The sequence below is a fragment of the Miscanthus floridulus genome, chromosome 9 (assembly GCF_019320115.1).
Source record: "Miscanthus floridulus cultivar M001 chromosome 9, ASM1932011v1, whole genome shotgun sequence".
Lineage (NCBI taxonomy): Eukaryota > Viridiplantae > Streptophyta > Magnoliopsida > Poales > Poaceae > Miscanthus > Miscanthus floridulus.
In genome coordinates this window covers 114,561,359-114,633,447 of record NC_089588.1, presented here as the reverse complement: position 1 = coordinate 114,633,447, position 72,089 = coordinate 114,561,359, and the positions used below count along the sequence as shown (strand labels likewise).

Sequence of the window (72,089 nt, the reverse complement as noted above, 5' to 3'; positions counted from 1 at the left end):
TTCTTCTTTTCTACCCAAACACGTGATCTACACACTAGATGGTCTAGCTCTGGTACCATTGATAGAATCATTGTACCTCTAAAACGTAGATCAGGGGATAATCTCAACTTAGACGGGAAACTTGGTGGTGTACCTTGCCCTAGGGCAGTTGCAGCCATGGCGTCGCAGCGGCGTGGCCGCCGGTGTCGTAGTAGCGTAGGCGCGGCGGAGTCTAGAGGACGGTGACACGTACAGCGGTGCTTCCTGTCACTGTAGCGCGCCCGCGATAGGATGGGGCCTTCTAGGGTTTCTTTGGTGGGTTACTGGTGGCGTCGAACCTCGTGTCTAGCGCCCTGGCCCCCACCTCCTTCTTGTAGCGCTGTGTGACAGGAGCCCGTCGAACAGTAGTCGGTTGTGTGTCCCCGACCAGAACACGATCAAGGGGTCCGACTCAGTCATTGGACTGAGTCGGATGAGATCAATCCTAACAAGGCTGCCTCGTGAGCCTTGTGTGAACGCATATGGCTGAGTCGGCTGGAACGCTTGGCATCATTTGCTTGAAACTTCAGGTGCGACTCAGTTTCCAAAAAAAAAAGAAATAAGGGAGTTTATTGAGATCTTGATCCATCATTGGCTCCATTCGCTTCGCTGAAAAAATAAACTAAAATATTGTTCTGACTAATTTGTTATGAGAGAAAAATACTATTCCAACTAAAAACAATAAACTAAAAAATACGGATTACAGGTCAAGCGAACAGGCCATTGTTTACCGGGGTCCGCTCGATCATGCACATACATGCACACCCATTACTAAAAGGTTTCGTTGACTGTGTGTCTGTGTCATGCTGAAATCAAGGTACGATTGGGTCTTGAATATTTAGGCCCCGTTTAGATGCCACCCAAAAGCCAAAAATTTTTACATAGTACCTGTCACATCGAATCTTACGGCACATGCATGGAGTATTAAATATAGACGAAAAAAAAACTAATTGCACAGTTGGGTGAGAAATCGCGAGACGAACCTTTCGAACCTAATTAGTCCATAATTAGACACTAATTGTCAAATAAAAACGAAAGTGCTACAGTAGCCAAAATCCAAAAATTTTTGGATCTAAACGGGGCCTTAGTAGGAGTATACAAAAACTCCTGTTCTGAGTCATGACAGATGGAGTAACACCCGAATTCACACATGCTGCCATGTGAATGGATTCGATTAAACCGATGCAACATAATGATAGATTAACGCGGACCACGAAGAGCAGCAACGGCCAGGAGTGATTACAGGTAATCTATCCTTCCAAAAAAATTCAACATCAAATACTGCTTTACAGGTTCCTAGCATCTTGATAGCTGCAGGCATCGACAACTGTTTTTTTTTTTTTTGAGAGGATGCTTAGCACGTATTTTATTAAGAGAAGTTGGAAAATAAGTATACGTCCAAAATCACTTCATGACGAGGTGCCATGGATGATTGGGTAAACATAAACACAAGACACCGCTAGATGATAGAATACACTTGGTTGTAACTAACTAAGAGACCAATTGAGCGACTGGAGCAGCGGTTATAACGCGATGCTAGCGATGTGCAGCGCCGATCACGGACGACAAGCTGGTAAAACCTGCGCTTAGCCAGCTGTGCGCTTCGTCGACGATTAGGCGGAGTAGCTCCTGTGGTGTTCTGGAGATCCTGTCAAAAGTTCGACGGTTTCGCTCCTTCCAAGACGTGAGCAGCACTACCGAGTCGAACTCCTTCCTAGCAGGCTTAGGTACCAGCTTTCTGGAGCGCAGCCACCAGTCCACCATGGTTGCATCAGCCTGAGGAGCGATACCTTGCAAGCCGGCCAAGCGGAGCAGACGATACCAGGTCTCCCTGGCGAACACGCACGAGGTGAGAAGATGATCCGATGTCTCGCAGCCTTGATCGCTAAAGACGCGAGTGGCGTTTTGGTTGTAAGTTCATATCAAGTCCAATTGCAACCTAGCAGTATTTGCAAAAAAAAAAAATGCCAATAAACTCCACCTTAGGAAGCGTCATGGAGGCATGTGCACTACATGATTACGGTTCTTTGCCGAGTGCAGGCCGCACTCGGCAAAGCCCGCTTTACACTCGGCAAAAGCTTTGTCGAGTGCCACACTCGGCAAAGAGCACTCGGCAAAAGAATTCATCGGCAAAGAATTCTTTGCCGAGTGCCACCTGTCGAGCACTCGGCAAAGCCTTTGCCGAGTGCCATATCAGCACTCGGCAAAGTTAACGTCCACCGTCATCTGCCGGTTTCTTTGTCGAGTGCTGACGTGGCAGGCACTCAGCTAAGAGTTTTTAATTTTTTTAAAAAAAATAATATTTGCCGAGTGCCGCTCTGACAGGCACTCAGCAAAGTAATTTTTTTTGGAAACAATCTTTGCCGAGTGCTGACACTCGACAAACTTATGGTCACTTTGCCGAGTGCCGTGTCAGCACTCGGCAAAGCTGTTGTGCTGGGAAAAACTTTCCTAGCTTTGCCGAGTGTTTGCACTCGGCAAATCTGGGTAAATTTTTTTTCAGTTTTTTCACATTCCATCTGAAGGGTCGAGATGGCGACTAGAGGGGGGGGTGAATAGTCTTTTCTAAAACTTAATCGCGTCGACTAACCGATACAAATGCGGAATTTAAACTAACGGTCTAGCCAAGACTACACCCCACTATATGTGTTCACTAGCACCTTGCAAAGATAACAATTAAGCAATAAAGGTGCCGGGCTAGCTAGAGCTCTCCTAAACAATTCTAGGAGCAAGGTTACACAAACCTATGCCACTAGTACTTTAAGTGACAAGGGAGCTCCTACACATGCTAGTAAGCAAAAGCACAAAGCTAACTAAGCTCACTAGCAATGCTCAATAACAAGGCAACCAATGCCTAATTAGAGAGCGCAAATACTTAGCTACACAAACTAAACAATGTGACTAACAAGGTTTCTAAAACTAAATTAACCACGCAAGGGAGCTACTTCTATGCTACACAAGCAAGAAGGTAATTAGCAAGCTACACAATCTATCTAATTACAAGAGCAACTACACAAGCTTAATATGTATAAAAGTAATTGCAAGCTTGTGTAATGGGGATGCAAACCAACGGGAAGAACAAGGTTGACACGATGATTTTTCTCCCGAGGTTCACGTGTTTGCCAACACGCTAGTCCCCGTTGTGTCGACCGCTCACTTGGTGGTTCGGCGGCTAATTAGCATCACCCGCTAAGCCCGCACGTCGGGCGCCGCAAGAACCTACCCCTTGAGTGAGGGTAGCTCAATGACACGCTTTACTAGAGTTGCTCTTCGCGGCTCCCGCGGGGCGAGCACAATGCCCCTCACAAGCACTTCTCCGGAGCGCCGCACAAGCTTCTTGCGCGCTTCGACGGAGACCACCACCAAGCCGTCTAGGAGGTGGCAACCTCCAAGAGTAACAAGCACCACCGGCTTGCAACTCGATCACCTAGTGCCACTCGATGCAACCTCACGATGCAATCGCACTAGAATCGCTCACTCACACAATCGAATGATCGCTATCAAGTATATGTGTGATGGAGGGCTCCCAAGCACTCACAAGCATGGACACTAAGTCCCTTGAGGTGCTCCACACCAGCCATGGCCGAAGGCCACTTCTATTTATAGTCCCAAGGGCTAAACTTGCCGTTACCCCTTCACTGGGCAACGGTCGGGCCGACCGGACGCTCCGGTCGTGTTGACCGGACGCTGGACCTCAGCGTCCGGTCGCTCGCAGACGACCATGTGTCCCGGTTCCAACGGTCACTTGACTTGACCGGACGCAGCAGCACTCAACTGACCGGACACTGAACCCCCAGCGTCCGGTCGTTTCCAGTAAGCTCCCGAGCATGACCGGACGCGTCCGGTCGAACGCGATCGGACGCAGCCAGCGTCCGGTCACTCTCCAGCTACTACGTCACCGTACGTCAGCCTGACCGGACGCAGCCTTCCAGCGTCCGGTGCATTCAGATCCAGCGTCCGGTCAGTTGACCGACGCCGGCATCTTCGTGACCAACTCGTTTTCACTTCTAACTTCTTCACCCTTGCTTCAATGTGCTAACCACCAAGAACTTGCATCCGGCGCAATAGAAAATAGGCATTCCATTTTCCCGCAGTCAGAGACGACCATGACCCAAACCCATCTCACCCCTGCAAACACCACCTCCTTTGTAAATGTGCCAACACCACCAAGTGTACACCACAATGTGTATGTGTGTTAGCTTTTCACAATCATTTCCCAAAGGATGTTAGCCACTCAACTTGCCACGCCACTCGATCCTAGCGACAATGCAAAGTTAGATCACTCGAGTGGCACTAGATGACCGATATGCAAACAAGTTTGCCCCTCTTGATAGTACGGCCATCTATCCTAAACCCGGTCATAAACTTCTCTACACACCTATGACCGGTGAAATGAAATGCCCTAGGTTATACCTTTGCCTTGCGCATTCCATTCCATCTCCTTCAATGTTGATGCAACACATGCACCAACACGATCAACAATGATATGATCCACTTCATATCATCACATGATCATATTGGTTCATCGATCTTGACTTTACTTGCTCTTCACCATTGCCATCGTCCATCGGCGCCAAGTCTTGCTCAAGCTTCACCGCCACGCGGTCCATCACTCCAAAGCCTTCGACTTGCCCTTCACGCTTGCAACCGGTCCATCAAGCCAAGTCTTGTCTTGATCTTCTCCACCTTGATCACATGACTCAATGTCATGTCTCATGTGCAATAAGCTCCTTCATCATCACATGTGTGAGCTTTGCAACATCTCCAAGCCATTTTCACCTCCATGGCATATGTTGCTCACACACATGTACCTGTGGACTAATCACCTGTGTATCTCACATAAACACAATTAGTCCACCTAAGTTGTCACTCAATTACCAAAACCAAACAAGGACCTTTCACCATCCATGCAATATCACATATATTCAACACAAATCCATACAATATCACATATATCACATATATATCACATTCCATCCATACAATTCAACACAAATCCATCCACAAGTTCATCCGTAACAAATCCATCCATCCATCATAAGTACATCCATACAAATCCATCACTAGTCCAACATAAGTCCAACATAACCCTCACAGAAGCCAATCCATCACTAGTCCAACATAACCATCACAAGTTCAAAAGCGAAATGAGAGGTACCTACTGCGTCCCTTGGTCCCCATGGCCCCCAGAGTGTGAAGAGCTCCTAGATGGCCACGAAGGCCACTCTTGCTGCGGAGGGCCACCCTGGAATGTCCACCTGGGCGGCGAAAGATGGCCGCCTATCCACCCGGAGTACCCGTGCTGCGTAGACGGAGGAACGCCACCTGGCCACGTGTACTGTGGAGTCGGGCCAACCGTGCCAACCGGCCACCCGTGCTGTGGAGAAGGGCCACCTGGAGGAGTCGGGTTCGAACCCGCCGACTGTGCCTGCACAAAGGAGAAGCGATCTCATTAGTACCTGCAGGATGGCCACACAAGCTAAAGCAATAAACAACCATATATACTCACCGGAGTCCCTATAGGACTAGGAGGAGGGGGTGGAGCGAACAGCGAGGGAGGCAATGGAGGCAGGACCAAACCCAGGATCTGAAGGCCCTGAAAGTAGGTCGCCATGTCCTACAGCTGATGCGTCGAGTGCTGCTGGACAGCCTCCAGCTGACACGCCGACTGCTGCTGGATAGCCTCCAGCTGCCGCTAATGGGCCTCCGCCTGGGCCATCTGCTGGGCCTGCAATATTACACCCGCAAGGTTTAAACAATGCAAAGGCCAGGTACATGTGTAAAACCAGTGAACGACGAATAAAACTGTACTTACCTAAAATGCCGCCATCATCTGCATGGAGCTCGGCTACCGAGGTGCTATGGGGATGTCGGAGGAGCTCGTGCTGGTTTGTCAAATCTGGCTTAGTCTAGGAACAGAGGACGACTCGATTGCGCTGTTGGCCATCCAGTACCGGCCATGCTGCTTCCCTCCTCCCAACCTCATCACGAGGTCCGTATCCAGGGGCTGGGTGGCCGGATCGAAGTCCTCCCCATGGCACGTGCGAGCCGCCGATGTGTACTCGGCAAGCTTGGGGTAGACGCTCGCGTTGGTGTATGCGTCGGCCCTATCCTCCGGGTTGTAGACGTTGTCCGCTGCTGTCGCTGGGCCCTTCTGAGCCAGGGTGTACCCCATGAATTCATTGATTTCCTGGCCACCATGCGACTGGGACTGCGAGGAAAACACAAAGATGATTACAAGTAATGACAATTGAGCGCTAGAATAAATAAATAAATAGATCAATAGAAGCGTACCCATCTTTCCATGTAGACTGGGAGGGGCCGGTTCCCTTGGTTGTGTGATGGCCCTTGCATCTCCAAACGGCACCTCCGACGGCTTCTGCGCTGAGTGTACGTGTCCTCCGAGACCCACTTGTTCACGAATGTCCACCCAGCAGTCTTTGTACTTGGAGCACCAAACAGGACACATCTGCATGACATCAAGTATTTGACATGTCACAAGATGAATTGAAGCCTACTTATTTTTCATGGAAGGAATCAGAATGAATGTTTCCTACTTACCTGGAGGTACTACTCCCTGGTGAGGTCGGTCTCCCTCTGGAGCATCATCTGCCTGGCTTCCCTCTTCCTCACCACCCAGCCAAGCACGTCAGCGTTGTAGGTGATGATGCACTGGATACGCCCCTCGTGGTACAGGTCCTTGAGTCGCTCTCTGTAGACCTTGTCCTGCACTCACGCCGCCTTGGCCTGTTTCCCATCCTCACACGTGAAGTAGTCCAGCATACAGACATCATTTATCATTTCATTATTTCAAGAACGTCCAACATGTCATATGAACAAGTAGTGAAAACATCAATGGTTACTTACTTGTCACCGCAGGGTCGAATCACCGGGCGACGGGAAGGCGCGAGCGGCGCTGAAGGGAGGGACGAGGGCCTGCGCGAGTAGACCTTGCTCGAACCTGAGGAAGGCGTCTCCCCTAGTGTCGCCTCGCCCCCGTGGTCCGAGTCCGATGAGGAAGAGGAACTGCCGGTCGTCGTCGTCGGCACCCCCTGTTGGGGCGTCGGGTCGGGAGGCAACTCCAGCCTCCTCGTCGCCGAGCGACATCCGCGGGGCCTCCTCTCCCTGCTCGTCGACGGCTCCACCGATGGCGGCTCCTCATCGGCGGTGGGTGAGCGGTCCCTCTGGTAGACCGAGGTGATCCCCTGTCGTAGCTGCTGCCTTCCGCCCGGCATTTTTTCGAGTGCCTGCAATGACAAAGATTAAACCCTTGTTCACAAATAAACGAGAAGTACTTGTAAAGAGATGCAAAATGAACAAAACATAATTGCAAGGTAATAATAATAACAATATATTATTACATGAATTAGAAATTATCTCCACGAATGGCAGTGACTGGCGTGTCGTCATCATCATCACTATCACTATCACTATTGTCGTCATTACTATCAATATTGTCGAGCTCGTATAAGTCCTCATCATATCCATGAACGACATCATCTCCATCGTCCCCATCATCTACATCGTCCTCAATAACTCCATCGCACTCCATCCTCCATCGCTCAAGCATTCTTAAGTCCTTGGCATTCTGCACCTCATCACCCTCGTCCTCATCGATGTCGTTGTCTACTTCCATGCCCATCAGCGAAGTTATGTCTATCTCCAAACTCCCTTCTAGCCCCTCAGGTTGATAGAACTCTCCGCTATCTGTCTTTGGGTCAAAGTTGTAATCATCATTGTTTGGGACAGGCGCTTTACCGCGCGGCGATACCAAGTTGTAACACCCCGGTGTTACGATCCTATTTAGCGCCGCGATTTAGGCCTAAGTAAAACTTTCGAAATGAGTTTCTCGAATTTTTTTTATTTAAAACATACGTGAAGCGATAAACGAATCTTGTGTGACTTAGTTTCGCGGACTCGAATTAAGCGCTCAAGTTAAATCACGCCGGGCGTAGAAATAATTAGGAATGTCGAACGGCAATTCTGGCCAATCGATAACAAATGGATCGTTCTATTAGATTAAGCATGAAAAGCAACTTTTGTAAATAAAATAAAATTCATTAATAAATAGAACGATATACATATACATATATATATAGCTTTTGAATCAAATTTAAATTCGAGCTTGTTGAAATTTTCCTGTGCCTAGACGTTACAAATTGACTAAAGCAGTAAACCGTTATAATATATATATATATATACACCACAATGGCTCTAAATCAAAGTATGTGCATGCATGCTATCGATTGTCTCATTTCACACACACGCATATATATATATATATATATATATATATATAAAGTTGACTTCACCATGTACCGCGCGGTGTGTTGCCTGCATGTCCGTCTCTGCGTCCTTTGAATCATGATGGGGCGTTTCTCTGCTGCTGCTACCTCTGCCCGTTCGGTCCTTGTCTGTCTCCGATTGTTTTTCCACGCCGTGCCACGGAGGTGCCTGTGCGTGCACGTTGGCTTTTGTCATTCAGTCGCTACGCGCCAGGTCTGGCCGGGTCACTCCGTGTCGGCAGCATTGCTTCTCTCCCTCCTCGTGCTGCTGTCCCCGTCGTTGTTTTATTTTTGACTACCGAACCCCTGCCGTCCGTCGTGAGCCCAAGCCCACCACCACCGCAGTGGCCGAGTCTCTTGGCCAGCTGTTTCCCCGAGCTGTCCCCGCTCTTTCCCTTGCTCAAGGCCGAAGCACCGACGCCCTCTCTGTTTCTCTCTCGCGCTGCTTGCGCGGGCTCGTCTGCACTGCCTCGGCGCTGCCCCTCCGTCTTTGTTGTTTTTCCAAGCCGAGCACCCACCTAGGCGGCGTCCGCAGTCACAGTGCCTCCCACCGCACTTGACTCTCCCTTCCGTGCGCTCGCGCCCCTGTCCTTGCCGTGTCCGGACCGCGGTCGCTAGAGCCCCTGCGCCGGTGCCCTCCTCTTCCTTCCTCGCGTACGCGCGCACCTCGGCCTCACGCTGGCCCGCGCCCTCGGCTCCGCGCTAGAGCTGCAGCCGCACCTCAGCCATGGCCGCGCACCACTCCGCGTTGGTCTGGCGGCTCCTCAACGCTCCACCAGCGCGCATCCTCGGTCTAGCTCTGCCCCGCTGCCTCTTCCGCATGGTCCCATGCCGCGTCCCCGCGGTCGCATCCGAGCTGGCTGCTCCTTCGCCACCACCACCGAAAGTAGCCACGACGAGCCCCATGCCTCATCTCCTCCGGTGGTCTCCCAGCCAGAATCGACTCACCCCGGTGCTCCCCCTCCAGCGCGTGAGCCCCCACTGCCACGCCGTTTCTGCGGATCCACGGCGCCGCCCCCTTCTCAGCTCGCCTCGCCAGCCGCGACCCGCGAGCTCCCGCCGTTCTGAGCCGTCTCGCCAGCCGTGACTATCGCGCCCTAGAGTGCTACCGCGCTTCTCCCGCTCGCCGAGCCACGCTGCTCTCCTGAGCGGTTGCCTCGCCGTCGTCTACTCCCGCGCCATGGTAGCTGGTGCCGTGGAGCCGGCCGTCGCGACCGCTACAGCGCCACCACCTCACCTCCCTGCGTGCCCCAGTCCCGCGCGGTCCTGTGGTTCCCCGGCGCCTGAGCCGCAGCGCGCTGGCGTCCCACCGTCACCCGTGTCGGTGAAGCACTCCCGCCATGGCTGCGCCTGCGGTCGCTCATGCCTACACTATTGTGAGGCCACGCCTCGCCAGCCGTGGTCCACGCCACAGCAGCCGCGCTGCCCTTCCGCGCCGCCCCGCCGTCGTCGATGCCGGCTTGCCTGCTGCCTAGAGCTGGCGAAACGCTCCCGTCCCGAAGCTGTCCCGCCGCTGGCCGGTGATTTTTCCCCGTCCATGCTTCGCATTGTGGAACTGTCTACCAATGGGCCATCTGCACTGCCAGCCCTGTTGGGCCGCACGTACGTCTCGACAGGCCGGGTGTCGCGCGCCCTGCGTGGGCAGCCCGCTCCAGTTGCTTCCCGCCGGCGGGCTGCTTGGGCCGGTCTCGCTGGGCCGCCACGCGTCCGTCCACCTGGGCTGCTGGGCTAGTTTCATTGCCGTCGGCCTTTTTCATTTTTAAGGTATTTTCTAATTTACTGCTGAAGTAAACTTGTAAGATAAATATAAAATAGCATAGGAGTCCAAAAATAGCGAAACCAGTTTTGTTGAGTCTCTAAAATTAGGACCTACCTATTAGTGTATTTTGTTCATATAGTTCGATGATAATTTTGGAAGCCATATAATTAATCTAAGATATTTAATATTGCAAAATATAAACTTGTAGGAACTTCCGTGATAAATTGGTAATAGTATTGGATGTGAAATCTTTGTAGTAGGTTCCTAGCTGTATTAGGTACTCGTGGTAAGTTTTGTACCTCTAGAATAATCAGTTTGCTAGATGTATAATGATGTTCTATTTCAAATAATGATTAAATCGATAGGATAAAATGAAGAATCCACTTGGGTTTATATAACTAAAATAATTGTTGGGAAATAACGCCTTATCCGACAATGTGTATATGTAGCATAAGTACGGTTGTCGTTAGAACTAGCCCGTTAACTCGAGAGGCGTACATCGTATTTTACGAGTCATGATGGCAGTTGATTAATTACATCTTTGCATTGCATCGCATGCATATCATATAGGTACGATGATGGATCAACGGATCGATCGAAGGATGATTGGGAATCCGAAGATGGTGTAATGGTATTCTCTCTAGAAGATGATGCGATGGGCTTGTTATTCAGCTGATGGTGGATGATCTGAAGATGCAGATACTAAATTTTTAATATATCTTACCTAGGCAAGCCCCAGTGCATAACCCCTACTTTTCTGCAGTTTAAATTATATTTGTGCATTAAGTTTTAAGGAGTTGAATGAAACCCACTTGCATATATATCTTTACCCTATGAGTCTTACTAGTATGACAGGATCGCGTAGATTGCTATGCTACAGGACTCCGGTAGAAGTCGAGTGATTGCCTATTACTCGTGAGATATAGGAAATATGTTACTATATGATTATCACTTGGAATATAAAATGGTGGAAAGGAAAAATGGTGACCGGGCAGGGATATGGTTTGGATATTGGAGGGTGTAAGAAGTTGTGTCGCCGCGGAGGCGGGTCATAGCTTGGTTACACCGTTTTTCCCTGTCTGGTCGGTTAAGGACCGATCATTGCATATGACTCTAGCCAGGTCACAGACTTATTATCCCGAGCACATACTTGTGTATGGGCGCTTGGAAAGCTTGTTGCTCTCTTGTCGCGGATCCAGCTCTTTCCGGACCGACTGTCAGGGTTTTATTTTGGTGGAGGAGGTCCTTGCACCGCACTAAGTCCGGGACTCAGGGGCGGGGGCTTGGAGTCCTAGTTTGGACGGGGACCTGGACACCCAGGACAGGAGAGTGATGGGTTGGTTCTGCTTGTGTTGGGGGTACAAGCGGGGCGTGTGTTTTTGGGGTACCCAGCTGGGGGCATTGATTCGCGAATCGCCGGGCTATCCAGTACGGCTTATCTACGGTTTAGCATCGTAGTAAGAACTGGAAGATGAAAGATGGAAGATGGACAAAGAAAATCTGATTGCTTACTACCTGCTTGAAAGTAGCACTGGTGCTTATATAGAATGGTTAGTTAATGAACCAATGCGGCTATTAATAATAATCAAATATAAGGACGCACGCTTAGTAATGCTTTCTGCAAATGCAACCCACAAAATAGATAGCCTTGCATATCCTTGGAGTCTTTTCTTTTCTCCTATCGGGTAAGTCTTGCTGAGTACAATTGAGTACTCAGGGTTTTATTTCCCCTGTTGCAGGTAACAGGTGGAGGCTTGAGCTGACTTTTATGTGTGGATTCCTCCTGGTGGGCTCAGAGAGGATTTCCTTTACGCTGCGATCATAGTTGCTATTTATAACTCTCACCAAATGCTTTTATAAATGAAAGTTCATAATCTGTTGTCGTAGTGTATATATCAATACTTCATCATGTCATTAATAGATGTTTATTTCTGCTGTAACTCTGTTCACATGTTTCTATTCCATTGTTCAATTAAATTATTTATAACTCTGATAATATGATTTCATTCCGCTGTTATATTAATAAATATTATACTCTGATGTTGTATTAAAAGTGATGTAAGAAATGGTTACAAATGATGTAAGCTTTATTCTCTCATTTGTGATCCTGATGGTAAAAATGTGGATTTTTGGGTTCTCCCCTGGGGTGTGTCCAACGGAACCGAGTAATTTAGTGTTCTCCCTCGAGTGCTTAGTGTCTAATGGAAGACAAGCACTCCTGTGAGGCATTAGATTAGGCGGTTCTGCCACACAAGTGCACAAGGTACCAACCCGTAAGCTTCTCATCTTTTTGGCACGCCCATGGGAGATAATAAACTTGCCAGGCCTGTTGAGCCACAATATAGACATCGTCTCCTTTATAGATGGAATCCTATCGAATTTCGACTTGCCCAATCTCAGGGGCTCTTCTCATGACTTCAGGATCGAACCAATGGCATTTGAAACCACTGGATTAAGAGCTTTGGGACCCTCAAAGTTGAGCTCATATATTTCTTTGACTATGTCGTAATAGTCACGCTCATCGGTGCCGGGCGTACGAACTCCGGTGCACATGGTGCTTCGGTTGGGCCGACACTGCTCGTAGCTTCTCGTGCGAAAGCGATAGCGATAGCCATTCGCATCATAAACGGTGAATGACTTGACCCTATGGGAGAAGCCCCTGCCAACCTATTTCAATTCATCACTCATTTCTGCATCCGTGTGGTCCTGCAAGGTGAGGCCAGGTAGATCGTTACATTACTCGCTCCTAGGAGCAAAGTGGAATCTCAAAGTTGGAACGAGGTCAGTTGGATGGTACCTTCATACAAAACTAGGAAATAAAATCAGGCACACCATATTTGAGAAGATGGTCTTCTTCTTGAGGGGAAGGAGCCCTATTCCCTCTCTAGTATTCATTAATAAATTCCCTAAAAAAACAAGAGACAAGGGGGTTAGATCGATAGGTGGAGGATAGTGATGGCGTATGTAACAAGCTCATTGAGAACTTACCTCTGATAAGGATTCACTTCTTCAAGGTTCAACAACATGTAGAGGAAGATAGTGCGCCACTCATAATCTCGCAAGTTCTTGGGGGTACATGCGCTTCCTCTTCTGAGTTGCCCTGTGAAAAGAATGAGGTTCGATGAACTCTCGACGGCGTTGTGACAAGGGGGTGGATTGTGCACGCTGGGAAGGGTCTCATTATAGTACGCCGTTGTGAAGTTCGACACCTCCAGAATGAATGCCTCTGTCATGGAAGCCTCAATTTTGGCTTTATTTTTACACTTTTCCGAAGAACCTTTAGTCACCTCTTGATTGGATAGCACCAACGGGCCTGCACGCCCCCCCCCCAAACGTGCCTCACGCAGTAGGTGCAAAATCAGATGCTGCATCGGCAGGAAGAAGCCGGGTGGAAAGATCATCTCCATCTTGCAGAGCAACAAAGGTGCAAGATGCTCTAGTTCAGCAATCGCGGCCCGAGATAACTCCTTGGCACAAAGCTGGTGGAAGAAATAGCTCAACTCTGCTAGTACGCGCCACACTGGCTCGGGGAGGTATCCCCGGGTCATCGCAGGAAGGAGCCGCTGAATCCATATGTGGAAGTCATGACTCTTCATCCCGTTGACTTTCATAGTCTTGAAGTTCACTTTTCTACTCAGATTCGCCACATACCCATCAGGAACATTAACGTCTTGATCCACTGCGGTACTTCCTTCCTATTGCCCCTTTTCAGGATGTAATCGGCTAGGCCCCTTTTCCATATCTTGCCGGGCGCAGGGGTCTTCATAACTAGCTTTGGTCTATCGCACATCTTTTCCACATCCAGTCTAGCCTTAACGTTGTCCTTTGACTTTTCCTTTATGTCCATGAGTGTTACCCAGAGTGCCTCAGCGTCATTCTTTTCTGTGTGCATTACATCGATGTTGTGTGGAAGAAAAAGGTCCTTGAAGTAGGGGAGCCTAGTCAAGCCCGATATATGAGTCCACATGTGTTCGGTACCATATCCAATAAAACCACCCTTGACTTCATCAATTTGGAGAGCCTCTATCTCGGCAAGGACCTCAGCACCGCCCATAATCTAAGGAATGGGGTCGGTGACTTCAACACCTTTCGTGAAGTGCTTGATGTCTCTTCTGAATTCATGGTTGTCAGGCAGGAATTGACGATGTATGTCGAACGAAGAATACTTGCCACCCTTATTCAGCCAGGTGAACATCACAGCTGCCTTGCATGTTGGGCAAGGGAACTTCCTGTGAACACACCTCACGTTGAATATGCCATATGCTAGGAAGTCATGCATTGAATACTAGTACCACACATGCATTGTGAAGTTCTTCTTTGTAGCTCGGTCGTACGTCAGTACTCCCTTTTCCCAAGCATCTTGCAATTCATCCCACACTGGCTGCATGAACACACCCATATTGTTGCCCGGGTGTCCAGGTATTATCAGCGACAAGAACATGTTCCTAGGTTCAAAAATGACGCTGGGGGAAGATTGAGGGGGATCACGAAAATGGGCCAACAAGTGTACGGGGCCTCCATCATTCCAAACGGGTTGAACACATCTATTGCCAGCGCTACACATACATTCTGAGCCTCCATAGCTTTGCCAGGATGCATGTCATCAAAGTGCTTCCATGCATCACCATCCGATGGGTGTATCATCTTGTCAGGACTGTATCTTTTGCCATTCTTGTGCCATGTCATTTGTTTCGTGGACTCCTCTGTCATGTACAGCAGTTGGAACCTTGGTAGGAAAGGAAGGTACCGTAGGACCTTCTCAGGGATCTTAGACTGTTTCTTCTTGCCATCACTACCGTCTACCTCCACAAACCTAGAGGCTTTGCACTTTGGACAGTGCGTTGCTTTCTCGTGGTCTCCCCTAAATAGGATGCACCCATTCGGACAAGCATGGATCGGCTCATATGGCATCTTAAGTGCACGAAGGAGTCTCTGTGACTCGTACGTGTTCTTCAGCAGGATGTGACCCTCTGGAAGCAGTTTGCCCAAAACTGTCAACATGGCATCGAAGCCGTCTCGACTCAGGCTCAATAGCGACTTCAACGCTATTAGGCGTGAAATAGCATCCAGTTGCGAAACCATTGTCTTCTCATGAAGGGGCTTCTGTGCCGAATCTAGCATGGCTAAGGACGCCTTTGCGGTTTCCTCTAGATCCTCCTCCTCCTCCAATCCTTCAACGAACCGTGCATTGTGAAAGTCTGCCATCATGTCTGCCATCCCGGCATCTCCATCATACTCCTCAAGGCGTGGTCTCACCACCTCCTCTCTAATACGATCGCCTTCACCATGGTAGATCCAGCGGGTATAGTTTGCAACGAATCCATGCTTGTAAAGATCTCTCACCACCTGACTCTTTTGTTTTCTTTTCGTGTTCTTACATTTGCTACAGGGACACGGCATCCGACTCGACCCTTTAGCAGCCTTGCCAAATGCATGCTCCAAGAAATGACCGGTCCCCCTAACCCATTCATGGCTCTTTCTTGCGTAGCCCGTGTACATCCACTCACGGTTATCCATCCTCTGTCATACACATATGTAAGCGAGTAATAAAACCAGCAATTGCATCTACACGGCGTTCCTACCATCTAATAGGTGAAGGATAGGTCCTAATCCCACCCGAGGATGCGTAGATAAGGTTAGCTTCCATGCTCCACTCCTATCCGAGACAGAATTTCGGCAGCACCTCCCCGCTGTTCTCCCGATACACGTCCTGCAAAGGAGAGTGTGTATCCAGAGAACAACAGGGAGGTGCTGCCGAAACTCCGACTCAGACGGGAGCAGAACATGGAAGCTAACCCATCTACGCATCCGCGGGCTGTCCAAAAAATGTGGACAATCCGAAAGAGATACGGTGGGAACCGTATCTCTTTCGGATGGGAGACGCCTAACTGGGTGATGAGATCTACGACCAAGGTACGGGTACAGGGGTTATACCTAGGGTGGCGGTGCTGTGGTGAGGCAATGCTGTGCAGGTAGACCGACACGGCGCGGGGCTACTTCGGATCCGCTCTTCTCTGCAAAACAAGAAAATACTGTCATTTCCAAAAAAAAATCGGCAGAACCTCCCCTGCACGGTTAGGTTCCCAAAACCTGCAAAAAATCATCGGCACGATGGCCGGCAACCACACAAACATCCACAAGTACACATTTAACACCACAAGCATACATCACAACCATATACTTTAATTATGAAGCCATAAAACCTCCTCCACCTCCAACTCTACATCCACCTCCATCACCACTACCACCACAACCCCACCACCACTTCCACCTCCACAAACACCTCCATTTACTCCACCACAACCACCTCCACCACCATCACCACCACAACACAACACAACACAACACAACACAACACAACACAACACAACACAACACAACACAACACAACACAACACAACACACGGCTACACTACTACGAGAAAGGAAAAAGGAGAAAAGAGAGTGTATGTAGGACTGCGTGGACGGACTGGTGGGCCGCTGAGCGAGGTGTGGTCGACGACATGCGAGGATGTCTGGGCGTCGGGGATGGGTTGGTTGGCAGCGCTTCCTCCTCCTCCTCTTCTTCTCCTTCTCCTTCTCCTTCTTCCCCCTCTTCCTTCCTCCTTCCTCTCCTTCCTCCTCTTCTTCGACCAGCCGGGGCAAGGGGCCGGGGCCGGGGACGGCGACAAGGGGCCGGGCCGAGGGCGGCGGCGCGGCGGGGCTGGGACGGGGCCGAGGCGGCGCGGCGCAGCACGGCCGGGTGGAGCGGCGTCGGGGCATAGCCGGGCGGCGGGGCACGGCCGGGGCGCAGTGTGGCGGCGGCGCAGTGGGGCCAGACCGGGGTGGCGCCGGGACGGGGCCGAGGCGGCGCGCCGAGGCAGGGCCGGGGCGAGGCGGCGCGTGCGGCGGCGGCGGCGCTGCGCGGTGGCATGCGGCGGCGGCGGGCGCGTGCGTGCTCGCGTGTGTGTGGAGTGGTGTGTGTGGCCGTGCGCAGTCAGTTTTGTGGTGGGCCGCGCGCTTTGCCGACTGCCAGATCGGCTGGTACTCGGCAAAGACTCCATCTTTGCCGAGTGCCAGTACTCGGCAAAGAGCTGCCACGTGGCCGGCTCAGGGGCCACTAGGCCGGCTCGCCTTTGCCGAGTGCCACGTGGTCGGCACTCGGCAAAGGACCTCTTTGCCGAGTGCCAGCCCTAGCACTCGGCAAAAAAAATTTTTTGATTTTGGCCGCCAGTTTTGTTGTGAAGCATTCCTACAGTACCATGATCAACATGTTCAATTTTGGCACATTTTTAGTACATTTTGCTATATTTTTTCACTTTATTTCGATTTGTTGAATTTTTCCAGAAAATATAGGTTTGAACTGCGGGTGCATCGAATATTCGATTTGAATGATTCAAAAAACGATATTCTTGTTTTTGAGTGTAAAGTTAGGCCAAATCCATGAACTGAGACAAAATTTCGATTAACGTGCGCACGGGGCAACGCCACCATCTTCCGTGCGGGCGGTTTTTTTATTCTAAAAAATGCAAACGAATTTCGAAAATCACGAAACTTGTCGAGATGTCATGATATCGTATGCGTATGCTGTGGTCAAAATTTGAAAAAGTTTCCAGCACGTTGCACGTACGATGTTCACAAACCAGTACATCCTCACATGTGATATAGAGATATCACATGTGGGGATGTACTGGTTTGTGAACATCGTACGTACAACGTGCTCGAATTTTTTTGTGAACATCGTACTAACGGCAGGCACTCGGCAAAGGTGACGGCCATGGATGCCGTTTGCCCCCTGACACTCTTTGCCGAGTGCCCATGTTTGCCGAGAGCCCGGCACTCGGCAAAGAACTTTTTTGCTGAGTGCCTGAGTTTGTCGAGAGTCAGGTACTCGGCAAAGCGTCCTTTGTCAAGTGCTAGGTTTGGCGCTCGGCAAAGTGGCTCTTTGCCGAGTACCCGAGTTTTGCCACTCGGCAAACCTCTACACACTCGGCAAAGATCCAGTTTCATGTAGTGGTCCCATTCAAACACACTTTGGCACATCAGCATGTGTTTATTTACGTTCGCTCTACTTCCCGTGTGCTATCTTCGGTGGTCCCATTCGCATGTGCGCTTTTGCGGTGACCAAATTACTCTTTGTCAGCGAGTTCTTTCGTGTGGAGGCATCGGCCCATAACATGGGCCTCATCAACCCCTCATGCAACGGGATAAGGGAAGGCCCTGGGTTGGCTGCCCGGCTTCTTGGGCCTTGATTGGCCAGGTAGCCCACGGGTGTCCTTCCTTTTCGTTTTGTTCTTTTTAAATTTCCAGTTCTATTTGCTGAAATTTATTTGCTATATTCAAGTTTCATTTTCCAGAGCATTCCCTCACGAGCCCCACGTTCCCAGCGAACCTGCTCTCGTCCTCTCTCCATCCATCCAGAATCCATGGCCCAATGTCACTTCTTGCCCACCGAATGTGTCGGCGCGTATGGTGGGGTGCCTGCTGAGGCGGTGCTGGTCCGCGTCGATGTCAGAGACGAAGAACGCAAGCGCCTGTGGTGACCCGCTCGACGTCGTCAGCTCGTGGAACTCAGGGCCCTGTTCACTTCAGCAGAATCAGTTCTACTTTTTAAAGTTATGGTATAATATTTTTCTCTCATAATAAATCAGTTCTACAAATCAACCGCAACAGCAATAAGTCCAACCGAACGGGACCCATGTCTTGATGCCGTCGCCAACCACCTCCCCGCTGCACACCAACCCTGCCATCGCTGCCGCCCACTGCCACGCTGCCGCTGTCCAACTCCACCACCGCCTCCGCAGCGCTGGCGAATCAGGGTCGCCGAGGCCACCGGTAGGGACGGTAGCTGCAGCACCTAGATGCCGGTGACGGGCCACGCAACGAGCAACATCTCACAAGATTGTGCTCGGAGGTCCTACTATGGGCCTATGCTCGGAATGATAGTCTTTTTAGGACAGAGTGAGTATCTATTTTATTATTTTCCTAGCATATTATCTTCTCCCATAAATGGTTCTCCCTGTTGGCCCATCATGACCACCGATGGTCATGACCACACCAGCAGCGACAACTCACCGAAAACACGAGCCTACCTCCGCACGCGTACTTCCTTTTTCTTTTGTTCTTTTCGAATTTCCAATTCTATCTGCTGAAATTTCTTATATTCAAGTTTAACTACAACTCAAATTCGAATTTTAAGACAAAACCCCCTGATAAAACCAAACAAAAGGTAACCCCGACCTCAGCGGCCTAGGAACGGAAACGTGAGCACGTTGCACGTTCTGTTCTAGTTCGTGGAATGGGAATATGATGGAACATCGTTTCGAACACCGATTGAACGTGATCCACACCACAGAACCATGCTTGGCCACTTGACGGAAATCTGAGGCCTAAAATTCAATTGATGGAAGAAAAAAAAGAGGAGAGGCCGAACGATGAGTTCGACTATCTATTTTATCTTTATTATTTTATTAGAATTTTCTTGGTTTTATATTTAGTGAACACTTGTGCTAACTAATTCATTCATGATATCAACAATTTTAATTAGGATCATGTTGGTTGTTCTGGGAACACATTCCCATTACACTTGGGTACGCGTTCCATTAATCGAAGAAACAAGATCTAACTATATACCTCTTTGTCTCATGGACTTGAGAAACCACGTACCGCGTTTCCCTACAACGACCCCAATGTTTCGAGAACTTGGCTGCTATGAACCCAACCACTAGTCGACCTTTGCCAGCATGTGAACCAGCTCTTGAAAATCCATGTACGAGCTCCCACCCTCTGCCACAGCTGCTGCGGCCTTGCGGCCGAGCTCCACGGCGCGCTCCCTAATGACCTTTCCCTCGTCCCTGACAGCCGCGGCAATGGCCTCCACCATCCGCCCAGCATCAGGTATGGTGTCGGCGCCCTCCGCCACGTGCATGGCCACGCCGGCCTCCTCGACCACGATCTTGTTGAAGAAATGGTCGGCGCCCATAGGCCAGGTGAGCATGGCCACGCCGGCGGAGGCGGCCTCGAGCACGGCGTTCCTGCCGCAGTGCATCAGGAACTAGCCCACGGCGCAGTGGCGCAGGATCTCCACCTGCGGCGTCCACCCACGGATGACCATGCCCCGTGAAGCCGTGGTCGCCTCGAACCCCTCCGGCAACACGGTGAGCGTCCCCGCGGCCCACACGAAGGCCGCCGAGCTCTGAACCAGCCCGTCCGCCACGCAAGCCGCCTGCTCCAGCGACAGCGCGTGCTGCGTCCCGAAGCTGACGTAGACGACGGATCCGTCGGCGAAGGCGTCTAGCCAGGCGGCCGCCTCTGACAGCGCCACCGCCGGCTTCCCGCCCCAGTTGCCGGATGTGGTGGCCCGGGCCTCGGACAGTGGGCCTACGGCTAGCACCCGCGGGACCAATGGCGCCGAACGGCAGTCGTCCAGGTAGGTGGGCTCGAGAGCCGCGAAGGAGTTGAGGACGACGCACTCGGTGTCCAGCAGGGTCCAGAGATAGATTTGACGGATCATCTCAGATGGCTCGTCGCTGACCTTGTGGAGCCGGTACGTGATTGACATCCGGGAATGTGACGACAGCCTCTACGGCGAGCGGCGTCGGCGTCGGCACGTGGTCTCTGCGGCATGTCGCGCCAGAGGGGGCGCGAGAAGGCGACGTGCAACGCGCTGCTGGGCGAGAACGTGACGTGCCTGGCGCCGAGCTCAGCGGCGAGCGGCCGCGCCCACCTGGTGAAGAGGTCGGAGACGACGGCCGTGACGCGCTGATGGGGCACCTGGGCATTGCACCAGGCCAGGAGCGGCGCGCGCGGCAGCTCGGCCAGAGCCGGGATGAACATCCGGAAGAGGTGGAACGGGAGGTCCCTGCTGTTCTCGCCGTAGCCCGCTGGGAGCAACGGCGAGGAAGGGAACGGCAGCGTGGCGATGCCAACGGACGGGCAGGCATCCAGGAGTGGCTTGAGGAGCGGGGCGTTGCCCGCCGTGATGGCCATGGTGACCGAGAGCTCGGCGCCGCCGCGCGTGGCGAGCAGCGCGACGAGGTCGAGGACCGCCAGCATGTGGCCTTGAGTTGGGAAGGGCACGACGAGAATGTGTGGCTTGCCATTGCCATCGTTGCCCTCGCGCTTCTCTAGTGGTGGTGGTGGTGTGCACTGCGGGCTACAAGTAGCGGCAACTTTTTTCTAGCAGTTATTAAGCTATAGCGGAGCTATGGCATATAGCGTTTTTAAAAAAAAACATGAAAAATATAATTAGTTGATGCAAAAAAACATGACAATCATGAAATTTTATGGGCACAAATATGTTTCCTAGATTCCAAGAGTCTTGGGAATATTACTTAATATGATATTATAGCATGATTCATGAAACTCAAGCGTTCAATTTTCCAAAAGACCAAATTAGCATCAAAAGATACGTAGATTATAGCTAGATTGTCGCCGTTGTAGCTGAAATTGAAATAACGGCGCTATTTTAAAGCTAAAGCTATGCAACTTAGCGGCGCTAAAGCACGATTTAGCGGCCTTAGCTCATGTAGCGGCAAAAAGAACAATAGCGTAGTGTTGGCTCTCTCCAGCTGCTATAGCGGTGCTATAGCGCCGCTATAGCCGGCTATTTAAATCTATGGTGGTGTGTCCATCGTGCAGGATGGCAACCAGCAGATGACCTCACAGTTCCAGTTGTGCACAGGAGAGCAAGGCCTGAAGGCCGCCGCCGCCACCGCCACCGCTGCTGATTTTAATAGATAGATGTGGTGGTGGGCAGTCGGCCTGGCGTTATGTATTAATCTGTCATGGTCATGGTTCGAAAGGTGATAGGCATGCTAGGCTTTCCTGACTTGGCAACTACTCCCGTCACGCTCTCCATTCCAATTTCGGTAATGCTGATTAGGGCGTCCAGACGCCGGAGGCAAGGCACGTTGTCCACGTACTGTATCTACCACATAAATATCTGATACTCCCGTCACATGACCACTTAGACTTATCCTCGTTGTTTCCATCTCGTGTCTCTCTCTTCTCTGCCTCTCCATACAAAGCAAGAGCAAGATGAAGGATGTCATGGAGCTTGTGCACCTCCCCATCTCGAACTGGTGCAGCCACACGGTTCGCGCGTGTCATGGCCATACCCCACCTGCCCTCCGTACACCGCCAGTAAGCTTCGTGCCGCCGCTTAGCTCCACGCGCTGCCGCCGGAGAGCACCGTGTTGCCGACGAGCTCTGCGCCACTGAGATCTGTGCCGCCGATGAGCTCTGCACCGGTGGCCTCCGTAGCAACGAGCTTCGTGCCAGCGTCGAGCTCCCCGTCAACGAGTCTCCATTCGCCCAAGCAGCAAGAAGATGTTGCAAGCGTACGTTTTATAACACCCCAGGTGTTAGTCACGAGTTAAACGAGTTTGGACTCAAGTAAGCTATGTCAAGTGATGATTGAGAGCTCTAGTCTAAAATTTTTGAAGTGGTGATGGAAGTGTTGAGGTCAAATCTATGAAATTGAGTCCCAACTTGAACTTGGACAATACACCTTGCTTACATGTTGACCCTTTTCAAATATGGGCTTGAGTAATGTTGAAGGTGCCCCTTTCATGTGCCTCACATCTATTTCCATCTATATTGACTATTGAAAAAGTTTCATGAAGTGTGGAGCCAAGAAGTCACATGAAATGATAAGTTATAACCTTTCTTGAATTGCTTCATCAGGTGAATGGGAACATGGGATGTCGACCAAACCTTGCTACCTTGCCCAAATAAATCTAATTGAACTCTACAACAAAAGTCATGAAAGGTTCATGTTGATCAAGGGCCAAGAAAATGTCAGGGTTTATCATGATCCTGCTTTGACCTAGGTAAAACAATAGCTTCTGTACCTATGCTGAGGTTTGACCTTAAAGGAAAGTTATAGTTTAGGTGGAGTTCTTCAAACTTTGTTTTTGGACCAAGAGCTAAAATGGCCTCCAACCTGGTTAAACAGTGACCTCAAGTTTGAATGCAGTGCTCTTTTACGCTCTCAGAAATCTTTCTAAGTCCCTGATCAGCAGCAGTGAGTTGACATGTTTGCGATATTTTCTCTTGCAAAATTGTATGGTAACTCAATTTAATTCCTTAATATGAGTTGAAGTACCCTTTGTGAAGGAAACAACAAAATAAGTCTCGTCGCATTTGGAGCACGTTTGGACCACCAAATTCAGTTCCCAAAACTGCTAGTTTCACTGAACTTCGTGGACTTAACCTGAATTTCTGAATCGTGATTTCAGTTTGGAAGTAGCCTTCTTTAAGAATTAATATCTCACAAATCATTTTGATTTGGACAAACACCTTTAATCATGTAGCTCTATAACAAGGAGCAATTGGTTGATTGAATCATTGCCACATGGTCCTCATGCTTGTTCACATGACCACCACCTTGCCCATGCTCGTCGATGTGGAGAAGCTAGCGCCCTCTGCTCTCTCCCTCTCGCTCTTTCTTGCTCCCTCTTGCTCTGACTTCAGCTCGCTAGAGCAATTCTGAGCTACCGTTGACGCACCCTTTCCCATCCTTGTCGCCCTACCAGCCGCACCGCCTCCGAGCCTGCCTCCCACTCCAGCACCCTGCGCTCGTGCCCGCGGCCCAAGCCCGAGCCGAGTACGCGGCTCCCGCTGTCTGCTGCTGCCATGGCCGGGTGTAGGGTCAAAAAGGCAACTAGAGGGGGGGTGAATAGTTGTTTCTAGATTTAACCACGCTAGCTAATCGAAACAAATGCGGAATTAAAACAGTCGGTCTAGCCAAGACTACACCCCTCTATCAAAGTTCACAAGCACCTTACAAAGATCCTAATTAGGCAACAAAGGTGTCGGGCTAGCTAGAGCTCACCTATCCAATTCTAGGAGCAAGGTCACATAAACCTATGCCACTAGTATTTTGCACACCGGGGAGCTCCTACACAATTCTAGTAAGCAAATGCATAAAGCTCTTAAGCTCACTAGCAATGCTCAATAACAAGGCAACCAATGCCAAATCAAAGAGCGCAAATACTTAGCTACACAAACTAAGTAATGCGACTAACAAAGTTACACAAACCAAGTTAGCCACGCAAGGGAGCTACTTCTATGCTATACAAGCAAAAAGGTGACTAGTGAGCTACACAAGCTAACTAATTACAAGAGCAACCACACAAGCACAATGTATATAAAGGTAATTACAAGCTTGTGTAAGAGGATTGCAAACCAATGGGAAGAACAATGTTGACACAGTGATTTTCTCTCGAGGTTCACATGCTTGCCAACACGCTACGTCCCCGTTGTGTCGACCGCTCACTTGGTGGATCGATGGCTAATTGGCATCACTCGCCAAGCTCGCACATCGGGCACCGCACGAACCTACCCCGAAAGTGAGGGTAGCTCAATGACACACTCAACTAGAGTTGCTCTTCATGGCTTCCATGGGGCGAGCACAATGCCCCTCACAAAGCTCTTCTCTAGAGCACCGCACAAGCTTCTTGCGGGCTTCGACGGAGACCACCACCAAGCCGTCTAGGAGATGGCAACCTCCAAGAGTAACCAGCACCATCGGCTTGTAACTCGCTCACCTAGTGCCACTCGATGTAACCTCACGATGCAATCGCACTAGAGTCGCTCTCTCACACAATCGAGTGATCACTATCAAGCATATGTGAGTTGGAGGGCTCATGAGCACTCTCAAGCATGGACACAAAGTCTCCCAATGTGCTCAGCAACGGCTATGGCCGAAACCACCTTCTATTTATAGCCCCCATCTAATTTGTGGGACACCTCCCCCTATGTCATATCATGGGTTATCCATTTGCTAAACTTGAACTCTTGTAGGTGAGGGATTCATTCTTCATTTGATGATCACTTAAAGTTGAGGATCACTTGTGGAACCATCGTATTGCATGATTGATACCACGTGTAGATGTGATACCACTTGAAAGAATTTGCTACCATGGAATCACTTGTTGGATTTTTCAATTTTGACCATTTCTTGAACATTTGCTATCTTTATGAGTACCACTTATAGGATATCACTTGTGAGTTGATCTAGACATCACTTGTGAATTCTTGATAAAATACTTGAGTCTAGACACCTCTTAAAACAAATAAACTAGATATCCATTTGTATTGTTATCTTGTGCTTGTACTCTTATCATTATCATGAGCTTTTATGGTTGACTTGAATTAAATTGATTTGCTTAAGCTTTCAAGTCTGATTTGAACCAATGACAAGCTTCTTCACACCTCTTATAAGGGTTATCTTGCCAATGGTGTACTTGTCACTTGTTAGCAATCCAAATTAAATCAAGTACTTGGGTTCACTAGCTCATGAACAAATTCATATACTAACCACTAGATCAACTAATCATTCAAACAATAGTGGTGGGCTATGAATTTAAATATTTCATTTGTTATGCATGATCCTATGTACTATATGCAATAATCACATACTAGTAAGGGATGAAATGATCATGCACATTATAATGATACCTTTGCTATGTTGGAGTAGAGAATAGTCACATAGATTCCAATTCATTTCTCCAATAGCAATGTGAAGTCCAATTATAAGCTTAGTGAAGACCAATAGATACCATTTTAAATTCCATTCTTCACCCATATGATTTGATAACCACTAATATGATGAAGTGCACTATCTTGTTGTGGTTAGCTTGCTTCATCTTTTGATCAATGCTTGCATGAGAGCATCAATGTGAGAATACCACTTAAAATATCATGATTAGCTCTCTTTTGGGTGTTGCTTGCTTTTCTTGATCAACCCTTTTGATTTCTTCAACTAGGCATCTCAAATATCCCTCGGTTCACTACTTCCATGTTAGCCTTCCAAGTACCACACTTGATTTACCTACTACTAGGCGGCAAGCCCCTACACTAGGGAGAAGTAACCTCTCTCCATGAACCAATCTTGACACTCACTTGAAATAACTTCATTGATTGATCCAAGTGATGGACTTGACTTGATGAGTAACCTTTATTCGTTAAGTCTTTTTCTTTCTTCTTGTTTAAGTCCTTTTCTTTCTACCAAATAATTTTCAATAGTCACTAGAACTTAAACTTCATCTTGAGTTTGATCTTGATCTTCCAATTTGAGTACCAAATGTGTGTAGAGTTCACTCCTCAATCAAATTGCCTTGTACTCTTTGCTTGTCATGCTTTTAGATCATTTCAAAACCAAACTTAGGTGCCTCAATTACTTATAAACATGTTTTCAACTTGAGGACCTTTCAATCAAAGTGACTCCAAATAAATCCAATAATTGTCATTTTTCTGGCAAATTTTGTACTCTTTAAAGAAAAATGCATATCTCTTGAAACAAACAAACTAGATATCCATTTACATTATTGTCTTGTGCTTGTACTCTTATCATTATCATGAGCTTCTATGGTTGACTTAAATTAAATTGATTTACCTAAGCTTTTAAGTCCGATTTGAACCAATGACAAGCTTCTTCACACCTCTTACAAGGGTTATCTTGCCAATGTTGTACTTGTCACTTGTTAGCAATCCAAATTAAATCAAGTACTTGGGTTCACTAGCTCATGAAAAAATTCATATACTAACCACTAGATCAACTAATTATTTAAACAATAGTGGTAGGCTATGAATTTACCGTTGCCTTCGTCCATTGGTGCCAAGTCTTGCTCAAGCTTCACCGCCACACGGTCCATCACTCCAAAGCCTCCAACTTACCCTTCACTCTTGCTACCGGTCTGTCAAGCCAAGTCTTGTCTCGATCTTCTCCACCTTGATCACATGACTTAATGTCATGTCTCATGTGCAATAAGCTCCTTCATCATCACATGTGTGAGCTTTGCAACATCTCCAAGCCATTTCAACCTCCATGCATATGTTGCTCACACACATGTACCTATGGACTAATCACCTATGTATCTTACATAAATACAATTAGTCCACCTAGGTTATCACTCAATTACCAAAACCAAACAAGGACCTTTTACCAGGCCACCTGCCTCCGTGGCCGACAACCTACAGGCCAAGCCAGGGCGAAGCACGGCCGTGGCTAGCCGCTACAAGGCCACGACACCCTCCCTCGGCCGTCGTTGCCGTTTCCCCATCCATCTTCTACTCTCTGTGCGGCTCTAGGAAGAAGAATGGAGAAAAATGAATTAGAAGCTCTTTCCAGGGTTCTTGATGCTTAATGACTAGAGAGAAAGGTTTTGCAGATCTGGGCTTAGTTGATTTGTGAAATCTCTAGGGTTCCAGATGCAAAAGTGTTTTTCCTTTTCTTTTTCTTATATGAATCTAAATTAGCTAAACTTTGGAAAATCATAGTAAATCATAGAAAAATCATAAAATAGCAAATGAAGATGTTTTGGAATCCTTATGAGTAGATCTACACAGTAAAGTCATAATATGAAAGTTTCTGTTGTTTTTATTTATTTTGTAAATTAGGGTTTTCTAGGAATAAATTCATATCTAAAGTTGTGGTGCTCCTATTGCTATGAAATTTTTATGGTAGGATAGTGATGTCATATGTGTGCTGTGATAAAAATTTTAGGTTCATTGAATACAATATGATTGAGTAATTAATTTAACTTGCTTAGTGCTTGATAAATGGTTTTAAATGATTTATAATTGAAATAAAGATGTAAAAATAGAAAACGTTGTTCCATTGCCTTGGTACGATGTTGTTATGTCATGTTAATACATAATATGGCTATGTGTTTTGTAGAAAATAGTGTGTTTTAGATTTATCTTGCTCTCACATGCTTTATTACAATAACAACTTGTTTTTATTATAGTAATTAATTTGTAAAACCTGAGCATGTAATATTTATAAAATAGTCATGTTTTGATAACATCTTTCATTCATAAAAATCTGAGCTCCAAACTATATGTTTGCAACACCACCTAAAAATAATATATAGGTTTTAATATATAAAAGCTAACGAGAGCTTAGTGGCAAATAAACATAGGAATGTTCTTGTGATGCTTTTGTTGCATGTTGGTATAAGCTAAATGTGGTGAGGTCATGTTCATAATGGTGGGAGGTGTGTAAATAGCTTATGAATATGCTCTCTTTAAATAAAACTAGCAATGCATATTTTGTTTGCGTAATGAACACCACCATGCGAACCCTATTTATATAAGAATGTATTAGGGTACTTTCCCTATTAACCATGACTAATTTTGAGTAACTAATTTAATGATAGTGGTGAGCTAAGTGTTTGAGTTAAGCATAGGTGACCGTGTTAGTAGAATCAAGTGATGAACCACTTTGCTTATGTGCTGAAAAAGGCTGCATGTATAGTTTCTGTGGTGGTGATATTTTCATGATGCAAATGATGTTTTCTGTAAATCTGGTGAATACCAAAGTTGTAGATAATTTTCTTATATTGACTTTACTAAAATTTCATGATTTTAGGCCTACTGGTTTAGGAGTTATAGATTTTAGAAGTTTACTGTCAAGTTTTGCATGTCCTCTGAACATATCTGAATGATTGTATTATTTGGCTTATTTAAATATGGAATCATGTATTGGTGATAATAGAAGAGTTGTATTTATTTTGTTAAGATTTCCAAAATATCTAAGAGCACCACTTTTTCTAGCCTAGAACTCTAGTTATAGCTGTTCAAAGTGGAATGGCAGGTTTTGTCCAAATCTGGATAGAGATAACTTCATCGGGTTGTTTAACCTTGATAGCTGTAGAATCATCTTAAGATGATAATAACAAAGTTATAGGTAACTTAATAAGATTTTCATAAAGTTAAGAATCATGTTTGTTGGATAATTAGAACTCCAGCTATGCATTTCTGAAGTTCATGTCAATTTTCTGTCCTCGTTTGTGTAGATTTTATTGTTAGTGTTTTTCAACCTTGTTAACCTTTGAATCAGATCTAGGTGTAAATAAGAAAGTTGTAGACAATTTCCTAAGATTTCTATAAAGTCTAGGATCACCTTTGTTTGATGACTATAACTCTAGTTATGGTTGAAACAAGTGACTTCTGTGCTGCTGTCTAGATTATGTGCATGTACTAAGTTGATTGCATTAGCTTACTCTTGTTTGGCTAAACATGTTTAGTTAATTCTTAATTGATGAATGCTTATAATAGCTAAACTTAAGTTAACTTGTGTGCCATGCTTGATGTGCTTGCTGTCTTTTTATAATAGATTGTGTGATGTTTAGTTAAACAACTCTAGCTGCTATGCCTTCTTGTGTAACCTTAAGCTTGTTTTGAATGCTTTTATGCGATGCATCTCTTGTGGCCATTCTTTGCATTCATATATCTACATTGTGCATCTTATTTAGGTACGCTAGATGAACCATGTGAAGGGTGGAAGGACATGATGTTGGAGTTGAACTAGAAGACGGTGTTGGTGGATAAGTCCCGAAGATGGTGTGTTGGTGGATGGATCCAGAAGATGAAAGCACCTCGAGAGTTCATGCCTGAACAGTGAGTGTCATCTAACAAACACTGACCTAGTGTTGGATCCCAGGTAAGCCCCGGAGCATTCTAAGCCTCCCATGCTTTATAAATATCAACTTGAGTTCTTTACGTTTGATGCTTTAGGTTATAAGAGTTGATTGAAAACATTTGATGCATATTATTTTCTTATCTAGAAATATACCTTAAACCCTATATAGGTCCAGGATCAAATAAATGCTTAGTTCGGTAGAAGTCGGGTGATTTCCTGTCACCTATGAGCTATAGGTGGATACCTGATCATGGTTGGCTATATTTGCTATCATGGAAAAGAACCATGTGATGATGTAATTAGAGGTCGAACGGAGTCTATGTTGTAGGTTGACTCATGTGATTCCATCTATGCCGCTTAAGGACCACATCGTTGTTGGTCCTCGATCATTTTGAACATAGCCTCTCACTTAGTTGGCCGGATAACTCATTCCGATCATGAAGCCGAGAAGCTCAACTCAGGCTAGGTCTCATTCTGTACGAGTGCGCACAGTGGAGGTAGTAAGGATGTGCAGGGAGCCAGATGTGAGTCCAAGGGTCGGCCAGGCCAGATCGTCCTAGCAGCCGATCAGTCCTTGAGTGTGTGGTGCTGATCGAACCCATGACATACGACCTCAGTTGTACCAAAGGTGACCTAAGGCTACCTTGGCACAGGTATGTCTAGGTTTATGTTAGGAGTTTTGCCCAACTAGTTGCAATCGATTCGAATCGTCGTCTCTCTCGGATAGTGAGAAACTTGACTAAGCTTCCTTCATCGTAGTAACACTAGATGGAACATGATGGTTATGATAAACCGGATATGGTTACTATTGTGATGCTTGTTAATCAAGTGATTGCCCTAGAATAGGTGCAAAGTTAGCCATAATAAGCTTCACCAAACTTGACACTAAGATATTGACTAAAATATTAAAAGTAAGGACTTATGGTAGTAATACTCTTTTTGCAAAGTTATGCTATCCAACCTGCTCCACCAAATAAGCCTTGCATATCCTTGAGTGTCTTTTTATTTCTCTCCTATCAGGTAAGTCTAGCTAAGTACATTCAAGTACTTAGGGTTTACCCACCATGTTGCAGTTGAAGTTCTTGGCCTGCTGAAGATGGTGGGTAACCACCGGTGGGCTCGGCGACTCTATATTTATTTCTCGTCTATATGCTATTGTTGGGGATGTTACTTATGCTAGCAATGTATTCGGAACTTAGGTATTGTAATCATTTCAAAGCTATGTTGTTTTCTCTAAATCGGATTTGAACTTAATGTTGTATTATTTATTTGTGAACTCTATTGTAATATCATTTCCACTACAAACTCCATGTATGTGATGCGTATTTGCTTAATCTATGGCGATCTTGGTTGTGATGTGGATTTACCAAGGTCCTTTGTGACACTCGATGGACTACCGGGTTTATATAAGTGAAAGTATGTGCACATCAACACGTTAAACGGGGACCGCCGTACTTGATCTTATATAAATTGGGCAGTTCTGTCACACGTTTCAAGTCTTTCAGCTATTTCATATGCATGTTCCAGTGTTTCATGTGGATGTTGCAGAGGTAGATTAGGATGTTACATATGTTGCAATGGCTATACACATATGTTGCTAGCGTCTATTCCAAATATTTCATCTGTTTTTTCATACGTATGTTTTAAATGTGTTTATTTGGATGCTGCATATGTTTCGCACATATGTTGTAAGTATTTTATCTGGATGTTGCATATGCTTTGCAATGACTTTTCACGTGTTTTAGGTTTTTCTACAAGTGTTTCAGAGCATGTTTCAAGTGTCTCATCTATCTTTAGACGTATGTTGCAAATATTTCATCTAGATGTTTCAAAAGTAGATCAGGTATTGCATCTCTCTTATTGCGTTCTGTTGTCTCGCCTTCTCCTCTTCTAGGCATCGGCTGGGCATCCACCGCCCCCTCCCCCTCTTCTCAATGCTAGTGGCATTTGAGGCGACCTAGGTCACGAGATCCTAACATGCAGGTATGTTAAGCCTTGGGTCCAACGGTTCTTAAATGAAGAAGACCCCACGACCGACCCCATCAGGATCGCCTAGGGGCTCTGGGGCTATGTCCATCGAGCATGCTCACGCACACCCTTTAGCAAAGAGACACGGCTAAGCCTGACTCAACCGCAGCTTCTACCTGGGGCACCTTCGTACAGAACTAGGAAATAAAATCGGGCACACCATATTTGAGAAGATGGTCTTCTTCTTGAGGGGAAGGATCCCTATTCCCTCTCTAGTATTCATTAATAAATTCCCTAAAAACAAGAGACAAGGGGGTTAGATCGATAGGTGGAGGATAGTGACGGCGTATGTAACAAGCTCATTGAGAACTTACCTCTGATAAGGATTCACTTCTTCAAGGTTCAACAACATGTAGAGGAAGATAGTGCGCCACTCATAATCTCGCAAGTTCTTGGGGGTACATGTGCTTCCTCTTCCGAGTTGCCCTGTGAAAAGAATGAGGTTCGATGAACTCTCGACGGCATTGTGACAAGGGGGTGGATTGTGCACGCTGGGAAGGGTCTCATTATAGTACGCCGTTGTGAAGTTCGACACCTCCAGAATGAATGCCTCTATCATGGAAGCCTCAATTTTGGCTTTATTTCTACACTTTTCCGAAGAACCTTTAGACACCTCTCGATTGGATAGCACCAATGGGCCTGCACGCCCCCCCCCCCAAACTGCCTCGCGCGGTAGGTGCAAAATCAGATGCTGCATCGGCAGGAAGAAGCCGGGTGGAAAGATCATCTCCATCTTGCAGAGCAACAAAGGTGCAAGACGCTCTAGTTCAGCAATCGTGGCCCGAGATAACTCCTTGGCACAAAGCTGGTGGAAGAAATAGCTCAACTCTACCAGTACGTGCCACACTGGCTCGGGGAGGTATCCCCGGGTCATCACAGGAAGGAGCCGCTGAATCCATATGTGGAAGTCATGACTCTTCATCCCGTTGACTTTCATAGTCTTGAAGTTCACTTTTCTACTCAGATTCGCCACATACCCATCAGGAACATTAACGTCTTGATCCACTGCAGTACTTCCTTCCTATTGCCCCTTTTCAGGATGTAATCGGCTGGGCCCCTTTTCCATCTCTTGCCGGGCACAGGGGTCTTCATAACTAGCTTTGGTCTATCACACATCTTTTCCACGTCCAGTCTAGCCTTAACGTTGTCCTTTGACTTTTCCTTTATGTCCATGAGTGTTACCCAGAGTGCCTTGGCGTCATTCTTTTCTGTGTGCATTACATCGATGTTGTGTGGAAGAAAAAGGTCCTTGAAGTAGGGGAGCCTAGTCAAGCCCGATATATGAGTCCACATGTGTTTGGTACCATATCCAATAAAACCACCCTTGACTTCATCAATTTGGAGAGCCTCTATCTCGGCAAGGACCTCGGCATCGCCCATAATCTAAGGAATGGGGTCGGTGACTTCAACACCTTTCATGAAGTGCTTGATGTCTCTTCTGAATTCATGGTTGTCAGGCAGGAATTGACGATGTTTATCGAACGAAGAATACTTGCCACCCTTATTCAGCCAGGTGAACATCACAGCTGCCTTGCATGTTGGGCAAGGGAACTTCCTGTGAACACACCTCACGTTGAATATGCCATACGCTAGGAAGTCATGCATTGAATACTAGTACCACACATGCATTGTGAAGTTCTTCTTTGTCGCTCGGTCGTACGTCAGTACCCCCTTTTCCCAAGCATCTTGCAATTCATCCCACACTGGCTGCATGAACACACCCATATTGTTGCCCGGGTGTCCAGGTATTATCAGCGACAAGAACATGTTCCTAGGTTCAAAAATGACGCTGGGGGGAAGATTGAGGGGGATCACGAAAACGGGACAACAAGTGTACGGGGCCGCCATCATTCCAAACGGGTTGAACACATCTGTTGCCAGCGCTACACGTACATTCTGAGCCTCTATAGCTTTGCCAGGATGCATGTCATCAAAGTGCTTCCATGCATCACCATCCGATGGGTGTATCATCTTGTCAGGACTGTATCTTTTGCCATTCTTGTGCCATGTCATTTGTTTCACGGACTCCTCTGTCATGTACAGCAGTTGGAACCTCGGTAGGAAAGGAAGGTACCATAGGACCTTCTCAGGGATCTTAGACTGTTTCTTCTTGCCATCACTACCGTCTACCTCCACAAACCTAGAGGCTTTGCACTTTGTACAGTGCGTTGCTTTCTCATGGTCTCCCCTAAATAGGACGCACCCATTCGGACATGCATGGATCGGCTCATATGGCATCTTAAGTGCACGAAGGAGTCTCTGTGACTCGTACGTGTTCTTCGGCAGGATGTGACCCTCCGAAAGCAGTTTGCCCAAAACTGTCAACATGGCATCGAAGCCGTCTCGACTCAGGCTCAATAGCGACTTCAACGCTATTAGGCGTGAAATGGCATCCAGTTGCGAAACCATTGTCTTCTCATGAAGGGGCTTCTGTGCCAAATCCAGCATGGCTAAGGATGCCTTTGCGGTTTCCTCTGGATCCTCCTCCTCCTCCAATCCTTCAACAAACCGTGCATCGTGAAAGTCTGCCATCATGTCTGCCATCCCGGCATCTCCATCATACTCCTCAAGGCGTGGTCTCACCACCTCCTCTCTAATACGATCGCCTTCACCATGGTAGATCCAGCGGGTATAGTTTGCAACGAATCCGTGCTTGTAAAGATCTCTCACCACCTGACTCTTTTGTTTTCTTTTCGTGTTCTTACATTTGCTACAGGGACACGGCATCCGACTCGACCCTTTAGCAGCCTTGCCAAATGCATGCTCCAGGAAATGACCGGCCCCCCTAACCCATTCATGTCTCTTACTTGCGTAGCCCGTGTACATCCACTCACGGTTATCCATCCTCTGTCATACACATATGTAAGCGAGTAATAAAACCAGCAATTGCATCTACACGGCGTTCCTACCATCTAGTAGGTGAAGGATAGGTCCTAATCCCACCCGATGATGCATAGATAAGGTTAGCTTCCATGCTCCGCTCCTATCCGAGATAGAATTTCGGCAGCACCTCCCCGCTATTCTCCCGATACACGTCCTGCAAAGGAGAGTGTGTATTTGGAGAACAACGGGAAGGTGCTGCCGAAACTCTGACTCAGACGGGAGCAGAACATGGAAGCTAACCCATCTACGCATCCGCGGGCTGTCCAAAAAATGTGGACAATCCGAAAGAGATACGGTGGGAACCGTATCTCTTTCGGACGGGAGACGCCTAACTGGGTGATGAGATCTACGACCAAGGTACGGGTACAGGGGTTATACCTAGGGTGGTGGTGCTATGGTGAGGCGATGCTGTGCAGGTAGACCGACACGGCGCGGGGCTACTTCGGATCCGCTCTTCTCTGCAAAACAAGAAAATACTGTCATTTCCAAAAAAAATCGGCAGAACCTCCCCTGCACGGTGAGGTTCCCAAAACCTGCAAAAAATCATCGGCACGATGGCCGGCAACCACACAAACATCCACAAGTACACATTTAACACCACAAGCATACATCACAACCATATACTTTAATTATGAAGCCATAAAACCTCCTCCACCTCCAACTCTACATCCACCTCCATCACCACTACCACCACAACCCCACCACCACTTCCACCTCCACAAACACCTCCATTTACTCCACCACAACCACACCACCACCTCCACCACCATCACCACCACAACACAACACAACACAACACAACACACGGCTACACTACTACGAGAAAGGAAAAAGGAGAAAAGAGAGTGTACGTAGGACTGCGTGGACGGACTGGTGGGCCGCTGAGCGAGGTGTGGTCGACGACATGCGAGGATGTCTGGGCGTCGGGGATGGGTTGGTTGGCGGCGCTTCCTCCTCCTCCTCTTCTTCTCCTTCTCCTTCTCCTTCTTCCCCCTCTTCCTTCCTCCTTCCTCTCCTTCCTCCTCTTCTTCGACCGGCCGGGGCAAGGGGCCGGGGACGGCGACAAGGGGCCGGGGCCGGGGGCGGCGGCGCGGCGGGGCTAGGACGGGGCCGAGGCGGCGCAGCGCGGCACGGCCGGGTGGAGCGGCGTCGGGGCATAGCCGGGCAGCGGGGCATGGCCGGGGCGCGGTGTGGCGGCGGCGCGGTGGGGCCAGACCGGGGCGGCGCCGGGACGGGGCCGAGGCGGCGCGCCGAGGTAGGGCTGGGGCGAGGCGGCGCGTGCGGCGGCGGCGGCGCTGCGCGGTGGCGTGCGGCGGCGGCGGGCGCGTGCGTGCTCGCGTGTGTGTGGAGTGGTGTGTGTGGCCGTGCGCAGTCAGTTTTGTGGTGGGCCGCGCGCTTTGCCGACTATCAGATCGGCTGGTACTCGGCAAAGACTCCATCTTTGCCAAGTGCCAGCACTCGGCAAAGAGCTGCCACGTGGCCGGCTCAGGGGCCACTAGGCCGGCTCGCCTTTGCCGAGTGCCACGTGGTCGGCACTCGGCAAAGGACCTCTTTGCCGAGTGCCAGCCCAAGCACTCGGCAAAATTTTTTTTTTTATTTTGGCCGCCAGTTTTGTTGTGAAGCATTCCTACAGTACCATGATCAACATGTTCAAATTTGGCACATTTTTAGTACATTTTGCTATATTTTTTCACTTTATTTCGATTTGTTGAATTTTTTCAGAAAATGTAGGTTTGAACTGCGGGTGCATCGAATATTCGATTTGAATGATTCAAAAAACGATATTCTTGTTTTTGAGTGTAAAGTTAGGCCAAATCCATGAACTGACCCAAAATTTCGATTAACGTGCGCACGGGGCACGCCACCATCTTCCGTGCGGGCGGTTTTTTAATTCTAAAAAATGCAAACGAATTCCGAAAATCGTGAAACTTGTCGAGATGTCATGATATCGTATGCGTATGCTGTGGTCAAAATTTGAAAAAGTTTCCAGCACGTTGCACGTACGATGTTCACAAACCAGTACATCCTCACATGTGATATAGAGATATCACATGTGGGGATGTACTGGTTTGTGAACATCGTACGTACAACGTGCTCGGATTTTTTTGTGAACATCGTACTAACGGCAGGCACTCGGCAAAGGTGACGGCCATGGATGCCGTTTGCCCCCTGGCACTCTTTGCCGAGTGCCCATGTTTGCCGAGAGCCCGGCACTCGGCAAAGAACTTCTTTGCCGAGTGCCTGAGTTTGTCGAGAGTCAGGTACTCGGCAAAGCGTCCTTTGTCAAGTGCTAGGTTTGGCGCTCGGCAAAGTGGCTCTTTGCCGAGTACCCGAGTTTTGCCACTCGGCAAACCTCTACACACTCGGCAAAGATCCAGTTTCATGTAGTGGTCCCATTCAAACACACTTTGGCACATCAGCATGTGTTTATTTACGTTCGCTCTACTTCCCGTGTGCTATCTTCGGTGGTCCCATTCGCATGTGCGCTTTTGCGGTGACCAAATTACTCTTTGTCAGCGAGTTCTTTCGTGTGGAGGCATCGGCCCATAACATGGGCCTCATCAACCCCTCATGCAACGGGATAAGGGAAGGCCCTGGGTTGGCTGCCCGGCTTCTTGGGCCTTGATTGGCCAGGTAGCCCACGGGTGTCCTTCCTTTTCGTTTTGTTCTTTTTAAATTTCCAGTTCTATTTGCTGAAATTTATTTGCTATATTCAAGTTTCATTTTCCAGAGCATTCCCTCACGAGCCCCACGTTCCCAGCGAACCTGCTCTCGTCCTCTCTCCATCCATCCAGAATCCATGGCCCAATGTCACTTCTTGCCCACCGAATGTGTCGGCGCGTATGGTGGGGTGCCTGCTGAGGCGGTGCTGGTCCGCGTCGATGTCAGAGACGAAGAACGCAAGCGCCTGTGGTGACCCGCTCGACGTCGTCAGCTCGTGGAACTCAGGGCCCTGTTCACTTCAGCAGAATCAGTTCTACTTTTTAAAGTTATGGTATAATATTTTTCTCTCATAATAAATCAGTTCTACAAATCAACCGCAACAGCAATAAGTCCAACCGAACGGGACCCATGTCTTGATGCCGTCGCCAACCACCTCCCCGCTGCACACCAACCCTGCCATCGCTGCCGCCCACTGCCACGCTGCCGCTGTCCAACTCCACCACCGCCTCCGCAGCGCTGGCGAATCAGGGTCGCCGAGGCCACCGGTAGGGACGGTAGCTGCAGCACCTAGATGCCGGTGACGGGCCACGCAACGAGCAACATCTCACAAGATTGTGCTCGGAGGTCCTACTATGGGCCTATGCTCGGAGTGATAGTCTTTTTAGGGCAGAGTGAGTATCTATTTTATTATTTTCCTAGCATATTATCTTCTCCCATAAATGGTTCTCCCTGTTGGCCCATCATGACCACCGATGGTCATGACCACACCAGCAGCGACAACTCACCGAAAAAACGAGCCTACCTCCGCACGCGTACTTCCTTTTTCTTTTGTTCTTTTCGAATTTCCAATTCTATCTGCTGAAATTTCTTATATTCAAGTTTAACTACAACTCAAATTCGAATTTTAAGACAAAACCCCCTGATAAAACCAAACAAAAGGTAACCCCGACCTCAGCGGCCTAGGAACGGAAACGTGAGCACGTTGCACGTTCTGTTCTAGTTCGTGGAATGGGAATATGATGGAACATCGTTTCGAACACCGATTGAACGTGATCCACACCACAGAACCATGCTTGGCCACTTGACGGAAATCTGAGGCCTAAAATTCAATTGATGGAAGAAAAAAAAGAGGAGAGGCCGAACGATGAGTTCGACTATCTATTTTATCTTTATTATTTTATTAGAATTTTCTTGGTTTTATATTTAGTGAACACTTGTGCTAACTAATTCATTCATGATATCAACAATTTTAATTAGGATCATGTTGGTTGTTCTGGGAACACATTCCCATTACACTTGGTACGCGTTCCATTAATCGAAGAAACAAGATCTAACTATATACCTCTTCGTCTCATGGACTTAAGAAACCACGTACCGCGTTTCCCTACAACGACCCCAATGTTTCGAGAACTTGGCTGCTATGAACCCAACCACTAGTCGACCTTTGCCAGCATGTGAACCAGCTCTTGAAAATCCATGTACGAGCTCCCACCCTCTGCCACAGCTGCTGCGGCCTTGCGGCCGAGCTCCACGGCGCGCTCCCTAATGGCCTTTCCCTCGTCCCCGACAGCCGCGGCAATGGCCTCCGCCATCCGCCCAGCATCAGGTATGGTGTCGGCGCCCTCCGCCACGTGCATGGCCACGCCGGCCTCCTCGACCACGATCTTGTTGAAGAAATGGTCGGCGCCCATAGGCCAGGTGAGCATGGCCACGCCGGCGGAGGCGGCCTCGAGCACGGCGTTCATGCCGCAGTGCATCAGGAACTAGCCCACGACGCAGTGGCGCAGGATCTCCACCTGCGGCGTCCACCCATGGATGACCATGCCCCGCGAAGCCGTGGCCGCCTCGAACCCCTCCGGCAACACGGTGAGCGTCCCCGCGGCCCACACGAAGGCCGCCGAGCTCTGAACCAGCCCGTCCGCCACGCAAGCCGCCTGCTCCGGCGACAGCGCGTGCTGCGTCCCGAAGCTGACGTAGACGACGGATCCGTCGGCGAAGGCGTCTAGCCAGGCGGCCGCCTCTGACAGCGCCACCGCCGGCTTCCCGCCCCGGTTGCCGGATGTGGTGGCCCGGGCCTCGGACAGTGGGCCTACAGCTAGCACCCGCGGGACCAATGGCGCCGAACGGCAGTCGTCCAGGTAGGTGGGCTCGAGAGCCGCGAAGGAGTTGAGGACGACGCACTCGGTGTCCAGCAGGGTCCAGAGATAGATTTGACGGATCATCTCAGATGGCTCGTCGCTGACCTTGTGGAGCCGGTACGTGATTGACATCCGGGAACGTGACGACGGCCTCTACGGCGAGCGGCGTCGGCGTCGGCACGTGGTCTCTGCGGCATGTCGCGCCAGAGGGGGCGCGAGAAGGCGACGTGCAACGCGCTGCTGGGCGAGAACGTGACGTGCCTGGCGCCGAGCTCAGCGGCGAGCGGCCGCGCCCACCTGGTGAAGAGGTCGGAGACGACGGCCGTGACGCGCTGATGGGGCACCTGGGCATTGCACCAGGCCAGGAGCGGCGCGCGCGGCAGCTCGGCCAGAGCCGGGATGAACATCCGGAAGAGGTGGAACGGGAGGTTCCTGCTGTTCTCGCCGCAACCCGCTGGGAGCAACGGCGAGGAAGGGAACGGCAGCGTGGCGACGCCAACGGACGGGCAGGCATCCAGGAGTGGCTCGAGGAGCGGGGCGTTGCCCGCCGTGATGGCCATGGTGACCGAGAGCTCGGCGCCGCCGCGCGTGGCGAGCAGCGCGACGAGGTCGAGGACCGCCAGCATGTGGCCTTGAGTTGGGAAGGGCACGACGAGAACGTGTGGCTTGCCTTTGCCATCGTTGCCCTCGCGCTTCTCTGGTGGTGGTGGTGGTGTGCACTGCGGGCTACAAGTAGCGGCAACTTTTTTCTAGCAGTTATTAAGCTATAGCGGAGCTATGGCATATAGCGTTTTTTAAAAAAAACATGAAAAATATAATTAGTTGATGCAGAAAAACATGACAATCATGAAATTTTATGGGCACAAATATGTTTCCTATATTCCAAGAGTCTTGGGAATATTACTTAATATGATATTATAGCATGATTCATGAAACTCAAGCGTTCAATTTTCCAAAAGACCAAATTAGCATCAAAAGATACGTAGATTATAGCTAGATTGTCGCCGTTGTAGCTGAAACTGAAATAGCGGCGCTATTTTAAAGCTAAAGCTATGCAACTTAGCGGCGCTAAAGCACGATTTAGCGGCCTTAGCTCATGTAGCGGCAAAAAGAACAATAGCGTAGCATTGGCTCTCTCCAGCCGCTATAGCGGTGCTATAGCGCCGCTATAGCCCGCTATTTAAATCTATGGTGGTGTGTCCATCGTGCAGGATGGCAACCAGCAGATGACCTCACAGTTCCAGTTGTGCACAGGAGACCAAGGCCTGAAGGCCGCCGCCGCCACCGCCACCGCTGCTGATTTTAATAGATAGATGTGGTGGTGGGCAGTCGGCCTGGCGTTATGTATTAATCTGTCATGGTCATGGTTCGAAAGGCGATAGGCATGCCAGGCTTTCCTGACTTGGCAACTACTCCCGTCACTCTCTCCATTCCAATTTCGGTAATGCTGATTAGGGCGTCCGGACGCCGGAGGCAAGGCACGTTGTCCACGTACTGTATCTACCACATAAATATCTGATACTCCCGTCACATGACCACTTAGACTTATCCTCGTTGTTTCCATCTCGTGTCTCTCTCTTCTCTGCCTCTCCATACAAAGCAAGAGCAAGATGAAGGATGTCATGGAGCTTGTGCACCTCCCCATCTCGAACTGGTGCAGCCACACGGTTCGCGCGTGTCATGGCCATACCCCACCTGCCCTCCGTACACCGCTAGTAAGCTTCGTGCCGCCGCTTAGCTCCACGCGCTGCCGCCGGAGAGCACCGTGTTGCCGACGAGCTCTGCGCCACCGAGATCTGTGCCGCCGATGAGCTCCGCACCGGCGGCCTCCGTAGCAACGAGCTTCGTGCCAGCGTCGAGCTCCACGTCAACGAGTCTCCATTCGCCCAAGCAGCAAGAAGATGTTGCAAGCGTACGTTTTATAACACCCCAGGTGTTAGTCACGAGTTAAACAACGAGTTTGGACTCAAGTAAGTTATGTCTAGTGATGATTGAGAGCTCTAGTCTAAAATTTTTGAAGTGGTGATGGAAGTGTTGAGGTCAAATCTATGAAATTGAGTTCCAACTTGAACTTGGACAATACACCTTGCTTACATATTGACCCTTTTCAAATATGGGCTTGAGTAATGTTGAAGGTGCCCCTTTCATGTGCCTCACATCTATTTCCATCTATATTGACTATTGAAAAAGTTTCATGAAGTTTGGAGCCAAGAAATCACATGAAATGATAAGTTATAACCTTTCTTGAATTGCTTCATCAGGTGAATGGGAACATGGGATGTCGACCAAACCTTGCTACCTTGCCCAAATAAATCTAATTGAACTCTACAACAAAAGTCATGAAAGGTTCATGTTGATCAAGGGCCAAGAAAATGTGAGGGTTTATCGTGATCCTGCTTTGACCTAGGTAAAACAATAGCTTCTGTACCTATGCTGAGGTTTGACCTTAAAGGAAAGTTATAGTTTAGGTGGAGTTCTTCAAACTTTGTTTTTGGACCAAGAGCTAAAATGGCCTCCAACCTGGTTAAACAGTGACCTCAAGTTTGAATGCAGTGCTCTTTTACTCTCTCAGTAATCTTTCTAAGTCCCTGATCAGCAGCAGTGAGTTGACATGTTTGCGATATTTTCTCTTGCAAAGTTGTATGGTAACTCAATTTAATTCCTTAATATGAGTTGAAGTACCCTTTGTGAAGGAAACAACAAAATAAGTCTCGTCGCATTTGGAGCACGTTTGGACCACCAAATTCAGTTCCCAAAACTGCTAGTTTCACTGAACTTCGTGGACTTAACCTGAATTTCTGAATCGTGATTTCAGTTTGGAAGTAGCCTTCTTTAAGAATTAATATCTCGCAAATCATTTTGATTTGGACAAACACCTTTAATCATGTAGCTCTATAACAAGGAGCAATTGGTTGATTGAATCATTGCCACATGGTCCTCATGCTTGTTCACATGACCACCACCTTGCCCATGCTCATCGATGTGGAGAAGCTAGCGCCCTTTGCTCTCTCCCTCTCGCTCTTTCTCGCTCCCTCTTGCACTGACTTCAGCTCGCTAGAGCAATTCTGAGCTACCGTTGACGCACCCTTTCCCATCCTTGTCGCCCTACCAGCCGCACCGCCTCTGAGCCTGCCTCCCACTCCTGCACCCCGCGCTCGTGCCCGCGGCCCAAGCCCGAGCCGAGCACGCGGCTCCCGCTGTCTGCTGCTGCCATGGCCGGGTGTAGGGTCGAAAAGGCGACTAGAGGGGGGGTGAATAGTTGTTTCTAGATTTAACCGTGCTAGCTAATCGAAACAAATGCGGAATTAAAACAGTCGGTCTAGCCAAGACTACACCCCTCTATCGAAGTTCACAAGCACCTTACAAAGATCCTAATTAGGCAACAAAGGTGTCGGGCTAGCTAGAGCTCACCTATCTAATTCTAGGAGCAAGGTCACACAAACCTGTGCCACTAGTATTTTGCACACCGGGGAGCTCCTACACAATTCTAGTAAGCAAATGCATAAAGCTCTTAAGCTCACTAGCAATGCTTAATAACAAGGCAACCAATGCCAAATCAAAGAGCGCAAATACTTAGCTACACAAACTAAGTAATGCGACTAACAAAGTTACACAAACCAAGTTAGCCACGCAAGGGAGCTACTTCTATGCTATACAAGCAAAAAGGTAACTAGTGAGCTACACAAGCTAACTAATTACAAGAGCAACTACACAAGCACAATGTATATAAAGGTAATTACAAGCTTGTTTAAGAGGATTGCAAACCAATGGGAAGAACAATGTTGACACAGTGATTTTCTCTCGAGGTTCACATGCTTGCCAACACGCTACGTCCCCGTTGTGTCGACCGCTCACTTGGTGGATCGATGGCTAATTGGCATCACTCGCCAAGCCCGCACGTCGGGCACCGCACGAACCTACCCCGAAAGTGAGGGTAGCTCAATGACACGCTCAACTAGAGTTGCTCTTCATGGCTTCCATGGGGCGAGCACAATGCCCCTCACAAAGCTCTTCTCTAGAGCACCGCACAAGCTTCTTGCGGGCTTCGACGGAGACCACCACCAAGCCGTCTAGGAGGTGGCAACCTCCAAGAGTAACCAGCACCATCGGCTTGTAACTCGATCACCTAGTGCCACTCGATATAACCTCATGATGCAATCGCACTAGAGTCGCTCTCTCACACAATCGAGTGATCACTATCAAGCATATGTGAGATGGAGGGCTCCTGAGCACTCTTAAGCATGGACACAAAGTCCCCCAACATGCTCAGCAACGGCTATGGCCGAAACCACCTTCTATTTATAGCCCCCATCCAATTTGTGGGACACCTCCCCCTATGTCATATCATGGGTTATCCATTTGCTAAACTTGAACTCTTGTAGGTGAGGGATTCATTCTTCATTTGATGATCACTTAAAGTTGAGGATCACTTGTGGAACTATCGTCTTGCATGATTGATACCACATGTAGATGTGATACCACTTGAAAGAATTTGCTACCATGGAATCACTTGTTGGATTTTTCAATTTTGACCATTTCTTGAACATTTGCTATCTTTATGAGTACCACATATAGGATATCACTTGTGAGTTGATCTAGACATCACTTGTGAATTCTTGATAAAATACTTGAGTCTAGATACCTCTTGAAACAAACAAACTAGATATCCATTTGTATTGTTGTCTTGTGCTTGTACTCTTATCATTATCATGAGCTTTTATGGTTGTCTTGAATTAAATTGATTTGCTTAAGCTTTCAAGTCTGATTTGAACCAATGACAAGCTTCTTCACACCTCTTACAAGGGTTATCTTGCCAATGTTGTACTTGTCACTTGTTAGCAATCCAAATTAAACCAAGTACTTGGGTTCACTAGCTCATGAACAAATTCATATACTAACCACTAGATCAACTAATCATTCAAACAATAGTGGCAGGCTATGAATTTAAATATTTCATTTGTTATGCATGATCCTATGTACTATATGCAATAATCACATACTAGTAAGGGATGAAATGATCATGCACATTATAATGATACCTTTGCTATGTTGGAGTAGAGAATAGTCACATAGATTCCAATTCATTTCTCCAATAGCAATGTGAAGTCCAATTATATGCTTAGTGAAGACCAATAGATACCATTTTAAATTCCATTCTTCACCCATATGATTTGATAACCACTAATATGATGAAGTGCACTATCTTGTTGTGGTTAGCTTGCTTCATCTTTTGATCAATGCTTGCATGAGAGCATCAATGTGAGAATACCACTTAAAATATCATGATTAGCTCTCTTTTGGGTGTTGCTTGCTTTTCTTGATCAACCCTTTTGATTTCTTCAACTAGGCATCTCAAATATCCCTCGGTTCACTACTTCCATGTTAGCCTTCCAAGTACCACACTTGATTTACCTACTACTAGGCGGCAAGCCCCTACACTAGGGAGAAGTAACCTCTCTCCATGAACCAATCTTGACACTCACTTGAAATAACTTCATTGATTGATCCAAGTGATGGACTTGACTTGATGAGTAACCTTTATTTGTTAAGTCTTTTTCTTTCTTCTTGTTTAAGTCCTTTTCTTTCTACCAAATAATTTTCAATAGTCACTAGAACTTAAACTTCATCTTGAGTTTGATCTTGATCTTCCAATTTGAGTACCAAATGTGTGTAGAGTTCACTCCTCAATCAAATTGCCTTGTACTCTTTGCTTGTCATGCTTTTAGATCATTTCAAAACCAAACTTAGGTGCCTCAATTACTTATAAACATGTTTTCAACTTGAGGACCTTTCAATCAAAGTGACTCCAAATAAATCCAATAATTGTCACTTTTCTAGCAAATTTTGTACTCTTTAAAGAAAAATGCATATCTCTTGAAACAAACAAACTAGATATCCATTTACATTATTGTCTTGTGCTTGTACTCTTATCATTATCATGAGCTTCTATGGTTGACTTGAATTAAATTGATTTACCTAAGCTTTTAAGTCCGATTTGAACCAATGACAAGCTTCTTCACACCTCTTACAAGGGTTATCTTGCCAATGTTGTACTTGTCACTTGTTAGCAATCCAAATTAAATCAAGTACTTGGGTTCACTAGCTCATGAAAAAATTCATATACTAACCACTAGATCAACTAATCATTTAAACAATAGTGGTAGGCTATGAATTTACCGTTGCCTTCGTCCATTGGTGCCAAGTCTTGCTCAACCTTCACCGCCACACGGTCCATCACTCCAAAGCCTCCGACTTGCCCTTCACTCTTGCAACCGGTTCATCAAGCCAAGTCTTGTCTTGATCTTCTCCACCTTGATCACATGACTTAATGTCATGTCTCATGTGCAATAAGCTCCTTCATCATCACATGTGTGAGCTTTGCAACATCTCCGAGCCATTTCAACCTCCATGCATATGTTGCTCACACACATGTACCTATGGACTAATCACCTATGTATCTTACATAAATACAATTAGTCCACCTAGGTTGTCACTCAATTACCAAAACCAAACAAGGACCTTTCACTAGGCCACCTGCCTCCATGGCCGACAACCTACAGGCCAAGCCAGGGCGAAGCACGGCCATGGCTAACCGCTGCAAGGCCACGACACCCTCCCTCGGCCGCCGTTGTTGTTTCCCCATCCATCTTCTACTCTCTGTGCGGCTCTAGGAAGAAGAATGGAGAAAAATGAATTAGAAGCTCTTTCTAGGGTTCTTGATGCTTAATGACTAGAGAGAAAGGTTTTGCAGATCTGGGCTTAGTTGATTTGTGAAATCTCTAGGGTTCCAGATGCAAAAGTGTTTTTCCTTTTCTTTTTCTTATATGAATCTAAATTAGCTAAACTTGGGAAAATCATAGTAAATCATAGAAAAATCATAAAATAGCAAATGAAGATGTTTTGGAATCCTTGTAAGTAGATCTACACAGTAAAGTCATAATATGAAAGTTTCTGTTGTTTTTATTTATTTTGTAAATTAGGGTTTTCTAGAATAAATTCATAACTAAAGTTGTGGTGCTGCTATTGCTATGAAATTTTTATGGTAGGATAGTGATGTCATATGTGTGCTGTGATAAAAATTTTAGGTTCATTGAATACAATATGATTGAGTAATTAATTTAACTTGCTTAGTGCTTGATAAATGGTTTTAAATGATTTATAATTGAAATAAAGATGTAAAAATAGAAAATGTTGTTCCATTGCCTTGGTACGATGTTGTTATGTCATGTTAATACATAATATGGCTATGTGTTTTGTAGAAAATAGTGTGTTTTAGATTTATCTTGCTCTCACATGCTTTATTACAATAACAACTTGTTTTTATTATAGTAATTAATTTGTAAAACCTGAGCACGTAATATTTATAAAATAGTCATGTTTTGATAACATCTTTCATTCATAAAAATCTGAGCTCCAAACTATATGTTTGCAACACCACCTAAAAATAATATATAGGTTTTAATATATAAAAGCTAACGAGAGCTTAGTGGCAAATAAACATAGGAATGTTCTTGTGATGCTTTTGTTGCATGTTGGTATAAGCTAAATGTGGTGAGGTCATGTTCATAATGGTGGGAGGTGTGTAAATAGCTTATGAATATGCTCTCTTTAAATAAAACTAGCAATGCATATTTTGTTTGCGTAATGAACACCACCATGTGAACCCTATTTATATAAGAATGTATTAGGGTACTTTCCCTATTAACCATGACTAATTTTGAGTAACTAATTTAATGATAGTGGTGAGCTAAGTGTTTGAGTTAAGCATAGGTGACCTTGTTAGTAGAATCAAGTGATGAACCACTTTGCTTATGTGCTGAAAAAGGCTGCATGTATAGTTTCTGTGGTGGTGATATTTTCATGATGCAAATGATGTTTTCTGTAAATCTAGTGAATACCAAAGTTGTAGATAATTTTCTTATATTGACTTTACTAAAATTTCATGATTTTAGGCCTACTGGTTTAGGAGTTATAGATTTTAGAAGTTTACTGTCAAGTTTTGCATGTCCTCTGAACATATCTGAATGATTGTATTATTTGGCTTATTTAAATATGGAATCATGTATTGGTGATAATAGAAGAGTTGTATTTATTTTGTTAAGATTTCCAAAATATCTAAGAGCACCACTTTTTCTGGCCTAGAACTCTAGTTATAGCTGTTCAAAGTGGAATGGCAGGTTTTGTCCAAATCTGGATAGAGATAACTTCATCGGGTTGTTTAACCTTGATAGCTATAGAATCATCTTAAGATGATAATAACAAAGTTATAGGTAACTTAATAAGATTTTTATAAAGATAAGAATCATGTTTGTTGGATAATTAGAACTCCAGCTATGCATTTCTGAAGTTCATGTCAGTTTTTTGTCCTCGTTTGTGCATATTTTATTGTTAGTGTTTTTCAACCTTGTTAACCTTTGAATCAGATCTAGGTGTAAATAACAAAGTTGTAGACAATTTCCTAAGATTTCTATAAAGTCTTGGATCACCTTTGTTTGATGACTATAACTCTAGTTATGGTTGAAACAAGTGACTTCTGTGCTGCTGTCTAGATTATGTGCATGTACTAAGTTGATTGCATTAGCTTACTCTTGTTTGGCTAAACATGTTTAGTTAATTCTTAATTGATGAATGCTTATAATAGCTAAACTTAAGTTAACTTGTGTGCCATGCTTGATGTGCTTGCTGTCTTTTTATAATAGATTGTGTGATGTTTAGTTAAACAACTCTAGCTGCTATGCCTTCTTGTGTAACCTTCAGCTTGTTTTGAATGCTTTTATGCGATGCATCTCTTGTGGCCATTCTTTGCATTCATATATCTACATTGTGCATCTTATTTAGGTACGCTAGATGAACCATGTGAAGGGTGAAAGGACATGATGTTGGAGTTGAACTAGAAGACGGTGTTGGTGGATAAGTCCCGAAGATGGTGTGTTGGTGGATGGATCCAGAAGATGAAAGCACCCTGAGAGTTCTTGCCTGAACAGCGAGTGTCATCTAACAAACACTGACCTAGTGTTGGATCCCAGGTAAGCCCCGGAGCATTCTAAGCCTCCCATGCTTTATAAATATCAACTTGAGTTCTTTACGTTTGATGCTTTAGGTTATAAGAGTTGATTGAAAACATTTGATGCATATTATTTTCTTATCTAGAAATATACCTTAAACCCTATATAGGTCCAGGATCAAATAAATGCTTAGTTCGGTAGAAGTCGGGTGATTTCCTATCACCTATGAGCTATAGGTGGATACCTGATCATGGTTGGCTATATTTGCTATCATGGAAAAGAACCATGTGATGATGTAATTAGAGGTCGGACGGAGTCTATGTTGTAGGTTGACTCATGTGATTCCATCTATGCCGCTTAAGGACCACATCATTGTTGGTCCTCGGTCATTTTGAACACAGCCTCTCACTTAGTTGGCTGGATAACTCATTCTGATCATGAAGTCGAGAAGCTCAAGTCAGGCTAGGTCTCATTCTGTACGAGTGCGCACAGTGGAGGTAGTAAGGATGTGCAGGGAGCCATATGTGAGTCCAAGGATCGGCCAGGCCAGATCGTCCTAGCAGCCGATCAGTCCTTGAGTGTGTGGTGCTGATCGAACCCACGACATACGACCTCAGTTGTACCAAAGGTGACCTAAGGCTACCTTGGCACAGGTATGTCTAGGTTTGTGTTAGGATTTTTGCCCAACTAGTTGCAATCGATTCGAATCGTCGTCTCTCTCGGATAGTGAGAAACTTGACTAAGCTTCCTTCATCGTAGTAACACTAGATGGAACATGATGGTTATGATAAACCGGATATGGTTACTATTGTGATGCTTGTTAATCAAGTGATTGCCCTAGAATAGGTGCAAAGTTAGCCATAATAAGCATCACCAAACTTGACGCTAAGATATTGACTAAAATATTGAAAGTAAGGACTTATGGTAGTAATACTCTTTTTGCAAAGTTATGCTATCCAACCAGCTTCACCAAATAAGCCTTGCATATCCTTGAGTGTCTTTTTATTTCTCTCCTATCCAGTAAGTCTAGCTAAGTACATTCAAGTACTTAGGGTTTACCCACCATGTTGCAGTTGAAGTTCTTGGCCTGCTGAAGATGGTGGGTAACCACCGGTGGGCTCGGCGACTCTATATTTATTTCTCGTCTATATGCTATTGTTGGGGATGTTACTTATGCTAGCAATGTATTCGGAACTTAGGTATTGTAATCATTTCAAAGCTATGTTGTTTTCTCTAAATCGGATTTGAACTTAATGTTGTATTATTTATTTGTGAACTCTATTGTAATATCATTTCCACTGTAAACTCCATGTATGTGATGCGTATTTGCTTAATCTATGGCGATCTTGGTTGTGATGTGGATTTACCAAGGTCCTTTGTGACACTTGATGGACTACCGGGTTTATATAAGTGAAAGTATGCGCACATCAACACGTTAAATGGGGACCGCCGTACTTGATCTTATATAAATTGGGCGGTTCTGTCACACGTTTCAAGTCTTTCAGCTATTTCATATGCATGTTCCAGTGTTTCATGTGGATGTTGCAGAGGTAGATCAGGATGTTGCATATGTTGCAATGGCTATACACATATATTGCTAGCGTCTGTTCCAAATATTTCATCTGTTTTTTCATACGTATGTTTTAAATGTGTTTATTTGGATGTTGCATATGTTTCGCACATATGTTGCAAGTATTTTATCTGGATGTTGCATATGCTTTGCAATGACTTTTCACGTGTTTCAGGTTTTTCTACAAGTGTTTCAGAGCATGTTTCAAGTGTCTCATCTATCTTTAGACGTATGTTGCAAATATTTTATCTAGATGTTTCAAAAGTAGATCGGGTGTTGCATCTCTCTTATCGCATTCTGTTGTCTCGCCTTGGTGTCTCCTCTTCTAGGCATCGGCTGGGCATCCACCGCCCCCTCCCCCTCTTATCAATGCTAGTGGCATTCGAGGCGACCTAGGTCACGAGATCCTAACATGCAGGTATGTTAAGCCTTGGGTCCAACGGTTCCTAAATGAAGAAGACCCCACGACCGACCCCATCAGGATCGCCTAGGGGCTCTAGGGCTATGTCCATCGGGCATGCTCATGCACACCCTTTAGCAAAGAGACACGGCTAAGCCTGACTCAACCGCAGCTTCTACCTGGGGCTTAGGGGCTTCCTCGAGCCTAGGCTCCCGATCTATGGCATAACCGAGCTCGGTCCTTAGCTCCTGCCCGGCTAACGATGTCAGCCAAGGCCCAGGCATAAGAAGATGAGCCCCAGGCTACCGATGCCTAGGGGCTCCCTAGCACTGCTCCCTAGGCATGCCCCTACCAACTGCTCCTCTGATAGGGTCACGTCCAGGGGCTCAGGGGCTTCTAGGCCCACACGTCAGCCCCTAGAGCCGACCTCCTTCGCCACTAAGAAGACTCCATAAGGTCTCACCCAGGGGAGGCTAGTCCAAGCCGACACTATCTAACACGTAGAGTGTTAGAACAGAGCAGCCAGACGATGCCTAGGCTTCTTCAGCTCCAAGACACCTCGACTGTCTATAGCGTACTGCTGCAAGCCCCTCCTGGACTCTAGCGCACGTAGACCATAGACTAAAACCCTCAAACCGCCTTGTACCCGACCTATCTCGTTATATAAGGGATAAGTTTGGACCTAGAGGGGGGAGGATCCTGATTTGATCACTAGACATTCCATTCCATTCTATCTGCCTTTGCTCTGCACTGAGAGCAAGGCAACCCAGAGAGGAGCATCGAGAGCCCCTCCTCCACCGCATTCTACCGTCTTCTTCCTCTCCAATGAGGGGGAGACTCCACTGACAGTGAGGCAACCTTAGGATTAGCACTGAGCTAACCCCCTACCAAATATTCTTCCTTTACACTCTGTTGTAACCCCCTAGATTTTGGGTGCTCTTGAGTATAAGGATCATTAGCTCTTGAACGTAGGGACCGAATTGACCCAAACTAGGATAAACCGTTGCGTCTTCTCTACGTGATTCTTATGTTCCTGAGTCCACCCGAGCCATTGGAGACCCCATACTCTGACACCGACTCAAACAACATGCTTACCATGGTTTCCACCCTGCGATAGCTAGCGTGCTAGGTAGGGGGCAGCATCAAGTGTGATTCTGGCTCTATGGTGGCTGGAGTCACCCGCCTCATCACCGGAGCAAGCAGCACCACCCCAGACGGCGGTGTCTACTTCCTCAATGAGTTCTCCGTCATGGCCGATGCCTTCGCTCTAGGCTAGGTCCTCAACTTTGGGAGCCTGACCTACATCGCTGATAGCTACGGCGAGCTTTGTCCACTCCACGGGCCCCTGGTGTCACCCCCTCCGCCAGGGCTCTTGGGAGCAGATCTTGAGGTTCTAGCCCATCAGATCCAGTAGGGTCTAGGCCCTAACCCCACTGTGTTGGACCGCCACCAAATGTCCTACATGTTGGCTAACGTCCACCACCAGATCACCACTGGTTAGGTGCTCCCACCACCAGATCGCTTCTGGTACTACCTCCTGGACCTACCTTTCAGGATACAGAACGTGGTGGCGTCCTTCCTGCTAGAGCTAGAGCACAGTGGTAGAACCGCTCGAAATAACACACCTTCAGAGGTGCTCATCTTCCACCTGACACTAAGCACCCTGAAAGCAAGCTACATCAGGCGGATTCCATCGAGCACACCCTAAGGGAGAACTTGAATAATCCACATTTTTCCTCTAGGATCCAATAATGAGATGAGTTTACAATACTTAGTCCATTTCATACAATCAGAGTTCTTAGAAATACATTATTACATTACCAAATTCAGAGTACGGAAATTAAACAGTGGAATGAAAATAAACATCTATCGATAATGTACAAGGATCCGTCTGTGCCCACTAGAAGAATCCTTCACACAATGGCTACTCCTCAAGCAGCACCTGCAACAGGGGTAAATAAACCCTGAGTACACAATGTACTCACAAGACTTACTCAACTAGTGGGAATATGTCGACACAGAATTTTGTCCCGTGCCGAGGACACACGCAGCAAGTCGGAAGGGTCCGCTCGATGGAGCAGATCCGCCTAGCTTCAACGCAGGGGTGGTTGATCCTACGCAATCCTCCTGAGGTGTGCCAGTTAATTTGACCCTACAATTGACAAGGAGAGAAAGTTCATCAGTAGTTAAGGGCGGAACTTACCGGTGCTGCCAGACAGTCCCGAATGTACGGTTGTGAGAGCCGATATGGAAGGAAATCGGCTAAATAGTCGATTCCAGTATATTCATGAGAATAAGTCAGTTAGAGCTCATGGGGTCGTGTGAGGTGAATCGGTTATCATTCAGGATAAACATCATTTAAACGAAAATTAATCAATGGCAATGAGATATCAATGATGATCGGTCCATACTGAGCCAATGATTACGAGCAACCGAACTCCTTTTTGTATAAAGAAACAATTCAACATCACTTAATCATTTAATAAAGATAAATCTAATGAACATGTTAGATCTCATCTATCACCATGACCAGTGGGGCATGAGGCAAAATCATGCAGGCCGTAGAAACAACAATAGACTCGACAACCCTAACTCATTACTAATATCAGTGGGGCATGAGGTAGAATCATGCAGGCCATAACACAATAACAAGATCATGGGGCTAACACATCTTTCAACTTATCTCTACTTCAACAATCTCGTGATGTGAACTGTCCGTGAAAGCATTCGATATCGGCTAAATAGCCAATTCAGGCATAGCACACAGTTAAGGTCATGTCTTCTCAGGAATGGGTCTATTAACCAACTATCCCCACTCCACGGTGTCAACAGTGGGGTAAGAGGTAGAATCCCACAGGCCATGATGACGGGCCATGAAACAATTCTTGCTAACCGATAGATCTACTCAAGATTGAACATGCCTTAACCGCACGCTATGCATGATTAAGATTGACGCAAAACAACCGATAAAAAACATAACTCATCGCTTAAGATGTAGATTAGATCAGTTTTAGATTAGCAAATGATGAGTTAAACAAGATATAAGGCCGATCTAGATCAATCTCAATCGGGCAGAGTGATATTGCTGTAATTAGATAAGCAATGAAAGCAATAAGCAATATCGGTAACTTAATGAATCTACCAAAGACTGCTATTCTAAGATAGAGCCGATAACTTGACCTTGATCCAATTCAAGTAGTGGGGTGTGAGGCAGAATCACACAAGCCATACTTGAAATAGGCAAGAGTCGATAACTAGCTTATACCAGAGCCATAGTGGGGGTCGACCGGATCGATGTAGCCATACGAACAGAGGTATAAACCATGACGGTACTTACAACAAGCAGTGGAGGTTGACCGAATCAATGCAGCCATACTTGCCGAAGAACTCGCCGAGATCTACTCTACTCCTACTCCTAAGGGGTGGCCAGAGCTGAAAAAACTAATTGACTTGTATTTGATTGATTGGTTCATGTTTACAATAGTCAGGGTTTGGTATGTATACCCGGGGCCTAAAATGAGCCCTACTCGAGTATGACTTAATACAATCTTTGGCATAATGAAAACATTCCTAATTTAAGATAACTTGGACTCTAATCTTTCCCTTTTTGTAGAGTCCAGCATGTCTCATCTCAGTGCCGATCATAGCCTCCGTCGTTATCTACTGGCGCTATCTGAAGAAAGTCGATTCTAGCGTTGCATCCGAATCAGTTGGTTTCGATCTGCACGCAACTGATCCCCTGCTGTCATGATCCTGGGAGCTCCCGAGCTTCTGAGATCCTTCTACCAAATTCCGGTGTAAACACATGCCCCCAATTTTGGGATAAAAGTAATTTTATTCCAAAATTATCATGTCTGCATCCCTGATTGGTCCACAGTCACTGGTAGAGAACCTTGATCCGGGGCCCACTATTTGTCGCTGTTTGCATCCATTCACGAGCCCATGCCTCAAAACTTCTCACAAGAGCATCACTGTTTCATGGGCACTTGGATTCATTTTCCCAGACTAGCTATAAAATGCCTATCCGACCCCAGCGAGAGCAACTCAACTATTTAGCTATGTTTCTCTTCTTCCTGCCCTCTCGAGCTCTGACTTCATTGGACCCTCCATGGTTCATCTCTTTGCTATGAAGATCCTGAGTGGTTAGAAGAATTCTTGTGTGTAGGGTGATTTTGTCGCTCATTCTAGCACCTTGTCGAGCAAGAGAATCAGCTGCTGTGGCTAGAAGAAGTCTTGTGATGCCGCCTGCGTGTTCTCACTAGGCTCGCAGAGCTATTCTAGTGTTTGCAAGGGCTAGAATGTGTGGACACTTTTCCCTTGTTTGCTTCATCAAACGCCCACTGGGAGAGCCACAGGCTTCTTTCCTGCAATTCCTAGTCTTCAAGAGACTAGTTAGGCGTCTATTAAGCGGGCAGCCTTTCCCTTTCTCCTGACATAAGTTTGCTAACTTGCTGATGTGACTTAATTCTTGATAACCTTCGGCCTCGTGGGGACCCAGACTCCCTTCAATCCAAAGAAGTCTTGGGGGTTAATTTCTGGTCAATGTAAATTCTTTGTACTCACCCATGACATTTTGTAATCTGGGGAAGCAATAAGCTCGAATTTGTTATCTCTTCGTTATCTATCCCCTGAAATCTAGAATGCCGATCTGTTTCTGTATCTGTTTTCAGTTTTCACATCCTCGGCTAAATCCATCTCCTTGCCTCCCTGGGCTATATATACAGACCACGGCTGGGGCTCCGAACGCTACCTGTCTTGTCTCAAACCTTCTGCATCCTTAGTATAGTTCCGGCTCTTCTGTAGGCTTGAGATCATGGAGAACAGCAAGAGACCTGCTGAGGAGGCTCTTAACGAGCCTGCATCATCACGCCAATGCCTTCATCACCGGGAAGGTGCCACTCGGGATATCCCCCTCATTCCGGAGCACAGGGTCAACCCGGCTCAGCCGTCGGGATCATCCTCAACACTGATTCATTGCCAGCTCCCTAGTTATCCGAGGAGGCAGATCGATAATGTTGATCTAATCGCTTCCATTGATCGGACTGATCAGAGTCTATCCAACTGCCTTTCCCTCGTGGAATCGGCTCTGGCCATGATTCAAATCTAATCGTCTTTCGAGGCCGACCTAAGGGAACAGCTGGCCAAGGCTGAAGCTAGAATCATAGGTGAGAAGGCTACCACAATCTTCTTAGCTTTTCTTAACTTTTGCTTTTGAGATTTTCTGATCGTCCCTTCCTTTGAATTTTTAGATCTAACTGCTCAGTTGAAAAGCCTTCGATCAGCCACAGATCATGCGGCGGGGTTTGTTAATGCCAGGGGCACTATTCTGGCAATCCGTTTGCATGACGTTCCAAACCGCGTCAGGGAGGTCGCTCTCCATGGTGTTTGCCATGGCACTGCCACAGCGTTGGCCACTACACAAGTCCGCTCTGGCCACAATCTTCAGCTTCTTCCTCATGGTTTCCTAGATGCAGTGCCCCTCGGGGATCATGAATGTTTGACTGAGGAATTATCTAGCATCGCCAACTCTATAGCTTTCAATACTTCGGCCGACGATGTAGTGAGCAAATTGTTCTCCAACCCGTAGCTTGTAATAAGTGATTTTTTAGCAAACAATTCCCTCGTCATGAATGATTTTCCTTTGTTTTCGCACTTTGTATTATGCATATTACTTCATCCATGCTTGCTTTCCCCCTATAGGCGATACGCATTGTACCAACTTTTGTTCTTTTAGGTTCATTTTTTGCACTAAAGGTGATACCTTTCTGACATCGGCTATTAGAGCTGTCAACCGAACAAATTGGTTTTTTAACTGTTAATCCAAACGCTGGGATAATATTTCTTCAGATATTTCCCATTGATTGCTCGGCCAAACTCTTCTTCTCCTCCTAGTGTCTCCAGAATATACGCATTACTAGGAGCACAACGTTTGATCCGATAAGGCCCTTCCCAATTGGGTGACCATTTGCCGAACTTGCTGTCCTTTGACCCGATCGGCAATTTCACTTTCCAAACCAAATCTCCTTCAAAAATTTGCTTATTCTTGACCTTTTTATTGTAATATCTTGCGACTCTCAGTTTATTGGCTTCAATATTTTCGAGAGCCCACAGCCAAAGGCAACTTAAGTCTTCTAAGCCATCCATCATAAGATTTTTCTAGACTTCAGCTGTCAAATCGCTCTATAACATAACACGCCTCGATCCAGTCTGAATTTCCTAAGGAAGAACTACGTTATGGCCATACACAAGTTCGTAAGGTGATGTTTTAATTGAACCATGATAGGCCATCCTGTATGCCCATAATGCCTCATTAAGCCTCGAATGCCACTTCCTTGGTTGTTCCTCAATTTTCTTCTTGATCAGCTTAATCATAATTTGATTGGACTCCTCTGCCTGACCATTAGCTTGAGCATAGTAAGGAGATGAATTTAGCAGCTTGATCCCCATACTGGTAGCAAAATCTCTGAATTCCTCTAATGTGAACATGGTCCCTTGATCGGTAGTGATTGTTTGAGGAATCCCAAAATGATACACGATATGCTCCTTGACAAAATCAACCATATTTTTTGAAGTTACCATTTTTAGGGGAACTGCCTCAACCCATTTGGTGAAGTAGTCTATTGCCACCAATATGAACTTATGCCCCTTGCTTGAGGGTGGAAAGATTTGGCTAATCAAATAAATTCCCCGGCCCTAAAACGACCATGGCTTGATTATTGGGTTCATGGCCGACACAGGTGATTTCTGGATATTACCAAAACATTGATAGTCTTGGCATCCCTTGTAGTATTCAAAACAGTATTCTAGTATTGTTGGCCAGAAATATCCAGTTCTGCGAATAATCCATTTCATCTTATGAGCCGATTGATGAGCTCCACATATCCCTTCATGCACTTCTCCCATCAATACCTTAGCTTCTTCTTGGTTTAAGCATTTGAGCAACACTCTGTCGACTATTTTATAATATAACTGCTCATCCAACAAAACATATTTAGTCGACTTATACCTTAGCTTCCTAATAACTTTCTGAGATGGATCCCTAAGGTAATTGGCTATTTCAACTCTCCAATCATCAATTGAGGCTTCACTACTCAATATTTCCCGAAATACTCGATACCCAGATGCACTTTGAGCCAGACAGTTAGCTTCTTGGTTTTGCGCTCTTGGGATATGTGAAGAAACTCCTTGATTAACTTTTGGCAGCCATCATAGTATTCTTTCAAAGTCTCTTCTTTGCACTCATATAAGCTGATCAACTGATTAATAATTAACTGTGAATCTCCAAATACCTCAATTGCTTCGGCCTTTACTTCATGGAGAAGTTGAAGTCCTTTGAGAATAGCCTCATACTCCACTTGATTGTTAATAACTATTGGTTCAGCTGGGAAAGCAAACTCAAAGCTTGCCCCCTAAGGCGAAATGATAACAATACCAATGCCACCACCCTGCTTGCATGATGATCCATCAAACAACAGTGTCTAGGGCATCGGTTCTGCATAACTAATGCTTGGCTTGTGATGCTAAGTGATAAAATCGGCCATTACCTATCCTTTGACTGCTTTAGCCGATTCGTACTTCAAGTCAAATTCCGATAACACAAGAATCCACTTTCCCATTCTTCCATTTAGTATTGCATTGATAACATGTGCTTAACCACATCAGCCTTGGAAACAACCATGCACTCGGCTGATAATAAGTAGTGTCATAATTTAGTGCAAGAGAAATATAAACATAAGCATAACCTTTCGATGGGAGAATATCTTGTTTCTAGATCCAGTAGCCTCCTACTTAAATAGAAAACAACCCTCTCTTTCCCATCGAATTCTTTAATCAGGGTTGATCCAATTGTCTTATCGTCAGCCGATATGTACAACTTAAATGGCTTACCTTGCTGAGGAGGGACTAGTATGGGTGGACACTTCATATATTCTTTTATTTCTTCAAACGCCTTCTGTTGTATGTCACCCCACGTGAATTCTTGATTACTTTTCAATCTCAGCAAGGGAGAAAACAGGAGGATCCTTCCTAACAAATTTGAAATGAATCTTCTGATGAAATGAATCTTTCCCAGCAGAGACTGTAACTCTATTTTGGTGGTTGGGGGAACCGCATCGTCAATTGCCTTTAAACTTTTCTGACCAACTTTGATTCCTCTTTCATGAACCATGAATCCCAAAAATTGTCCGGCTGATACTCCAAAAGCACACTTGTTAGGATTCATCTTCAAACCATGCTTCCTCATGCATTCCAAGGTTTCTCGCAAGTCAGCTAGGTGTTCTTTGTATCCCTTGGATTTTACCATCACATCATCGATGTAAATCTCAATAATCCTGTCGATCAACTTATGGAAAATGTAATTCATTGCCCTTTGATAAGTTGCACCGGCATTCTTCAAATCAAAGGTCATCACGATCCATTCAAATAGACCGATTGCACCAGGGCACCTGAAAGTGGTCTTTGCTATGTCTTCCTCAGCCATGAAAATTTGGTTATATCCTGCATTACCGTACATGAAGCTAATAACCTTGTGTTTGGCTGCTGCATCCACTAACATATCAGCTATCGACATTGGATAACCGTCCATAGGTGTGGCTCTATTCAGATCCCTGAAATCAATGCAAACCCTCAATTTCTCATTATTCTTATATACAGGGACAACATTCGATATCCACTCCGCATATCGACACGGTTGGATAAATTTTGCTTCCAGCAACCTCTTAGTCTCCTTTTTGATATCATCAAGCACATTTGGGTTGAATCTCCTTGGAGCTTGTTTAAACGGCCAATGTCCAGGTTTGATTAGCAACTGATGTTCGACAATCGATCGGTCCAAACCAGGCATCTCATAGTATTCCCAAGCAAAGCAATCCTTGAATTCCTTTAATAAATCAATCAATTCTTGTTTATACTCGGGATCCAACTTAGCACTTACGTACGTCGGCCTAGGTCTATCTCTAGGACCAATATCTATCTCTTCTAATTCATCGGCCGACGTGAAGCCCTATCCTAGTTTGCCATTTGTGCCATCTATTGGATTATCCAAATTCTCAAAGCCAACTGCTTGGATTGGCTGTTGGCTTTCGCCACTGACTCTGAATTTTGACAGCAACAGAAAAACCATTTCATTGTTGATCTTGATGAAACCTCCATCCCATGACTTGCCAGAAAAACACTCGAAATCTCCTAGTTCCCAAAAGACTGGATCGGTTATTGCGATGCTTACGGACTCATCAGCATGAACTAGTTCGACATCATCTCCATGCCATTGAATCAAACACTGATGCATGGTCGATGGTATGCAGCAATTCACATGAATCCAATCATGACCAAGGAGTAAATTGTATGATCCTTTCCCATCAATGACAAAGAACGTGGTGAGCAGAGTTTTACTCCTGATTGTTAGTTCGACGTTTATTGCCCCTTAGGTCTTGGATGTATTTCCTCTAAAGTCTCTAAGCATCATGTCGGTCTCAAGCAAATCTCCTGGTCCCTTGCCAAGCTTATGAAAAGTGGTGTATGGCATAAGATTGACAAAAGCACCTCTGTCCACCAACATCTTGTTCATCAGCTTCCCATCAACAAAACCTTTCATATATAAAGCCTTTAAGTGCCGATGCTTGACTAGCTTATCAAATATTGCTTGCTGCACAACTATTAACTTGGCAATCATCTCTTCATACTCTGACTCGTCAAAGTCTGAATAAACTTCCTGATCTGTCGGATCTCTGAATTCTGGATGGTTGCCTCTTATCAGCTATCTGCTTGGTACGCCATACTTAAGTTTTACCAGGTGCCTGAGCCTGTTCCATCTCTCTATTCCTTAGGCGCTGCACCCTCCTCTTTTAGCTTCTCGCCAAATCTCCTAGGCACCACTGGCCTTCCTGCCATGTGTATCTTCTTTTAGTGCCTTCCTCTTCATGATCAGCCCAGTCCTGTCCAATGACTCTTTTTCCCAACCGATCATGAACACTTTCATTTTTTAAGCACCAATCCATGTTGTTATGATGATATGCATCTTGAGTCTGGATAGACCGGCGGTTGGTTTGAGATTGTCTATACTCCTGATATTAATTGCTACATTCTAGACAGTCGTGTCTGGTAGGCAACTCCAAACCTTCATTCCAGCAATGCCTAAAGAAGAGACAATTCCAATGTAATTCAACTTGTTCCCTTTCATACCTCTCTTCTTCTAATTGATGCTGGTATGCTTGATCTTTTAACCAACGTTGATAATCCTTTTCCTTCTGCCACTGCCATTTATTCAACAGAATCCGAGATGTGACCCGTGGCTTTAACGTCTCTGCTTTCGACATCTTCCTCTGCTCGTATTGGCTCTTTTGTTCGGCATGACGTTTTCTAATCTCTCTATACTCATCAGCCGATATTTGCATTTTGGGATCAACTGTCCCAGCTTCTCTTGATTTGGTCGATGTTAGGACCTTAGTTTTTCCTTTGAACAGCCTAGCATCAACATGTTCTGATCTCCTGGGAAAGGATTATCATCGACTTTCATCTTCTGAGGTGTATCGAATTTGAGCCTCCCTTGCTAAATAGCTCTCTGTATATGCTGCCTGAAGATTCTACATTCATTAGTGGAATGAGAAGTAGCGTTATGGAATTTGCAGAACTTCTTGTTCTTCAACTGATCAGGGGGCAACATGACATGACCATCAGGCAACTTGATCTGCCCCTTCTCAAGCAAGAAAACAAAGAGCTTGTCTGATTTGGTAACATCAAAGTCATAACTCTCCTCAACTCCTCTTCCCCAAGGATTTGACACCATCACTGTCTTCTTGCCCCAATTCCATTCAACTGCAGCAACCTCTTCTTCTTCATCTTCATAGCCATCATCGACTGAATATGGATCGTAAGCTTCGTCCATTGAGGTACTCTTCTGGAATCAGGTATCTCTATGTATGCTCTAGAATTGGCTATTAAGTGTTGCCACTCGTTGAGCCAATTGACCCAAGTTATCAAATTCATGTCCTAGCAGTTTCTCTTTCCACATCGGCAGCATTCCGTGGATGGCTAAAGCAGCAAGTTTATCATTGGCCAAGCTCAATGAGAAACATAGATTCTTAGTCTCTCAGAATCTCTAAAGAAATTCAATGCCTTATTCATTAGTCCTCTGTCTTATGGTTGTCAAATCGGTTATTTTCTTCTCTCCAGTCCCAGTGTAAAAATATGTATGAAACTTCTTCTCTAGGTCGGCCCAATTGGCAATAGAGTTGACTGGTAATGACAAGTACCAAGAGAAGGCTGGCCCTAATAGGGACAAGGAGAAGAAATGAACTCGATGGGCATCCTCAACTGATGCTTCGCCCAATTGTGTAAGATACCAACTAACGTGTTCTATTGTGCTTGTACCATCTTGACAAGTGAACTTAGCGAACTCTGGGAGCCTGTAATTTGCAAGAAGAGCGACCAAATCATACAATTCTGGATATGGGCATTTGTACGAAAAAGTCACTCCTTTTGGCTTCAGACCGAACTGATTCTTCATCATCTCGGTTACCTTGAGCAGCAACTCATCAGCTTGCGGATTTGGATTTCTCGGTACTTGCTGACCCGTCTATGGATTGAAATCCTGCGTGCCTTGATATCCTGGATTTGGTATCATGTGGAGGGTGTTATAATCCGTGCCATAATGATAGCCTTATGGAATCTCAGTCTGTTGGGTCATTTGTTGGTTTGCTGCTTGAAGTCTCTGATTATAGACATAAGGATCTATATCTCTACGGATCCTCTGAACGGATGGTGCTATCTTCTGAGCCGACGACGATATGTGGCCTGATGTGCCAAAATTGATCATCTGGTTTTGACTTTGCCCCGCCAGCTGCTGCACATGTTGTACTGACGGTCTAGGATTGTACTGTATCTGATTTGTAGCAGTACCCGGAGTTTGTTCAGACGAACCTTGAAGTGTCTGGACGCCACCATTACCAGTTGGTGTTGCTTCTTGATGACTGGTATCGACTTGATTAGTCCCTTGGGTCAATGGATCTAGAATATTATAACAAGTTGATCCAACCTGACCAACTGGAATTCCATGAATCGCCTCTTTCATGGCATTGTGAAATGTGTTAACGAAAGCTTCATTGCGGCTTGATATGGCATCACGAACAGACTTGTCTATGGCTTTCGTAAAGAAACGCATGTCTTCAGCTTCGACCGTATCTGTCTGCCCATGTAGTAGAACTCTTGGAAGTAGAAATTTTTGAATAATTGTGTTGTCACGTGTTTTGGTATAGGACAATAAACACTTCTTCTAAAATTCTTCCGTAGCTTTGTTGATGGTATCCTTATCTTAATCAGGCAGGTCTTCATAATGTACCATAAGGATGCTATCATTGTTGTGAACCGCCATGATGACTGTGGTGTCCCACTGGGCATGCCAGAAATGTGTGTCGACATAGAATTTCATCCCGTGCCGAGGACACACGCAGCAAGCCAGAAGGGTCCGCTTGATGGAGCAGATCCGCCTAGCTTCAGCGTAGGGGTGGTCGATCCTGCATAATCCTCGTGAGGACTGCCAGTTAATTTGACCCTGCAATTGACAAGGAGAGAAAGTTCATCATTAGTTAAGGGCGGAACTTACTGGTGTTGCCAGACAGTCCCGAATGTACGGCTGTGAGAGCCGATATGGAAGGAAATCAGCTAAATAGTCGATTCCAGTATATTTATGAGAATAAGTCAGTTAGACCTCATGGGGTCATGTGAGGAGAATTGGTTATCATTTAGGATAAATATCATTTAAACAAAAATTAATCAATGGCAATGAGATATCAATGATGATCGGTCCATACTGAGCCAATAATTACGAGCAACCGAACTCCTTTTTGTATAAAGAAACAATTCAACATCACTTAATCATTTAATAAAGATAAATCTAATGAACATGTTAGATCTCATCTATCACCATGACCAGTGGGGCATGAGGCAGAATCATGTAGGCCATAGAAACAACAATAGACTCGACGACCCTAACTCATTACTAATATCAGTGGGGCATGAGGCAGAATCATGTAGGCCATAACACAATAACAAGATCATGGGACTAACACATCTTTCAACTTATCTCTACTTCAATGATCTCGTGATGTGAACTGTCCGTGAAAGAATTCGATATCGGCTAAATAGCCGATTCAGGCATAGCGCACAGTTAAGGTCATGTCTTCTCAGGAACGGGTCTGTTAACCAATGATCCCCACTCCACGGTGCCAATAGTGGGGTGAGAGGCAGAATCCCATAGGTCGTGATGACGGGCCATGAAACGGTTCTCGCTAACCAATAGATCTACTCAAGATCAAACATGCCTTAACCGCACGCTATGCACGATTAAGATTGATGGAAAACAGCCGATAAAAAACATAACTCATCGCTTAAAATGTAGATTAGATCAGTTTTAGATTAGCAAATGATGAGTTAAACAAGATATAAGGCTGCTCCAGATCAATCTTAATCGGGCAGAGTGATATTGTTGTAATTAGATAAGCAATGAAAGCAATAAGCAATATCGGTAACTTAATGAATCTACCAAAGACTGCCATTCTAAGATAGAGCCGATAACTTGACCTTGATCCAATTCAAGCAGTGGGGTGTGAGGCAGAATCACATAGACCATACTTGAATTAGGTAAGAGTCAATAACTAGCTTATACTAGAGCCGCAGTGGGGGTCGACCGGATCGATGCAGCCATACGAACAGAGGTATAAACCATGACGGTACTTACAACAAGCAGTGGAGGTCGATCGGATCGATGTAGCCATACTTGCCGAAGAACTCACCGATATCTACTCTACTCCTACTCCTAAGGGGTGGCCGGAGCCAAAAAAAAGTAATTGACTTGTATTTGATTGATTGGTTCATGTTTACAATCGTCGGGTTTTGGTATTTATACCCGGGGCCTAAAATGAGCCCTACTCGAGTACGACTTAATACAATCTTTGGCACAATGAAAACATTCCTAATTTAGGATAACTTGGACTCTAATCTTTCCCTTTTGTAGAGTCCCGTATGTCTCATCTCAGCGCCGATCATAGCCTTCGTCGTTATCTACTGGCGCTATCTGAAGAAAACTGATTCTAGCGTTGCATCCTAATCAGCTGGTTTTGATCTGCACACAACTGATCCCCTGCTGTCATGATCCTAGGAGCTCCCAAGCTTGTGAGATCCTTCTACCAAATTCTGGTGTAAACAGAATAATTTCCCGAGTCCAAGGGATATGATAAGCTTTATGGTTTGTTTGTTTTTCTTTTTGTGGAAAGCAATATTAATAGTGCATCCTTATATATGTTTATTATTAGCGGTCATGATTAGTTCATTATCTACCCATTCTATGTAAACATATGTTCTACTTTCAAGCAAGAGTTGAGCAAATAGTTCCATTTCACCACCTTTCATCTTTCAGTTCTTACTACGGTGCTAGACTGTAGACAAGCTGTACCGGATCACCCGGTGATTCGCTAATCAATGTGCCCAGCTGGGTACCCCAAAACACACGCCCTGCTTGTACACCAGGCACAAGCAGGACCAACCCACCACTCTCCTATCATGGGGTCTAGGTCCTCGTCCAAACTTGGACTCCAAGCCCCCGCTCCTGAGTCCTAGACTCAGTGCGCTGCTTAGACATCCACCATCCCCACCTCCAATCAGTCAGTCCTGAAAGAGCTGGAACCCATGACAAGAGAGCAACAAACCTTCCCTACACGTGCTACGGGCTCTATGCTCTACGTTATGGGCGGTCGGCTACGGTTCCTTGGTCACACCCGTTTGTCCTACATGTCTACGGGCTCCGAGCTCGATGTTATGGACTATGGGTCAGCCAAGGCCGAGAGTTCAACATAGAATACATTGCTTGGACGCCGCTTATACTGCTTTTATCTCCAAGTTCGTACAGCAACTGCCGAGCAGCACATGTTCCGCGCTGTTTTTTATGGAGAAGACCCAGTCACCGATCTCTCCCTACACGTGCCACGGGCTCTGCGCTTTGCGTCATGGGTGGTCAGCTGCGGTTCCTGGGTCACGCCTGTTACTCCTACACATGCACGGGCTCCGTGCTCGATGTTATAGACTATGGGCTGGCCAAGGCCATAGGGATCAGTAGCAGACCAACTGTTCGGACGTTATTTGAAGTACGCATAATCGCGTCAGGATTGAAACTGCAAAGATTTTTTTGCCAAAATACAAGCAAACTGCATATATTACATATACATGCACCTTATAACATTTATTCGATAAATAATTGTTTCTTGCGCTTTCGCGCATTCTAATTACACTGTCAAGCTTTTACAGATGGTAATCTATGAGCAGATTACTGAGCTCCACTGTTACCATCCATCTCACCGAACAGATCTGTATCGTTGGCCAGCATCTTCGCTATGTCTTCCACTTCATCCTCTAGCTGCTGGGTCCCCGTGTTGTCCAGTCCTTCGGCGAACCCACCCCCTATCGACTGAAGGTCGATGGTCGGGTAATGTGACCGAACAACCGCGAGGACATGGGTAGCGATGGTCATAATGGCATCATGGTTGAAGGTCTTGAAGTTCTCTCATGCTGCCTTGCACCTCTCGATTATGGTGTCGGGACGTAAAGCTTGCTTCGCCAAACTAGGCATTCAGTTTCAGTCTTGTCAGCGGGTACCTTGGCGCTGGTGAGGTACTTGATGAATTGCTCCCTCTAATCGGCGACCGGCGAAGGTACCACAAGTACCAACTGCTCGGTAGGGGGAACCTCTTTGACTTCCTTATCTTCTTTGATGGATGGCGCCAGGAGATCTTGAACAAAGACCCCTGGTGGTATCGCGGTGCGAGAAGAGCCCAGCTTGGATAAGTGATCGGCGAGTTGATTTTGGTCACGTACCACATGGTGATACTCGATGCCGTAGACTTTTCCTTCGAGTTTCCTGATTTTGGCGCAGTATGCATCCATCTTCTCACTGGAATAGGACCAGTCCTTGTTGAGCTGGTTGATAACCAGTGCGGAGTCCCCGTACACCATGAGGCATTTAACGCCAAGCTCGACAGCTATACGGAGACCATGGAGACACGATTCATATTTCCACGGTGTTGTTGGAGGCCAGAAAGTGTATACGGAGAACGTAGCGTAGCTTATCCTTGGTCGGTGTAATGAACAGAATGCCCGCACTAGCGCCATTGATGTTAAGGGCGCCATCGAAGTACATCACCTAGTGTTCGGGGCAAGTAGCGGCGATGGGCTCTTGGATCTCGGTCCATTCAGTGACGAAATCAGCGAGCGCCTGTGACTTAATGGTAGGTCTGCTTTTGAATTCGATGGAATATGTGCCAAGCTTAATGGCCCACTTAATGATGCAGCCATTGGCCTTTTTGTTGCGGAGAATGTCTCCCAGAGGGAACTCTGTGACCATGGCGATCTTGTAGTATTCGAAGTAGTGGCGGAGTTTGAGCGACGTAATAAGAATGGCATATAACAGCTTTTGTACCTGAGGATAATGAGTTTTGGGCTCATTGAGTACCTCACTGATTAAGTAAACTGGACGTTGTACTTTATAGGCGTGCCCAGCCTCCTCGCGTTCGACGACAATAGCTGTGCTCACAACATGAGAAGTGGCGGCAATGTATATTAGTAGAGTCTCATTTGGTCTTGGCGTTGTCATGATCGGCGGCTTTGTTAAGAACACCTTGAGCTATTCAAAAGCTGAGTCTACTTCTTTCGACCAGGAGAACCGCTCGGAGGCCTTGAGGAGTTTGAAGAATGGTAGCCCTTTTTCGCCGAGGCGTGATATGAAATGACTTAAAGCAGCCATGCAGCCTGTAAGCTTCTGTATATCCTTGACGCATGTTGGCCGTTTCATATTGGTGATGGCAGAGACCTTTTCAGGGTTATGTTCGATACCTCGAGCGCTGACGATGTAGCCCAGCAGTATACCGGATGGAACTCCAAAGATGTAGTTTGAAGGGTTCAGCTTCCATCAGTACTTGTTCAGGTTGGCGAAGGTTTCTTCGAGGTCAGCGATAAGGTTGTCGGCTGTCTTGGTCTTGATGACCACGTCATCGATGTAAGCTTCGACATTGCGGCTGATCTGTTGGTCGAGGCACATCTGGATGGCCCTTTGATAGGTAGCCCCAGCGTTCTTGAGTCTGAAGGACATAGTTTTGTAGCAGTATGCACCGAAAGGCGTAATGAATGATGTCGTGATCTGGTCTTCTTCCTTGAGGGAGATCTAATGATAGCTAGAGTAACAGACAAGGAAGGAGAGTAGTTCATAGCCAGTGGTAGAGTCTACAACCTCGTCTATCCGAGGCAAGCCAAAGGGGTCTTTAGGGTAGTGTTTGTTAAGATCAGTATAATCAACGCACATTCTCCATTCTTCATTCTTTTTTCGAACGAGAATAGGGTTTGCTAACCAATCTAGATGATACACTTCTTTTATAAACCTGGTAGCTAAGAGCCATTTTATTTCTACCCTAATAGCCTCCTTCTTGTCTAGCGCGAATCGGTCGAGTTTCTGCTTGATCGGTTTGGCGGTCGGCGAGACATTCAAGGAGTGCTCAATCTTCTCCCGTGGTATCCCTGGCATGTCTACAGGTTTCTAAGCAAACACATTGGCATTGGCACATAGGAAGGAGATGAGCGTGCTTTCCTATTTGGGGTCAAGGTGATCCCCAATCTTCACAGTCTTGGAGACGTCGTCGAGGCCGAGGCCGACCTCCTTGATTTCCTTGGACTTGGCGAAGGCATGTGGAAGCTCCAGTTCTGAGATCTCCATGTCATCAGCGGGTGTTGTCTTGGCTTCAGTGACCACGCTAGCCATCTGGATGGAGAGGTCGGTGGCTTCAGCGAGAGCAAGACTCTCTATCTCATAGGTGTAGGCAATGAAGAGGTTGGCCCGCAGAGCCAGGACTCCTACGGGCGAAGGCATCTTCATCACCAGATATGCGTAGTGTGGTACGGCCATGAACTTGGCCAAAGCTAGCCGACCAAGTATGGCGTGGTAGGCGGTGTTGAAGTCAGCGACGTAGAAGTTGATATGCTTAACGCGGTAGTTGCTTGCCACGCCGAACTGTACTGGTAGGGTGATCTCTCCAAGTGGTCTGGATGCCCTTCTAGGTACCACACCCTAGAAGGAGGAGTCTGAGGGTGTGAGATCTGTTATCGTGAGGCCCAACTCCTTTAGGGCCCCAGCGAAGAGTAGGTTCAAAGCACTGCCACCGTCAACGAGGACTTTTCTGAAGAGCACCTTCGGACGGTTGCGTTGAGGACAAGGGGAAAACGCCCTATGTAGGGTATATCTGCCCATTGGTTGGCCCTGCTGAAGGTGATGGGGACCTCGGACCATGGGCGATAGCTGGGGTCAGCGGTGGTTTCCTCTGAAGTGACGGTGAGCACTCGTCGGGCGACGAGCTTCCGTTCTCTTTTACTCTTAGTGGAGGCGAGGCCCCCGAAGATGGTGGTGACCACCTTATCATGGTCCTAAAAGGCATTGTTGTTGCCCCCAGGTGGTCGGCAACCTCCGGCTCCATCGTTGGCATCATCATCAAGTCTCTTGTCCTGGAACTCCTTAGCTAGGCCAATGCAGTCCTTCATCTTGTGTTTGGCGTTCTTGTGAAGAGGACACGGGCCGTCGAGGATTTTTTGGTACTGTTTGTCGTAGTTGCGCTTGGCGAGAGGTTGACTGACGGTGGTGACAATGTGTTTTGGCCAGCAGCAGTGATTTTGGCTAGGCCTATGTCCTCCTGTCTGATCATGGCCGCTGTCACGATGGTAGCTACGGTCGTCGGGGCGGCGGTCGCTGTGGTGTCGATCGTCAGGGCGATCGTCATAATGGTGAGACAGGCGCTGAGTGCCTGCATCCTCATTGAAGCGCACCTCGGCTTCCTCGGTGTCGGCATACTGGTTGGCGGTAGTTATCATTTCGCTGATACCGGTGGGCGGCTTGCGGTTGAATTTGGAGCGAAGCTCGCGATGGTAGAGTCCTCGAATAAAGGCGGTGATGACTTCAGCTTCCATGATGTTGGGAATAGAGTTCCTCATCTCAGAGAAACGCTGGATGTAGCTGCGGAGGAGCTCAAATGGCTTCTAGTTGATGCGGCTGAGATCATGCTTCGTGCTGGGTCGAGTACACATGGCCATATAGTTGTCGGTGAAGACTTTTTTAGCTCTTCCCATGATCCGATGGAGTTCGGCACAAGGCTGGTGAACCAACTCATGGCGGGTGGTGTGAGCATGATGGGGAGATAATTTGCCATGATGTTGGTGTCTCCTCCGGCGGCACGGATAGTAGTGGTGTAGGCCAACAACCACTGAGTTGGGTTCATTCTTCCTTCATAGGGCTCGACCCCAGTGATCTTAAAACCACGGGGCCACCGAAGCATTCGGAGTGCCCTTGTGAAAGCTAGAGGTCCCTCAGGGTTGTTGACACCGTCATCTATGGTGTTGCGGTTGGGGATAGGCTCGAGGGCTGAATCCGAGATGCCGTACTCCTTCTCATACTCCTAGCAGCGACGCACTTTGTCTTCATGGCGACCAAAGCGACGTTGCTCGATATGCCATCACGCATCCTGGAGGTTGCTGAGATGCACTCGAGCATCCTATTCGACCTCCTGGTCATGTTGGCAATGATGTTTGATGTGATGCCCCCTGGGTCCCCCTGGAGAGGTAGTGACTGGTCGGCGAAACAGCTTTGGCTAGGGCAGTGATTGGATCTCGGCGCAGCTGATCGGTGAATCATGCTCGTAGAGCATGAAGGTCTCTGATCCTCGCGAATCTCATTGACCTAACAGTGAGCTGCTTTAAGCATGGCAGTGATCTTAGCGAGCTTGGGCATTTGAGAGAAACGAGCGAGCTCGTTGGCAGCTACTACCAAATTGGCGCTTGGAGTCTTGAAGACGTTGTGGCCGTCAACGCGGAGGATTTCTTCGTTGAGGTCGCGGTGGAGCGGGAGCGGTCTTCCTTGAGAATCGAGTCGATTATTCCAAGCAGCCTCGGCCCTCGCGATGGCCGCCTCGTTTTCTCACCGCTGCGCACGGTTGACATTCTGGTTCTCCCAAGCAACGCGCTCCTCCTCGGTTTCACCATTCCGAGGAGGGCTATCGATGCTGATGTTGAAGATCACGCCCCCCTGGAAGGGTGGAAGGAGAAATTGCTCGGAGAAGGTTTCGGCGAGGGTCTCCATAGAGCCCTGAGACTCGGAGCCCGGAGTTTCTTCTGGGATGGTTTGGAGGGGTGCCTCGGGGCTTCAGCCTAAGTCTAGTGTGTTGACGGCTAGCGGAAGCTGGATGGCGACCTGGTCGGTGAGTGGACGGGCGCAGCCCACCTGGTCGGTGAGTTTGCCCCTTAGGGTGTGTTGGTAAGCGGCGGCGGCGTTGGTGAATCCGAAGGGTAGGGCCATAAGCCTTGCAGTTTCTTGGGTAGCCTCCGATAGATCTAGATCGGAGGGTGGTCGGCGCTGAACCAGAGTGTCCAGAGCTGATTCAGCGATGGAGAGACAATCGGCGAGCTTCAGTCCGACTCGATCGATGGACTCGATTAGATCGTCATTGTTGATCTGCCTCCTCTGGTAGCGAGGAAGTGAGCGGCGAGTTGTTGCTAAAAGAGACCTCGGAATCGGCTCTGAGATCAGATCTGCAGTTGCAAGTGTGGGGGTGGTCGGCACAGAACCGATCTGCCCTGGCTCGAGGAGCTCTCCAACTCCGTCAGCGTTGATGACCCATGAGATGGATCCGACCATGAAGATCTGGCCGGGCTACGGAAGGGACAAAGAGCCTACGGAAAAAGTCATCTTGTTCAACAAGAAAACAGCACGCACACCCCTACCTGGCGCGCCAACTGTCGACAGAATATCGTCGGTAGTCCTCTGAGGGGTGTCCCACGAAGGTAGATTGATCAGCAGAGGAGCATGAGATCAAGAACAAGAAGGAAACAGAGACACACGAGTAAGATAGGTTCAGGCCGTCAGTATGATGTAATACCCTACTCCCCTACTCTTGTGGTCTGTTGGTTTGTATTAGCTATCATATGATATGCCGTGATTTCAGAGGGGGTCCCTACCCGCCTTATATAGTCCAGGAGGCAGGGTTACAAGTCGGTTAGATCTGAGAGATAACCAGAAAGTAATAACTGATTACAGGAATCTTGGGATCATACATATCCTAACAGATCTCGTAGTATCTTCAGGATATCTTCCCGATGTCTTGCGGAAGGTGCCGAGCAGAGTCGTGCTCCACAAGGCTTCTTCCTGTGGGCTAGGCCACCCCTAGGGGTGCAGGGTCTGCCATGGGTATCCAGGGTCATACACCCCATAGTCTCCCATTTCAACCCAATTAAGTGGTGTCCTACATTTCTTTCCATACAGAGCTTCAAAGGGTGCCATATGAATGCTTTCTTGATAGCTATTGTTGTAAGAAAACTCAGCTAAGTTCAAGCATTCATCCCACTTCTCAGGAAAAGAAATGGTGCAAGCTCTCAACATATCCTCAAGTACCTGATTTACCCTGTCTGTTTGGCCATTAGTCTATGGATGATAGGCTGAACTTCGGAGGAGACTAGTACCAAGACATTCCTGGAGTTACTCCCAAAAGCGAGAGACAAAGACTGACCCTCTATCAGAGACAATAGTAAGAGGAACTCCATGCAGGGTCACAATCCGGTCAAAATACAACTTGGCATACTTCCTGGCTCAATATCTGGTATCCACCAGGAGAAAATGGGTGGACTTGGTAAGGCGATCCAAAATGACCCAAATAGAGTTATAGCCCTTGGACGTGTGGGGTAAACCCGCAATGAAATCCATAGAAATATCTTCCCATTTCTAAACAGGAATAGGCAAAGGCTACAAATATCCTAGGGTACGCGTATGGTTTGCCTTAACTCTCCCACAAGTGTCGCACTCCACGACGTACTTGGTGATGTCCTGCTTCATATTGGACAACCAATACAAGTGGCGCAA

General features: G+C 46.8%; 1 protein-coding gene and 2 pseudogenes across 1 annotated transcript; all 3 read right to left on the bottom strand.

Annotated features, from left to right (window-relative positions):
• Positions 1–19,704: 19,704 nt before the first annotated feature.
• LOC136480630 (UDP-glycosyltransferase 89B2-like) lies at positions 19,705–23,681 on the bottom strand (annotated as a pseudogene).
• A 9,431-nt stretch (positions 23,682–33,112) lies between these two features.
• On the bottom strand, positions 33,113–34,345 carry LOC136480629 (uncharacterized). Its single transcript, XM_066478116.1, has one exon. The coding sequence runs from the start codon at positions 34,343–34,345 to the stop codon at positions 33,113–33,115; it is 1,233 nt and encodes a 410-aa protein (XP_066334213.1).
• Positions 34,346–38,420: 4,075 nt separating this feature from the next.
• On the bottom strand, positions 38,421–68,069 carry LOC136480628 (UDP-glycosyltransferase 89B2-like; annotated as a pseudogene).
• Positions 68,070–72,089: the final 4,020 nt, after the last annotated feature.

Coding starts and splice junctions, on each gene's coding strand:
- LOC136480629 (XM_066478116.1), bottom strand. CDS start 34,345: ATGGATAACCGTGAGTGGATGTACACGGGCTACGCAAGTAAGAGACAT.